General features: G+C 40.0%; 1 protein-coding gene and 2 long non-coding RNA genes across 3 annotated transcripts; all 3 read left to right on the top strand.

Annotated features, from left to right (window-relative positions):
- The first annotated feature begins 17505 nt into the window (after nucleotides 1–17505).
- LOC120093132 (zinc finger protein 700-like) lies at nucleotides 17506–22863 on the top strand. The gene has a single exon (XM_039106744.2). The coding sequence runs from the start codon at nucleotides 18833–18835 to the stop codon at nucleotides 19727–19729; it is 897 nt and encodes a 298-aa protein (XP_038962672.1). The 5' UTR covers nucleotides 17506–18832; the 3' UTR covers nucleotides 19730–22863.
- Nucleotides 22864–25918: 3055 nt separating this feature from the next.
- On the top strand, nucleotides 25919–42507 carry Zfp931l2 (zinc finger protein 931 like 2). Its single transcript, XR_005502842.2, has 4 exons — nucleotides 25919–26072; nucleotides 36957–37083; nucleotides 37416–37476; nucleotides 38531–42507. It is a non-coding gene; the product is annotated as a zinc finger protein 931 like 2 (long non-coding RNA).
- A 9771-nt stretch (nucleotides 42508–52278) lies between these two features.
- On the top strand, nucleotides 52279–55619 carry LOC134486213 (uncharacterized). The gene is made up of 2 exons (XR_010065062.1): nucleotides 52279–53514; nucleotides 53589–55619. It is a non-coding gene; the product is annotated as an uncharacterized LOC134486213 (long non-coding RNA).
- Nucleotides 55620–72089: the final 16470 nt, after the last annotated feature.

The following is a 72089-nucleotide window of genomic DNA, read 5'->3' as shown; positions in this document are numbered from 1 at the left end:
AGATGTTAAAGCCTGAAAATACACTCATGTGACACACCACTTCCAAAAAGGCCACACGTCTCCTCCTTCCTAAACAGTTACACCAGAAAATTGGTATTTGAACATATGAGTCTATGGGAGCCATTCTCATTTAACTACCACATTTTCTTCAAAAGTGAAAACAACATTTTAATTTGACCAGACTGTACCATATCCTTCAGACAGACTGTTACATTTACTACCTATGATGTCTCAAAACAAATGATCCTTCCCCGAAAGATCAGAGCATAAGAAAAGAAAGGAAGAACAGACCAAATACAACCAACATTTATCAAGGAAAACAACAAAACTAATAGGCCTTTGCTCAGCAAATTGAGATTGTGATGAAATTGTCTTAACCATAAGGTCTTAGGTACTCCCACTCTTCCAACTCTGTCACCTTCTGCACACATATCTTCTTTTTTACAAACTTCACTATCTTCTTTCTGCTTTCCTTAAACCTGTTCCTTGTATCTCTAATATCTTTTGCAAAGTATTCTCCTTTCTTTATTTAAAGTGGATTAGTGAACATGCAGGGATTATTCAGTTATTAAGAGCACTGTTCAAACACATTTCGTATCCTAGCACTCATAGACTTTAACTACATTTCCATAAGAACCAAAAATCAAAATAGTTGGGTATAAGATGGTACCTGGCATTGACTTGGACATTTACATAAATGTATGCTTTTACATATGTATGCTTTTTTATATAGATGTAACAGTGATATAAAAAAATACCTCTGTTGCTAAGATCCATGCCTGGGCTAGAAGGAGTGTTCTGAGTGAGGGAAGGGATGTCTGGGAGTAGCAAAAATAAAGGCTGGCAGTCAAATCATCAGTACAGTAGGGCAAACTCTGTTCAGCTGGAAAACTTTTCTAGTCTGCTTTCATTCCGTTCTGTTCTCATTTTATATGATCTACCTTCTCTGGATATCTTTAGAAAGCTCTCTATGTTCTGCTTGGAACCCTTCTCCAAGCCATTCTCTTTTGCTATTAAAAAAAAAATTCTCTAGATAACTCATCTCCTACAGATCATAAACCCAGTCTTTTATTTTACATATCAATCAAGTCATTTACTCAAAGTTTCCTATTGATTATCTTAAGAATGAGCATCCCATTACCACAGTCACTTAATTTTTAGTAGACAACAGGAATGTATTTTCTTTTAACATTGCAAAAGTACTTTAGATCTGCCTCTGTTAAGCACAGATGCTTAGAGAGCTGGGAGGAAATGTCTTGAAATTACCATTTGAAAAACACCTGGGCTTAACCTTGCTGTGTCCTACAAGGGAAAATGAAAATTCTGTTTTTTGATTACTGTCTTCAGACATTAACTGGTTTCATTTGAGATAAAGAATGAAAGATATAGACTATAACTACTTAAAAGAGCTGTTTCAAACAATCAGGAAGGCAAATTACTTTTTAAATCATTTTTAATCATTTAACTATATCTACTTAAAAGAGCTGTTTCAAACAATCAGGAAGGCAAATTACTTTTTAAATCATTTTTAATCATTTTTTATAATCCAGACCTTATCCCCATCCATTTTTGCCCTCCAACATTTCCTCATCACATTCATCCTAAACCATCTCCAAAAGATGTCCCCAAACACACACATACACAACATCCTACCAGACTGCCCCATTCCCAAGGACATCAAGTTTCTCAAGATTTAGGTGTATCTTCTTTCACTGAGGCCAGACCAGGCAGTCCTTTGCTGTATATATGTTGGGAGCCTCAGAGCAGCCAGTGTATGCTGCCTCGTTGCTGGTTTACAGCATGAGAGCACTTAGGGTTCCAGGTTTGTGGAAACTCCTAGTCTTCCTATGACTTCACACTCTCCCTCAATACATTCAAGACTTATCTTAATTTAAACACAGTGGTCCCCAATATCATACATTGATTGAGAGTAATATTTGTTTCTGTTTCAATCAGCTGTTTGCTGGGCCTCTCATAGGGTAGCCATGGTAGGCTCCTGTCTGTGAGCACACCATAGCATCAGTAATAATGTCAGGACTTAGAACCTCCCCTTGTTCTGGATCCCAAATTGGGTATATCACTGGACCTCCTTTCCCTCAGGCAGGCTCTTCTCTATTTTTGTCTCTGCAGTTCCTTTAGACAGGAAGAATTCCAAGTCCAGGTGTTTGACTCTGGGTATGTCCACCACATCCCTCCACTTGATGCCCTCCCTTTCTTTTTGCTGGAGATGGATAAAACAAGTTCACTCTCTCCACTGTTGGGCATTTTATCTATGATCTACCTCTTTTGAGTCTTCAGATTCTCTCACCTACACCAAGTCTACAGTGTTACTTCATGGTCCCCCAAAGACCCCCCGAAACTCTTCACTATGCTGGCCCTTGGGGCTTCACTCCTGGTCACCCAATGGATGACCATGTTCCTATTTTCCTCTGCCCCAACCCCTTCCATCTCCGACCCACTTCCCTCCAAACTCCTGCCCTCTGCATTCTTCTCTTTCCATAGTGATTTTGAAGCATCCTCACTTGGGCCCTTGGGCTCCTTAACCTTCTTGAGTTCTATGGATTGCTTCCAGGTTTTTCTGTACACTATCTGGCTAATGTACACTTCTTAGTGAGTGCATACTATGCATGCCCTTTTTGGTCTGAGATACCTCACTCAGGATGACATGTTGTAGTGCCATCCATTTGCTGCAAAACTCATGATGTCCTGGTTCTTAATAGCTGAATAGTATTCCATTGTGTAAATGAACCATATTTTCTGGATCCTTTCATCCCTTGTGGGAGACCTGAGTTGTTTCCAGCTTCTGCCTAAAACTATTATGGCCATTATGAATATAGTGACACACATGCCCTTGTGTCATGGTGGGACACATTTTGGGTATATGCCCAGGGGTAGTAGAGCTGGGTCTTATAATACATCTCTTTCCAACTTTCTGAGGAATGTACAAATTGTTTTCCAGAGTGGTTGTGCCTGTTTGCAATCCCACCAGCACTGGAGAAGTGTTCCACTTTTCTCTACATTCTCACCAACCTTTGCTGTCTCCTGAGTTTTTGCTGTTAACCATTCTAATTGGTGTAAGGTGGTATCTCAGGCTCTTTTTGCTTTTCATGTCCTTGACCAAAAAAGTACATTGACCATTACTTCTCAGCCATTCGAGATATCTCTGAATTTTCTGTTTAGGTGAATTTTTCTATTTGATTTTTTTTTTGATGGTTAGCTTCTGAGTTCTTTATATGTTTTAGATGTTAGCCCTCTCTTTAATGTGGGGTTAGTGAAGATTTTTTTCCATGTCTCTAGGCTATCCTGTGCCTTTCAGATGGTTTTCCATTTCATAAGTCTCATTTATCTATTTTTGAACTTAGATCCTGAGCTATTGGAGTTTTTTTTTTTTTTTTTTTTTTTTTTTTTTTTTTTTTTTTTTTTTTTTTTAGCAAATCTACATGCTCCACACTGTGCCGATGAGTTCAAGGAACTTTCCCACTTTCTCTTCTATTACATTAAGTATATCTGGTTTATGTCGAGGTCCTTGATCCACTTGGACATGAGCTTTGTGCAACGTGACAGATACAGATTTATTTTAATTTTTCTATATATTGACTGCCAGTTACAGTAGCACCATTTATGGAAGATGCTTTCTTTGTTCCATTGTATATTTTGGCTCCTTTGTCAAACTCAAGTGTTCATAATTATGTGGTTTGATTTCTCTGTCTTCAATTTTAGTACAATCTTCAATCTGCCTATACCATGCTGTTTTTATTAATATTGCTCTGCAGTATATCTTGAGGCCAAGGGTGGTGATTACCCCAGAAGATCAATTTATTATTGATTATTTTACTTATTTACATTTCAAATGCTATTCCCTTCACAGTTTTCCCTCCACAAGTCCCCTATCACCCTTCTCCTACCCCAACCCCTCTCTTAAGGTGTTCCCAAACCCTTCTGCATCAGTGGCCGAATGTTCCCCTATCCTGGGTCATCAAGCCTCCACAGGACCAAGGGTACATTCTAGCTGAAGCCATGGGGATCCCCTGTATATTCGTTTGTTAGTGGTTTAGTTTCTGGATGGTTTCGGTGGTCGGGTTGTTTGATATTTTTGTTCCTCTTATGATGTTGAAAACCACTTCACATCCTTAAGTCCTTGCCCTGACTTCACCATTATTGCACTCAGTCCAATATTTCACTGTGTCCATGTATATCATTATTCATCTGAACCTTGCAGGGCCTCTCAGGGGGCATTTGTTCTGGGCTCCTGTCAGTAAGCACATTTGGCATCAGCAACAGTGTCTGAATTTGGTTTCAGCAGATGGGATGGATTCCAAAGTGGGCAGTCTCTTGATGGTCTTTCCTTCTGTTTATGTTCCACTCTTTGTTCCTGCATTTCCTTTTAACATGAGAAGTTCTGTATTACTATTTTGAGGTGGGAGGATGGCCCCATCCCTTAACTGGAGATCATAACATAACCACTAGATATGTTGTCTACAGGATCTAGTTCCACTTCTACAGTTATTTCGGCTAATATCCTCCCTGTTATATCCTAGGAACCTCTTAGGTCCTTGGCATCTGGGACTTTCTGGTGGCAATGCTGAGTTCCCCCTCCCCTACTTCTACATACCTACTTTCCAATTCCTGACACTCCAGCTTCTCCCTCATTTTCTCCGAAGTCTGAACTGGCCCAATTTTTTTTTCTCCCAACTCCCAGATCCCTCTGTCCCTCTACTTCCCAGAAAATAATCTCTTCCTGCTATTGAGTAGGACTGTGGTATCCATACTTTGGTGTGATCTTCTTCCTTCTTGGGTTTCTTATAGTCTGAGAGTTGTATTGTGGGTATTTGAACTTCTTCTTGCCAAATATCCACTCATCAATGAGTACATACCCTGTGCATTCTTTTATGACTAGGTTACCTCACTCAGAATAATATGTTCTAGTTACATCAATTTGCCTAAGAATTTCAGGAAGTTATTATTTTTAATAGCTGAGTAGTACTCCAGTTGTCAATTTACCACATTTTCTGTATCCATTCATCTGTTGAAGGACATCTGGGTTCCTTCCAGCTTCTGTCTATTATAAATAAGGTTGCTAGGAATACAGTGGAACATGTGTCCTTATATTTTGAAGCATTTTTGGTGTTATGTGCAAGAGTGGTACAGCTGCTTCCTCAGGCAGTTCTATGTCCAATATTCTGAGGAACTTCCAGACTGATGTCCAGAGTGGTTGTCCCAGTTTATAATCCTACCAACAATAGAGGAATGTTCCTCTTTCTCCATATCATTGCCACCATCTGTTGTCACCTGAGATTTTGATCTCAGACATTGTTACTAATGTGAGATATTGAATATATTTACATTTCAAATGTTATGCCCTTTACCAGTTTTCTGTTCATACACACTCTATCTATTCCCCTTTGTCCCTTCTTCTATGAGGGTGCTTCCCCACCCAACCACTTACCTTTTCCCGCCTCCCAGCCTTGATATTCCAGAATCCTGAAGAGTCCATCCTTCTCAGGAGCAAGGGCTTCTCCAATTTGTGCCCAACAAGGCCATCCTCTGTTACTTAGGCAGCTGGAGCCATGAGTCTGTCCTTGTGTACTCTTTGTATGGTGCTTTAGTTACGGGGATCTCTGGTTAGTTTGTATTGTTGTTCTTATTGGGTTGCAAATCCTTTCAGCTCCTTCAGTCCTTTCTCTAACTCTTTTTCTGCCAGTCGATACTCCTCAGTTGAAAATTATGTGTTTAGCTCTGTAACCCATTATTAATAGGGTTACTTGATTCTTTGGAGATGAACTTCTTTAGTTCTTTGTATATATTGGATACTAGCCCTCTATTGTAAATATGATTGTCAAAGAACTTTCCCCCATCAGTTGACTGCCATTTTTTCCTAATGACAATATACTTTGACTTACAGAACAAATTTTGCACATTACTTTCCCACAAATCCAGCCCTACAAATGATAATAGATGGAAAACTTCAACACATGTAGGGAAAGGACGCCCTTGACAAAGCAAGAAATTAATCTTCTTTCAGCTAACCCAAAAGAAGATAGCCATACCAACTAAATTCCACCTCTATCAATGAAAATAGTAGGAAACATCTATCATTGCTCCCTAATATACATCAACATCAATCCACTCAATTCCCTAATGAAAACACATAGAGTATCAGACTGGATACATAAACAGGACCCAGGATTTTGCTGCGTACAGAGAGCATACTGCAGTGATAAAGACAGACAATTCCTCAGAACTAAAGTCAGGGAAAAATTTTGGAACCAAGCAAAGTTCAAAATATTTGGTTTGAGTATTAAAGGGACACCCGGAAGTGAAATGGAGATGAATCCTGTGCTCAAGTATATTAAATTGAAATAAGAAAGTAAAGATCTTGGGGAAACATCCCACCCAACTGAATTAGCTCCATTCAACTTAAAACAAACCTTTAATCCCATGAGACAGGCAGGCAGTTCTGTAAAAGCAAGGTCAATATACAGATCAAGATCCAGCACAGTCAATTTTAGGGAGTGAATAAGTTAGAAAAGATAGAGAAGAGTAAGTTAGTGATAATGTAATAGAACATGGGGGCCACGTTCCAGTTCCTGCAAGAAGCAGAACTCAGCAGCTTCGGCTCTGTGTCTCTAGCTTTATATTCAAGAGGAGAATGAGAATACTGGGACAATTGATGCTATTTCGCTGGAGCTAAGAAAGCCATCAGCATCACTGAGGTGAGATTTTCTGTCAAATGTTTTCTGAGAATACAAAGAAGGTTTGTTCCAGAGATAGCCAAGTTTGTACCACATCCTGCAGCTGTTCTTGGTAATGTGTAAAAGTCACCCAGGTGCTACTCGTTTTGAAGGTATGAAGGCATCTTGTAGGGCAGCTGAGGATGGCCACTATGAGGGGCCATGTAAGGCCATTGGTGAAGGTAAACCCTCAGTTGCAATTGACAATCCAGGACAGACGGGGTCATGCCAAGAAGTTGAGGCTTGACACAACGAAGAGAGACCATATAAAGCTACCGGTGAAGCCTAGTTGCAATGGAAGAACCCAGTGTATTGGAGATGCCAGTACTATGAAAGGATCACCAAGAACAGCTGAGTCAGTGAAGTGGATCAACCTGAGTGCTGCAGAGGACAGAGCTGGAAAATGATGCCAGCCCTATGGAGGATCATGTGTAGATCCAAGACATTGAAACAAGTTGTAACATTGAAACTACTGTGGAGACCCAAAGAGTTTAAAGATAACAGAGCCACAGGATATCTACTGAAGAAAGCTGCTAATAGGGAGAAGAACCAACTCAGGAGAAAAATGTTTGTTGCTGTCAAAAAATATAAAAAAGGAGTTGAAGGGTTGGGGATTTAGCTCAGTGGTAGAGCGCTTGCCTAGCAAGCGCAAGGCCCTGGGTTCAGTCCCCAGCTCCGAAAAATAGAAAAAAAAATAGAAAAAAGAAAAAAAAAAGGAGTTGAAGAACCAAAGATTGCTTTGTCTTCAGACATTGAGATGGCAGAGTTTGAACTTTGCCCAGCTGGCCGTTTGTCTTAATTTAAGGAGTACAGTTAAGTGATTGGATGGACCTCAGAAGAGACTGAACTTTGTACTTTTAACATTGTTGATACCACTATATACTATGGGGACTTTGAAAGTTGGACTAAATGTATCTTTTTATTATACTATATTTACGTGGTCTCCATAGCCTTGTGTGTTTAAATAAGCCTATGGAGGCCTGGGAGTGGAATGTGATGGTTTGCATATGCTGGGTCCAGGAAGTGGCAGTATTAGATGCTGTGGCTTTGTTGGAGGAAGTGTGTCAGTATGAAGTGTGCTTAGAGAACCTCCCCATACCTCCTCCTAAGATGTTGAGTCTGTTCCCAGCTTACTTCCAGTGAAGATGTAGAACTCAGCTTCTCCTGCACCATGCCTGCCTGGATGCTGTCATGCTCTTGCCTTGATGATAAGGGATTGAACCTCTGTACATGTAAACCAGCCCCCAATTAAATGTTATCCAGGGGTTGGGGATTTAGCTCAGTGGTAGAGCGCTTGCCTAGCAAGCGCAAGGCCCTGGGTTCGGTCCCCAGCTCCGAAAAAAAGAACCAAAAAAAAATGTTATCCAATTAAAAGTCATAAAACTTGCCTTTATCATGTTGTCTCTTCACAGCAAAAAAAATTCTAACTAAGTCAGATACTTAGAGAGCATTTCACAAACTTCAACACCCCTCTATGATAAAAAGTCTTGGAAATATCAGAAATTCAAATGCCATATCTAAACATATGAAGTATTTCATGACATTTTTACTTTCTGTTTAAACATTTAAACATTAATATTGTTAAAATAAAAACATAATTCAGGTAAGGAATTGTAAACTTTTTAAGCTAGGATAGATGGCAGAATAATGTTCCTATACAGACAAAGTTGATGGACTGTGTGTTGTTAGTATACATCATACCTTATAGTTACATATTCTGCAACTTGTGTCTCTTCCTGGACAGTATATTTTGCCTGTAGATGAATTAGTGCAATTCTTGCCAAGTGGCTATCTTGTCAAAACTGGAGCAACTCCATATAGAGGTTATGATGTTCAATATGTTCTTTGAACCATGATGGGAGTATTGTCATGAGCTAGTATGTTTATTTGTCAAAATTCAAATAATAATGAAATGATAACAAATGCCAGATTCTGTGTATTTCTGATTTTCAAGACAATCAATAAAGTATATCTGAATTGCTAAACCTTATCTACTTGCAGCTATTTCTATTTGAATAATATTGAATACTATTTATTATAATTAAATCAGAATGTGACATAACCATGAGTTTACTATCTGGCCCATAAATAACATAATGAAAATGTGATGATTTTAAAGATTCTGTAATAGCATGTGCAGAAGAATTGGATCAGAGGCTTTGGTTCTTAAACGAATTGCATAGGTACAATGCCTACCTAAGAGTAACAATATTAATTTCTTTTTTTAAAAGATTTATTTATTCATTTATTATATATAAATACACTGTAGTTGTCTTCAGAGGGCATCGGATCTCTTTACAGATGGTTGTGAGCCACCATGTGGTTGCTGGGAATTGAACTCATGACCTCTGGAAGAGCAGTCAGGTGCTCTTAACCGCTGAGCCATCTCTCCAGCCCATAATATTAATTTCAAATTAAGTACCCATATATATTTATACCAATGAAAACCTTAAATCTGTATAGATATATAAATTCTGTACCAATGTAAGAAATTATAACTCAAATTTGAAACAAATACAAAGATACCCACTAATGTAAATTTATGGCTGTACAATGTTTTGTTCAATAAATTTAGTTACACAACCCATATATTTCCTCCCTGTTTAAAATTAAGCCCATTTCCAAATTATCCCTTAAAATACCATCCTAGCTATAACTTATAAAATCACAGGATGATGATTCTCCACAATGTCTTAATGCTGAATTGAGAAAATGAATTTTTTAAAGGGTTGGGAAGGGGGAGGAACATTAGAAAAAATTGGTTAGAATTAAGATAGCTAGATTTGACATTTGTTTTCCAGTCTGTGCATTAGAGAAGTCTCACGGTTTGACTGAAGTTCCAGAATCTGTCTGAAAGGATGGATGAACTTCCATTTTCATTCAGTAGCAATTTCTGAAACTTTTCTGGAAGCAAGTCTCTGGAGACAGCAGCCGGAGGCAGGTAGCTCAAACAGCAGGTCATCTCAGCTTCGCTGCAAATAATTCTTATCAGATCAGAACACTCTGCAATATAGGAATGGTACAACCAAGATTTTAGTACTATTAAGATCTTTCTATACACTGTGCAAGGTGAACAGATCAGCTAAGGTGAAATTTTGCTCCTTGTTTGACCAGATGAAAGACAACTATCCTTTTTTAAGTTAATTTGATCAATAACCAATTTTGTTAAATCTTCATTGACACCATACGAAGGATTGCACTCTGAATCTTAAGTATTGTCTAATTTTAGCTGAAGTTTTGGATAGAGGCATTTTTATGTCTAGATCAGTTATATGGCTGTTGCCATGTGAAGGAATCAGCAAATCAAATTTCCTGTCCTGTTTGATTTTCTCAAACTTTACTTTCTGTAGCCAAGTTCTTAAGGGTGTCTTCCCCTGTCATATCTGATCCATATTACCCTGGAAGGGGTCCAAAGCTTTTCCTTTTCTTTTATAAACAAATATAGAGTCTCTCCCCCATAATAGCATGTACTTGGTCCAGTAATCCAAAATCATCAATGGTGTGGATTGATTGAATTAGTACCTCCTTTCTCTTCAGCCTTGACCTCTTTTGACATCTTTCCCAAAGATTTCTCTTTCATGATGAAAAAGATTTCAGAAGTTTGAAAGTGCTTAAACATATTAACAATATTCATAGAGAATCTCTTCAGTATGGACTGTTTCATGATGAAGAGTATAGAAATGTGTGAAGGATTTGCCATATTAAGTGCGCCCACAGGTTTTCTTTACATTATATTTCCATGCTTTTGAATATAAATGACATGCGAAGGCTTTAGCACATTGCTTACATTCATAGGATCTCTCAACTATTATGTCTTCTTTTATCTATTTGATGATGTTTGCAATGTACAAAGGGTTTATCCCATTTATAATAATTGTAGAGTTTCTCTCATGTGTGTCTTCTTTCATTTACTTGGAGAGTACTGTGACTCGCACATTCCTTATATTCATCGTGTTTCTATACAGTATGTATTATTTCATGTACTAGGAGATGACTGTTTTGGGCAAATCCTTTACCACATTAGTTAGAGTCACAGCATTTCTCTCTAGTACATATTCTTTTATAGATTTGAATATGATTGTGATGTAACAAAGCTTCAGAACATTGATGAAGTTCATAGTGTTTCTCTCATAAATGTGTTTGTTTATGGATTTGGAGGCCACTGCTTTGTGAAAATGGTTTAAAACTACATTGGTTACATTCACAAAGTTTCTCTCTCGTATGTGTACTTTTAAGATTTAAGAGACCACTGCTTTGTGAAAAAGCGTTACCAAATTGATTACATTCATAGAGTTTCTCTCCTGTATGCCTTCTTTTATGATTTTGGGAGCACTGCTTCTTACAAAATCTTTACAGCATTGGTTACATTCAGAAGGTTTTTCTCCATTATGTATCCTTTTATGTGTTTTGAGACTACTCCTCTGTGCAAAAGCTTTACCACACTAGCTACATTCATAGGGCTTCTCTCCATTATACCTTTGAGAATGACTCTGAAATGCAAAAAGTTTACCATATTGAATAAAATCAGAGGGTTGCTTTCCAGTAAAATTTATTTCATGCCCGCAAATACAATGGGCACATGTAAATTTTTCTCACATTGATTATGTTCATGAGTCTTTTTATCTCTTTGATTTTATTTCAAATTTGGTTTAACTGTAAAGAGCAGTATGATCTAAACATAGTATCAGTTTGTTTACATTCAAAGGTGTTCCCTTTCATTATGGGTTGTCTTGAATGTTTGATGACACATGGAATAGGAAGAGCATTGATTACAGGACTCACCTTTATCCCATATTTTTTCCTCTAAGAGATCATTCACATGTATGAAGAGAACAAAATTAACTCATGTGTCTTGTAGTCTGAGTGCAAGGATAAAGTTTGCTATCATGTGAGGAATACTACATTTGGATCAGGAACCAATGTAAGCAGAAAAATGTCTATAACCCTAGATCTCATAAAAAATCAGCACATTGCATTTCTAAATGTCCCTAATAATGGTCAAAAACTAATAATTTATAAACTTATACCACATTAAGAAACTCTACTCAATGTGGGGTGTACAGAATATCTTCTAATTGTTCTGGAAAAGAAAGAGGTATGTTGCTTCTTTCAGTATTCCCTGTGCTCACGTGACTTGTATCCATCATGACATAGGACATCAATATTAAAAGAAAAATGACAAGTGAAAGAGTCCCACTTTCATTCACACAGTTTTGATTTTTTTCCTCATAGACATGTGGTTCAGGGTTTAAGGTTTCTCCACAAAACCTTTCTTGAATCTCATAAACACTCCATCTCACCAAATTTAACAGTGTTATTACACTAAGTATATGGTTAACAACAGATTTCCTACATATTACTTGCTCATTGCAAGGTTGTATAAATATATTTATGACCTAATTGATGGGTTTCCCTTTTGCAATAGCTAAGAGGTGTGAGATTGAACCAAGTGAAAGTTCTACAGTCTGGTTCTGCTGTATTTGATTCAAATGGTGATATATTTGTTGGGCATTGTTTCTGTGCTTTCCTAATTAAGCAATGCCTTGTAAACACAAATTAGATACCTGACATCTGTGATCACGGTTTGGGAGAGTTAGTAATCATCCATAACATAAAGCAGTCCATATTTTACCCTCTTGATTTATGTTAAAACTTGCAGGACATATTAAACTTTCTTTGGAGGCACTTTCTTATCAGCTTACACATGACAATTACCTTCCATGTGTTCTAGAACTTTTAAAATATACTTCAGTACTATAGTCTTCCCAAATGGAGCCTAAAATATGGTACCAGAGAAAGTATGTTACATGATTGGAAATCAGGCAACATTTAATTTACTACCTTTCCTGAACTTTAGAACCATGACTGATTTATTCACGTCGTTCATCCTCATTTTCAACTGAAGTTACAAAAACAAATAACAATAAACAAACCAGCTATGCCTACATTTTAAAAAGTGAAAAATAAATTCATTGTATTACATACAGATATTAGATTTCTATAGGTCTCCAACATCACACCTTTGTAGAGACTCTTTGGCAAAGGATTGGGCAATGCCCACTCTTCCTCAGTGAAGTTTACAGGCACATCATCATAGGTCAGTACATCCTAAAACATCCAATATGTGTGTCCATAACAAAGCATGATACCACCTTCCAGTCTCCATCAGTGCCCAGAGCTGGGTCTATCCCAAAGCCCTCCAATCCAAAAGGTGCCTGTAGAGGTTCTGTCAGGAGCGCTCTCACTTCTAAGCCCAAGGTGAGACCCCACTTTCTCTCCACTGACTGTCCAAAGAGAGAACCACCAGGAGGACACAAGGCACAGGAAATGTAGAGCAACCTGGGATGGGACACTTCTGGTCTTCATCTGTTCCTATCTAGTTCCCAAGACAGGTCTCCAGGTCAAAAACTCGCATCCCAACTCCGCACAGTTCCAAGTCTCAGCAGGAATCTTGAGTCTAACATTATGCCATTGACTCGAGGACAGACAGGTAAGCTATTTGAAGAGAAGCGATTGTACTGCTGAACTTGAGATCTGCAGGTGTGACAAAATATTGGCCCAGGCTGGAACCATTAGGCTGTGTCCCTTTAGTATCCTCTAATCCTACGGGTTAAACTGATGTCACTCAAAGTTCATTAGCCAATCAGCACCTCCGAGCGACTTGCCCAGTCAGGCAAGGAAGAGGCTCTTCCTGGAAGGCCTGCAACTTCCTTTCCATAACTCAGCCCGTTTGAGTGTTTCTGAGTGGTGTGCTCTGAGTGACTCTTCAGGGTGCTGTGAGGGTGTCTCAGGGAGGCTCAGAACTCCAGACATGGTAAGTGCAAGGTCATCTTCACAGACAAGAGGAGCAAGCTGCTTAGGAAAGAATACATGTGTAATCGGCCTTCGCAGTGGCTGGATGGTAAGCGGCAGCGAGACCTAATGCAGCCACTTGTGAGGTCCTTGACAGTTTCTCCTTGCCCCTGACTGTGGCTTCTGAATGACTTTATTATGTGACCTGCAATTGTCCCAAATTCTTATGGCTGTGGCTTGTGTTGAGAAATATACTTGGCAGGATATCAACCCTGAAATCCCGAGTTTTATACCATCCTCTACAAATTGAGACCTTAGTAGTTACCAGGTAGGAATAGGGTCCATTTTTAGTGATTTTGTGGAGGCTGTAAAAGACCTCTCGTGTATTGGGTACCACTTCAATAATAAGCTGTGAGGTACATGAGTGGAATTGATGATGTAATGATTTATCCACGTTTAGGCTATAATAAGTGACAGTAAGTAGAATGTAGCTGAGGTGGACTAGATATAAACACCTCACAGGTATGGAGTATGCTAAGCAGTCCTGTTTAAGATTAGGATAGTAGTATATATGTTTGTTTACCAGGATTGTCCAGACATTTGTCTTCAAATAATAATAAAGGGGACAAATCTAGTTTACACACAGAGATAAGACCCATGCTGATATCAAAGAACAGGCTTCTAGCAATATTCTTTCTTTATTTTGTGCGTTTGGTGTTTTGACTATTATGTGATGTAGGTGTTTCTTTTCTGGTCTAATCTATTTGGAGTTCTGTAGGCTTCTTATATGCCTATGGGTATCTCTTTTTTTAGGTTAGGGAAGTTTTCTTCTATGATTTTGTTGAAGATATTTACTGGTCCTTTGAGCTGGGAGTCTTCACTCTCTTCTATACCTATTATCCTTAGGTTTGATCTTCTCATTGAGTCCTGGATTTCCTGTATGTTTTAACCAGTAGCTTTTTCCACTTTTCACTATCTTTGACAGTTGGGTCAATGATTTCTATGGAATCTTCTGCTCCTGAGATTCTCTCTTCCATCTCTTGTATTCTGTTGGTAAAGCGTGTATCTACAGCTCCTTGTCTCTTCTTTTGGTTTTCTATATCCAGGGCTGTTTCCATGTGTTCTTTCCTGATTGCTTCTATTTCCATTTTTAATTCCTTCAACTGTTTGATTGTGTTTTCCTGGAATTCTTTCAGGGATTTTGGTGACTCCTCTCTATGGGCTTCTACTTGTTTATTTATGTTTTCCTGGAATTCTTTCAGGGATTTTTGCGATTCCTCTCTGTAGGCTTCTACTTGTTTATTAATGTTTTCCTGTGTTTCTCTAAGGGAGTTCTTCACGTCTTTCTTGAAGTCCTCCAGCATCATGATCAAATATGATTTTGAAACTAGATCTTGCTTTTCTGGTGTGTTTGGATATTCCGTGTGTGCTTTGGTGGAAGAATTCGGCTCCGATGATGCCATGTAGTCTTGGTTTCTGTTGCTTGGGTTCCTGCGCTTGCCTCTCACCATCAGATTATCTCTAGTGTTACTTTGTTCTGCTATTTCTGACAGTGACTAGACTGTCCTGTAAGCCTGTGTGTCAGGAGTGCTGTAGACCTGTTTTCCTGTTTTCTTTCAGCCAGTTATGGGGACAGAGTGTTCTGCTTTCGGCCGTGTAGTTTTTCCTATCTACAGGTCTTCAGCTGTTCCTGTGGGCCTGTGTGTTGAGTTCACCAGGCAGGTCACTTGCAGTAGAAATGTTGGTCTTAACTGTGGTTCTGAGGTTCAAGTTTGCTCGTGGGGTGTTGCTTATGCGCTCTCCGAGGTGGCAGCAACCAGGAAGATCTGTGCCACCCTTTCTGGGAGCTTCAGTGCACCAGGGTTCCAGATGGCGTTTGGTGTTTTCCTCTGGCGTCAGAGATGTGTGCAGAGTGCCTTCTCTTCTGGTTTCCCAGTCGTGTCTGCCTCTCTGGAGGTTTAGCTCTCCCTCCCACGGGATTTGGGTGCAGAGAACTGTTTATCCGGTAGGTCCCTTCAGGTTCTGGAGGTGTCTCAGACGCAGTGGACCTGCTGCTCCTGGGCCCTCCTCTACGGGAACCCAGAGGCCTTATACAGTTTCCTCTTGTGCCAGGGATGTGAGCAGGGGTGGGCAGTGTTGGTGGTCTCTTCCGCTCTGCAGGCTCAGGAGTGCCCACCTGACCAGGCGGTGAGGTCTCTCTCCCACGGGGTTTGGTAGTAGAGAGCTGCTGCGGGCCAGGATCCGCGGGTTTCGCATCATCTCCTCTTTATAGAAATGATTCTAAGACAAGCTAGCCTTACAGTAGCAAAAGACTCAGGTAGCCTGGAACCTGGTCAGTTGCTTCCCAGGGCAATGACCTTGCATTCTTTTGATGAAAATTCCTAAATTCATCTGTTAAAGGAATGACGCAAAAGAGTGTTTTATAATTACCATGGTGACTGTGGGTGTCTCCATTGACAGGCCAGGAGAAGCAAGTCTGTGATCTGCTGGTACTAAGATGGGCTTTGGGTCAGGCTCTGGTTCTGTTGTTCTGTTTTTCAAGATATTTACTGTCCCTTTACATTTGGAGTTTTTGCTGTCTTTTTTTAGTGTAAACCTCATGTTTAATCTTCTCTCTGTGGTCTGGATTTCCTGGATGTTTTGTCTTAGAAGTTTTATGCATTTTTTTGCATTTTCTACTACTGTTGTGTCAATATTTTCTATGGAATCTTCTGCCCCTGAGATTCTCACTTCACTCCCTTATATTTTGTTGGCAATGCTTGTGTCTATGACTCCTGATCTCTTTCGTAGGTTTTCTATCTTCAGGGTTGTCTCTCTTCGTGGTTTCGTTATTGTGCCTCTTTATATTTTTAGATCCTGGATGGTTTTGTTTTATTTCTTCACCTCTTTCTAAGTGTTTTCTGTAACTCTTTAGGGGATTTTTGTGTATCCTCTTTAAGGCTATTACTTGTTTATATGTGCTCTGTATTGCTTAAGGGGGTTATTTATGTCCTTGTTAAAATCCTCTATCATGAGAATGAGATGTGATTTTAAATCCAAGTCTTTTTTCTCTGGGATTTTGGTATATCCAGTACTTGTTGTGGTGGGAGAACTGTGTTGTGATGGTGACGGGTAGTCTTGTTTTCTATTGCATAGGTTCTTGGGCTTGCTACTTGCCATCTGTTTAACTCTGATGTTTTTGTTCTTCCTGTTTCTGACTGTAGCTTGATCCTCCTGCAGACCCCTGTGCTAGTGATCTTAGGAATGAGAGTTCTCCTGGGAGACCATTGCTCTCTGTGTTTATTTTGGGTCTGGACAGCTATGACATAATCTTTGCTCTGGAAGCAGATGTAGACCATATGGGTCCTCTCCCAGGCGCCCTGCAGCTCCAGGGCCCTGCATGTTTCAGAAGTAATATTTTGGACAATCTGTAGAGAATGCAGGGGATATGGGAGTTGGGTTTCCCTCTGTGTGCTTAGTAGTGAGGGTGGTCCTAGGAAACCAGCTCTCTGTGGGCAGTTTTTTAGTCTGGAGAACTATGGGACAGCCCCAGCTCTGGGAGCAGTTGGAGAGTGGAAGAGCCCCATCCCAGTGTGCACTGCAGTTCCTATACCCTGTGCGCTCCTGGTGTTTCTCCCTTTGGACAGTGAGTGGAGAAAAAGTGGGATCTCACCTATGGGTTAGGAGTGAGAATTTTCCTGACAGACCACCTCTGTAGGCAGGTATTGGGTCTGGAGGGCTTTGGGACAGCCCCACCTATGGGCACAGATGGAAACTGGAAGGTGGTATCACGCTGGGATATGTACACATGTATTGGATCTTTCAGGATGTACTGACCTATGATGATGTGCATGTGAACTTCACCCAGGAAGAGTGGGCATTGTTGGATCCTTCTCAGAAGAGTCTCTACCAAGATGTGATGCTGGAGACCTGTAGGAATCTCACTGCTATAGGTAATGCAAGGAATGTTATTATTCACTTTGTAAAATGTAAGCAGAGCTGATTTTGGTTATTGTTATTTGTTTTTGTAATTTGTCTTGAAGATGAGGAAGAATGGGGTGAATAAATCAATCATGGTTCTAAAGTTCACTTGATGCAGTAACTTATATGTTGCCTAATTTCCAATAATGTACCATACTTTCTCTGGTACCATTTTTTAGGCTACTTTTGGTAAGACCATGCTAGTGAAGAATATTTTAAAAGTTTTAGAAGACATGGAAGGTAATTTTCATGTGCATGCTGATAAGAAAATGCATCCCAAAGATTTGTAATATGTCCTGCAAGTTTTTAAGAAAAGGAACGGTGTAAAATACTCACTGCATTATGTAATGAATGATTACCAAATCTCACACACTATGTACTCCGATATCAGGTATCTAATTTGTGTTTGCAAGGCATTTCTTAATTAGGAAGACACAAACACTATATCTTAACAGATATGTCACCATTTGAATCAAGCACAGTAGAGCCAGAATGTAGAACTTTCACTTGGTTCAGTCTCACACCTCTTAGCTATTGCAAAAGGGAAACATATTGAGTAGTTCATAAGTATATGCCTAAAACCTTATAATTAGTAAAGAATCCATAGTAAATCTGTTGTTAACCATATTCTTGTAATAACACTGCTGAATTTAGTGAGATGGACATTTCATGAGATTCACGAATGGTTTTGTGGAGAAAACTTTTCCCTATACCACATCTCTATGAGGAAAAAAATCAAACTGTGTGAATGAAATTTGGAACTCTTTCACTTGTTATTCTTCTTTTAATATGGATGTCATATGTCACTAGAGATACAAGCCATGAGAGCATAGAGAAACTGAAAGAGGCAACGTACCTCTCTCTTTTCCAGAAAAATTAGAAGATGTACAGTATAATCCTACTTTGAGTAGAGTGTCTTAATATGGTATAAATTCATAAACCATTAGTTTTTGACCATTTTGGGGGTCATTTACAAATTCAAAGTTGCTGATTATCTTTATGAGATTAGTAGTATAGAAATGTTTATGTTTGCCTTGGTTCATGTTTCAAGTGTAGAATTCCTCACATAATAGTAAAATTTATGTTTGTAGTCACACTGCAAAAGCTATGTGTTCATTGTTTTCTCTTCAAATATGTGAATAATCTCTTATAGAAAAATTAAGGGATAAATTTCATGTAATCAGTGCTCTTCTATTCCACGTGACTTAAACATTCAAGAAAACCCATAATGAAAGGGAACACCTTTGAATGTAAACAAACTGATACTATGTTAAGATCACTTTGCACTTTACTATTAATCCAAATGTGAAATGAATTCATAGAGATAAAAAAAACCAGGAACAAAAACAATGCAAGAAAAATTTCCATTTACCAATTGTATTTGCAGGCATGAAAGAAGTTTTATGGGAAAGCAACCCTCTAATTTTATTCAATATGGTAAAACCTTGGCATATCAGAGTCATACCCAAAGGCATAATGGAGAGAAGCTGTATGGATATAATCAATGTGGTAAAGCTTTTGCAAAAAGGAGTCATCTCAAAAACCATGAAAGAACACATAGTGGAGAAAAACCTTACGAGTGTAACCAATGTTGCAAAGCCTTTGCACAAAGCAGTCATCTCCAAAGACATATAAGAACACGTACAGGAGAGAAACCCTATGAATGTAACAAATGTGGCAGAGCCTTTGCACAAAGCTGTAGTCTCCAAAAACATAATAGAACACACACAGGAGAGAAACCCTATGAATGTAACCAATGTGGTAAAGCTTTTGTACGCAGAAGTACTCTCAATATACATAAAAGATCACATAGTGGAGAAAAGTCTCATGAATATAACCTATGTGGCAAAGCCTTTGCACAAAGAAGTGCTCTCCAAAAACATGAAAAAATACATATAGGACAGAAACCCTATGAATGTAACCAATGTGGTAAAGCTTTTGCTCGAATGAGTCATCTACAAAACCACAAAAGAAATCATACAGGAGAGAAACCCTATGAATGTAATCAATGTGGTAAAGCTTTTGCACAAAGAAGTACTCTCCAAAAACAAACACATACTGGAGAGAAGCCCTATGAATGTAACCAATGTGGTAAAACCTTTGCAGGAAGAAGTAATCTCCAGTTACATAAAAGAACACACACAGGAGAGAAACCCTATGAATGTAAGCAATGTGGTAAAGCCTTTGTGCAAAAGTGTCATCTGCAAAAACATGAAAGAAAGCATATAAGAGAGAAACCCTTTTAGTGTACCCAATATGGTAAAGCTTTTTCACAAAGCAGTGGTCTCTAAAATCTTAAATGTATACACACAAGAGAGAGACTTTTTGAATGTAAACCAATATGGTTTTCTACCATTTTCACAAAGCAGTGGCCTCCAAATACATAAACAATCACATACTATGGAGAAACCTCATGACTGTCATCAATGTTCTCTAGCCCTTTTACATAACAATCATCTTCAAATCCATAAAAGAATATATACTAGAGAAAACTGCTGACTGTACCTAAGGTGGTAAAGCCTTTGCCCAAAACAGTCATTTCCTAGCACATAAAATAATACAGATTACCTAGAAACCCTATGAATATAAAAAATGTGGTAAACCTTTTGCAAGTCACAGTACTCTCCAAGTAAGTAAAAGAAGACACACTCAAGAGAAACCCTATGAATATAATCAATGGGATGAAGCCTTTGTACACTGCAATCATCTTTCAAATACATAAAAGAAGACAAACAGGTGAGAAACCATGTGACTATAAGTAATGTGGTAAAGCCTTCGCATGTCAGTCATAGTCAAATGCACAAAATAAACCTTAGCATAGAGAAATTCTGTGAGTGCATTTAATATGGTGAAGCCTCCATTTATGCCTACAGTCTTCACATGAAACAATCCATACTGGAGATAAACTCTGTGAATGCATTTAATATGGTGAAGTCTTTTCAATTTTCACACATCATCATCATAGCAAAAAAAATAAAAGAATCCCTATGAAGGCATTGAACATGTTGAATCTTTTGCACTTTTCTACAGTCTTTATCATCATGAAAGTAATCATACTGTAAAGATATGAGTGTAAACAATGTGGTAAAATCTTTGTGGAATGGAGTCCTCTCAATTCCAACACAACTTAAATGCAGGTGATGAAAATGACAGGAATTTGTTTTAATAAATCTGTTCCTGGATCATGGACAGAAAATGAACTCAGAGTCTAAACTGTGACAAGTAAGATACCTGCCTAACCACTGTGAGCCAGAGTGTTGTAGAGCTGCCATCCCACAATCAAAACCTCTGACCCAGAATTCTCCCTGTCTGAAAGAACAAAAATGGAGAAGAGCGTAAGCAAAAGGAGGTCCAAATTGTGTTCCAGCTCAGTGGGAGGCACCAAGGTCTGACACTATTATTCATGCTATGGTATACTTAGAAACAGCGGTCTATCATGGCTGTCTTCTGAAAGACCCAAAAAGCAGCTGAACGAGTCAGATGAAGACATTCACACCCAACCAATGGGCAGAAACTGCTGATGCCTGTGGTTAAACTAGGAAAAACCTGGGAGAGACTGAAGAGTGATCCTATAAGAATACCAGCCATGTCAATTAACCTGGACCCCTGGGATGTCTCAGACACTGCTCAACCAACCAGGCAGCATATACATGATATGACCACTCCCACAACACATGCAGTAGAGGACACTTGGGTCTGCACGCATTCAGAGAAGATACAACTAACCCTCTGGAGACTTGGGACCTTTGAGAGTGGGATGGAGAGATGGAGACATCCTCTTGGAGATGGGGAGAGGAGGTGTGCCTTGTGGAACAGTCAAAGTATGGACAAGGGAGGGCGATAAGTCTGGACTGTACAAAAAAAGATTAAACAAATAAAAAAAATTAAGAGGAAACAGAAACATTTGTGCAAGTTCAGCTACATTTTCCACTGTCCAGGATTGAGGGGCAGGTGCTTATGTAGTTTACTGTGTCAACTGTTAGGATGTGGGTGTTACAGTTTAATCAATGATATTCATTTGTTCTTTGGTGTTAGGGAATATGCATTATGTTTTGAGGAGCACAAGATAAACAGCAGTGGGCATTGTTACAGACAGTCATTATGTTTTCAAAAACAAAATGTTGAATAAGGGGAGGTGGTCTGCCAATGGGCACTCTACAACACCTCTGTGCCTGGGAACTAGAACTAAGTTTCCACATATGACTAAATGAAGGGTGTTAAAAATAAAGGTATACTTGGGGCTTGGGCTGGTTTGTTTGTTTGTTGCTTCTCAAATTGTATGGATTTGTTTTAATTCACTCTTGTGATAAATTGGTTACCAAATGGCATGAGAATCCTGCATTTGAGATGCTGAGATTCTCTTTCCCCAACTGGTTCTAATTTATAAAATTGCCAGAGACCAATGTCTAGGCAGAGACAAAGGAATCACATTTGGATTCAAGGGCAAGGGGACAAAAGAGGATCACCATGCCAGGAAAGGAATTGGATGCAGATTTGAGAGCTGAGAAGGACGGAGTGCCCTACATGTAAGTGCCAAAGAAGAGTAGCCTCAGTGGTGTCTCCTCAGGTTGGTTGTGAATAGCAAAGATGGGATATAGATTTTAGTAAGTAATAAGTTAGAACTATCTCAGGGGAGGAATTATCAATGTAGAAAATAGGGACTGGCCCTGCCACTGAGCTGATTTATGCATATTAAATACAGAGTGCTCTCTCTGTCTCTGTCTCTCCCTATCTCTCTCCCTCTGTGTGTGTGTCTGTTTGTCTGTCTGTCTCTCTGTCTTTCATTTGAGAATCCATAGCATTTGACAGGACAGCCAGGAACTCTGGCAGGTAGTGTCCACTTGTAGAGCTGAGTAACCAACCACCTCTACAGAATATGTCTCAACTGTAGGCTTGATTTCAGTACTAAAACTTAATTGAAGATTCTAAAACGGAAAACACAGGCCATGGTGTGAGATTGGGAGGTGGAAAAACTTGGATTGTTAGCAGAGTTGCTGGTTTTGCCGGAGCCACATGGTTGTTCATCAAGCTGTGCAGGTTCAGCACTAGAACAACAGGTGTGCTTGAACTTTTGCATAATTCTGGGGTTCGTGGCATGAGCTGGGACACAGCAAAGTTCCTCAAGTCGTCTCAGGCAAGCTGGGTAGCAGGGGTGGGGTTTATCACGGGCCCTTCTTAAAGATTTCTGTCTGACTCAGGATGTTTAAGCTCAGAAGTGCAGGAAGCCCATGTGGTACTAAGAGATAGTTGCCCAGAAGGCAGAGAGAGAGGTCGGTGGGAGAGGCTGCCTGCCTTCTATTATCCGATAAGCAAAGGAGAGAGATAGATGATATTAGTTTAATTACTTTTAAGGATAAAAATATAATGGTAATTGTATGTGTTTAAATTATATCTGTAATAAAGTAATCCAGGCCTTTGATCTGAAATAGAGGACACAAAGGCAGGGAGATAGAGAGAAATCCTATCTCAACAAATAATAATGAGGTATTAATCTACACACAATGAAGAATGAATGAAAAGTGCTTTAAAGAAAATCTGAGAAAGTCTGTGCCAGGGAAGGCACTTGGATTGTTTGACCGATAGCTACACAGCAGTGATGGAATTGCTTGGCCAGGTGTGACAAATTAAGAGTCTGCAAATAGGCTTACACAGTAAGTAGAAGGGAATTTATCTGAAGTAAATCCATAGGAAAGGATGTGTATTCAAGTTATATAAAGTGGAAGGGTATATAAATGTAGATTTATAGATACAGGTAACTATCCTGATAGAGATATTAAGTTCCATAGAATGGAGAATTTAAGTAGGCATAAATAAATACATAGAATATTTTGATCTCAAAATGTGCATGAAGAGCAGGGAATAGGTAGAATAACCTTATGCCAGACAAATACTATAAACTTAGGCCTTTTTCTCATGTACAAACAGGGAGGGACTCCCTTTTTTTGTCCCTGAACCAGGAGCACTGTCTCAAAAACTAATAACAATTACTTAGATGTTTTGATTGTTTTGAATTCTTTATCAAAACATGTGGTTATAAGTTTGGTGGTTATATTAAAAATCCTTGGAAAAGAGTTCAAAAGGGATCAAGACTGAAGAAAAAGGAGGCTGCTAATTGAATCAATCTTTACCATTGAGATTTTGGGTTACTGGACCAACGACATGCTATTATGGGAAAGAGCCTCTATATTTGTGTTCTTAGAAGAAAAGAAAAGGTTTTGAACCCCTTCCTGGTTTTATGAATCCAATAAGATGGGGGAAACCCCACTTAAGTTCTAGGATACAGAAAAGAAAAGTTTGAGGAAATCAAACAGTACAGACAACTTGATTTGCTGATAGTTTTACATGGGAACAGCCCTGTAACTGGTCTAGACATAAAAATGTCTGTATCCAAAATTTGAGCTAAAATTAGACATGTTGTTGGTTGTGGAACAGTTAAGATTCATAGTGAAATCCTACACGTGGCATGACTGACGATTTATTACAATTGACTATTGATCACATTTACTCAGAAAAGGATAGTTGTCTTTCAACTTTTCAAACAAGGAGCAAAATTTCATCTTAGCTGATCTGTGCGCCTTGCACAATGCATGGAAAGATCTTAAAAGTACTAAAATCTTGTTTGTGACATTCATACATTGCAGAATGTTCTGCTTGGACAAGAATCATTTGCAGGGAGGCTGAAATGGCCTGCTATTCCAGCTACCTGCTTTGTGATGCCTTTTCCAGAGACTGGCTTCCAGAACAGTTTCAGAAATTGCTGCTGACGCAAACTGTACTCAGTTTATCAGCATTTCAGATAGATTCCAGAATGTCAACCAAACCCCGATTCTCCAAGATATGCCGAGACTGGAAAACAAATAGTAAAGCTAGCTTTCTTAATTCTATCCAAATTTATTATAATTTTCCTACCCCTCCTCTCCCCATTAAGAAATTCATCAGCTCATTTCAGCAGGAAGATTTTGTGAACAGTCATCATCCTGATACTTGGATCTGGGTGTCTGGTTATGGTGATTTTATAAGTTATAGCTTGGCAGCTATTTTAAGGTGTAATTTGGAAAAGGCCTTACTTTTAAACAAGAAGCAAAGAAATGGGAAGGGTTCCTAAATATATTGAACAAAATATTATATAGCCATAAACTTATAAAAGCTATTGTTTTTACATTATTACCATTTCCATGAGAATAAGCATCAATGTTAGGAGAACAGATGCCACAGACAGCCAAAAGACTGAGCGACTGTCTCTGTTACAGTTGTTGGGGAATCTACCTGAATAAAAAGCTCCAAGCTGCACATATGCTATGCATGTTTTCAGAGGGTAGCACGGGTCCAGTCCATGAATGCTTTTTGGTTTGTGGAAAATTCTCTGACAACCCTTAAGTATAGAGGTCAATTAACTCTGTTGGTCTATGTATGAAGTTCTTATTACCCCCAGATTCCTCAATTTCTCCTAAAAATATATCACAAACTTCTGGAGCTCCCTCAGGTGTATATCCATTTTGTACAGCTGCAGCCTGGAGCCTCTAAAAGGACAGATAGGCTAGGCCCCTGTCTGTCAGGATGCAGAGTATCATTAATACAGTCAGGGATTGGTTCTTCTCCGTGCGATTCATCTGAAGTTGGACCAGTGATTGGTTTTCCACTCCCTCAGACCCCACTCCTTCTTTGTCCCTGCACCTCCTGTAGACAGGAAGGTTTTGTAGATGGGTTAGTATGATCAGTCCTTCATTGGGAGTCCTGTCAGGTTACAGGAGGTGGTCACTTCAGGCTCCATATCACATACTCCTTGGAGTGAGCCTCAGCTACCATCACACTCACTCATTCCATGGAGCATCCCCCATTCCAGGTCTCTGGCACATCCTAGAGGAGCCCTTCCGCAGCCTCTCATTCCTTCTGGAGATGCCCCCTGCCTTCTCACTTCTGTCATCATCTAATGTGTTTGTGTCCCTTGGTAGTGTCACAGCAATCAGGACACTGGGGAGGCAGAGAAACTTTGCAACACTGCATACATTTTTGAATTCTCCAGTTGCATTTATAGACAAGCAGAATAAAAATTTCTCATAGCGTCTAACTCAGAACACCTTCTATTACTCAAAAAGTAGTTTATCTGGGTACATGTGGACCTAAATCAACTTGCAGTCTGAGATTTCTGTCTGGGGTCTCACTCTTCTAAGTGTAGATAGAGGTCAAATCATTCCTTCCTATTTGCATGGATTAACTGCTGGGAACAAAACCAGGAACAAGAGAACAAGCGAGATTGACTGGAGGACAGACAGGTAAGCTATTGGAAGAAAAGCGGTTGTGCTGCTGAAATTCCGATCTGCAGGTATTGCAAAACATTGGCTTAGGCTGGAATCACTATGCTGTGTCTCTTTAAAACCCTCGAACCCTAAGGATAAGGCTGATGTCACTCAAAATTCACTAGCCAATCAGCACCTCGAGAGGGAGTTAGCAGTCAGCTGAGGAGGTGGCTCTTCCAGGTACAAGGTCAGCAACTTCCTTTGGGAACTCAGCCCCTCTGAGTGCTTTCTGGTGGTACATGCTGAGTCACTCTTCAGGGTGCTGTGAGAGGAGGTCAGAACGCCCGACATGGTAAGTGCAAGATCAAGTCCACAAACAGGAGGAGAAGCTGCTTAGCAAAGGATACATGTGTAATGGTTCCTCCCAGTGGCTGCAGGGAAAGTGGCAGCCAGAACTAATGCAGCCACTTGTGAGGTCCGTGGCAGTCTTTCCTTCTACCAGAGGTTGGATACTGATTTACTTTATTATGGAACCTGCATTTCTCCGAAATCGTTATGGTGGCCTCTTGTGTTGAGAAATATACTTGGCAGGATATCAACCCTGAAACGCCGGGTTTTAAACTATATTCTAAAAGTTCTGACATTCGTAGTTAACAGTTACAAGGTCCATTTGAGTTGAATTTTGGAGACTGTTAAATATCTCGTGTGTTGTGTAGTACTCTAATTATAAGCTGTGTAGTACATGAGTAGAATTGAGAATGTAATGATTTACCAACGCTTAGGCTATAATAAGTGACACTAAGTAGAATGTAGCTGAGGTAGAACTGCTTATAAACACCTCACAGGTATGGAGTATGCTAAGCAGTCCTCTTTAAGATTAGGATAGTAGTATATATGTTTGTTTAGCAGGATTTTTCAGATATTTGTCTACAAACCATAAAAAGGGGGACAAATCTTGTTTACACTCAGCGATAAGGCCCATGATGGTATCAAAGAACAGGACCCTAACAACATGCTCAAGGTGACACAAAGAACATTGAGGCCTAGTCTGCCATATGGATATGATTATCAGTTCCAAGTCAACTATGGACTTGGCTAAGGACGTGTTTTGGATACTTAGGGTTCACTTTGTGCAGCACTGTTTTATTAGACTTCTCCTTAGTTTGTACCATTGTATGAGTTACTGATTGCTTCATAAAAATTTCCACTTGGTCCTACTTATTCCCTATAAAAGACGCTACTCTTCAGAAGCTTACTTGGTATGAGACACAGCTTGTGAATGATCTAACCACCACAGCTGCTGAACATTCTACCTTCTAACTTTCCTAGCTTTGTCATCCTCTGGACCTCCAAATCAGGACTCAATAACAGGAAAAGAAACTACTATTTCAGGACTCACATGCACTTAAGAACTGATTCTGTGGATCTTTGCTATGTAAATCTATCTGCTAGCTGCCTAGGTAGGACCTGCAGTCCTTATTTAAACTGTATTTCAACAACCTGAGGCCTTTTCTGGATAGAAAATCATCCATCGCTGCATATGTGGAATCCAAAACACTGTTTTTTGCCTAGCTCCCCATTTTGCATTACACCGAACGGAGCCCATGGTATCATTAAAAAGACCTTTGCTTCTTGATATTTCAATTATATGGGAAGTGATTTCTTTCTGGTATATATTAGCTCTGAGAGAGCTGCATCTTCTGCTCTTTATAGAAATGATTCTCAGACAATGTAGTCTTAGACTAGCCTCAGACTCAGGTAGCCTTGATCTTGGTCAATTGCTCCCCAAGACCTTGCATTCTTTTGCTGGAAATGCCTAAATTCTTGAGTTAAAGGAATGAAGCAAAATGGTGTTTTATACTTGCTCATTTGAGTCATATAATGAACAGTCCATTTCTTCTACCTCCACATGAGAACCAGGGGAATTGTGTACTCTGTTAACTGTCAGATGAAAAAGGACGGGAAATAGCTAGATCAACGACCAAAGTTGAAGGGAGTCTACTATAGCAGTCGCCGTTCTGGAGAAGTATCTGATTCAGGCAGGGTGAAAAATTTGTAATTTCACATCACATACTAAATAATACATGTAATTTAAAAAGTAGATTGCTGGATATTTAATTTTGGAAGATCAGCTTGAAACAGTGCATGATAAATTCCTATTTTAGGACCTGTAATATACAGATATGTGGAATCTTTGTTTACAAACTTAAATCATCCCCAAATTGTATAGCAGATGCCACCGTCTGTAGCTTGTTGTGTCATGATATAGATCTCATCAGTTAACATTTCACATACAGACAAGGATAAAAACTATCTTATTAATGCCATTCCTTCTATGTTTTTCAAAGTCACTTGTGTTCACCTTTGTATGAAGTCAATTTTGATTATTGCTTTATAATTTTCATTATTTATCCACAGATGCTATATTCCAGTTCTTGTTTCCCAAGAATTAAGAATTTCATTCTTTCTTCCAAAGGGAATTTATATCTTCCTTTTTCGAGCAACATCGTTGTAGCTCAGGCTTTCTTGATGTCATACAGTTATGATTGATTTGAATACCTAATCAAGCCTCTACTGACCAGTGGTCAGAACACTGTCCTAAACTCTTTTCATGCTGTTGTTTATCTTGTCATTAAGGAGAAAAAGAACACATGAATGAGTGTTGCCTAACCTCCTTGTTTTAGGGATTTGAGAACTACAAATTATGAGGAACCTGTGTTGTTAAGAATGTACTTCTCTGACAACTTTGGAGCTGGTATAATCACAGCCCAAAAAAGGAGGAGGAATAAAGAAGGCGAGGCATTTCTGCTTTGGAACTTGTTCTCATTAACCATGAGTAGGCAAGTGATTTTAGACAATCAGTAAATTTCCAGACTGGTCATCTTGGGGCGCTTTCCAGATCAGAGCAAAGGTGAACTTAAAAACGAAACTGAACTTAAATGTATGAACTAAATTTCTGTATTTCCACTAGTTCGAAAAAAAGAAGATCTAGACAAAGTGTGGATGTGCCTAACCAGGAAAGTTATTATTCCTCTTTGAAAATACAAAATGTTAGAGAAAAGATATAATACTTGGTGTGCTCTAGTTCACACATCAGTCCTTGAAAAATATCGGACCATACAGTGTGTTTTGAATTTGACAAATAGTATTTGAGAATATAATTAATTCATTTCGTTCTTCTTTTCCATAGTGTTAAGTCTGAATTCCTGGGACAAATGGCTTGGGAGCCCTATTTATCAAGTCAATGCAAACCTGACCTTCTGATTCTCTAATCAGAACTCACTCCCTAACTGTCACAGAATAGTGCTGGCATACCTCCTCCTTTACCCCAAGGGTTAGGATGCAATTCTCCCAGATTCAATTCCTTATGTAATCCAAATATTTGGTAACTGATCTTTCTCTTTTATCATTATCATTCTGACCACTTCCTTGGTGTGGCTCTTGTCTCTTCCCTGCTTCCTGTCTCAACAAGTTTTAAGGTCATGATTATTCTTGGCTGTCACAGATAAGGCTGCACAATATGCATTTTGATCATCCTTCTGATTTTCATGTGTTCTATGCGTCTATGATAGTTCGAGAATTTGGGCTAGTAACCACTTATCAGTGAGTGCATACCATGTGTTTTTCTGTGATTGGGTTACCTCACTCAGGGTGATATTTTCCAGTGCCATCCATTTGCCTACGAATCTCATAAAGTCATTGTTTTTGATAGCTGAGTAATATTCCATTGTGTAGATGGACCACATTTTTGTATCCATTCTTCTCTTCAAGGGCATCTGGGCCCTTTCCAGCTTCTGACTAATATAAATAAGGTTGCTATGAACATAGTGGAGCATGTTTCTTTGTTATATGTTAGGGCATTTTTTTGGGTATATGCCCAAGAGAGGTATAGCTGGGTCCTCAGGTAGTGCAGTGTCCAATTTTCTGAGATACCTCCAGACTGATTTCCAGAGTGGTTGTACCAGTCTTCAGTCCCACCATCAATGGAGGAGTGTTCCTCTTTCCCCAAATCCTCGCCAACATCTGCTGTCTCTGGAGTTTTTCATCTTAGCCATTCTGACAGGTTCAAGGTGGAATCTTAAGGTTGTTTTGATTGGCATTTCCCTTATGACTAAAGCTGTTGAACATTTCTTTAGGTGCTTCTCAGCCATTCTCCATTCCTCAACTGTGAATTCTTTGTTTAGCTCTGAACCCCATTATTAATAGGTTATTTGTCTCCCTGCAGTTTAACTTCATGAGTTAATGTAGGATTGAGGATTGGTAAAGATCTTTTCCCAATCTGTTGATTGCTGTTTTGTCCTAACAGCAGTGTCCTTTGCATTACAGAAGTTTTACAGTTTTATGCGATCCCATTTGTCAATTCTTGATCTAAGAGCATAAGCCTTTGGTGTTTTGTTCAGGAAATTTCCTCCAGTGCCCATGTGTTCGAGACTCTTCCCCACTTTTTCTTCTATTAGTTTGAGTGTATCTGGCTTGCTGTGGAGGTCCTTGATGGACTTGGACTTAAGTTTTCTACAGGGTGAGAAAAATGGATCAATCTGCATTCTTCTACAGGCTGACCTCCAGTTGAACCAGCACTGTGTGCTGAAAAGGCTATCTTTTTTTCCATTGGATTGTTTTGGCTCCGTTATCAAAAATCAAATGACCAAGGTGTGGGGGCTCCTTTCTGTGTCTTCAGTTCTATTCTACTGGTCTATCTGCCTGTCTCTTTACCAATACCATACAGTTTTTATCACTACTGATCTGTAATACTGCTTGAGTTCAGGGATAGTGATTCCCCCAGAAGTCCTTTTATTGTTGAGGATAGTTTTAGGTGTCCTGGGTTTATTCTTATTCCAGATGAATTTACAAATTGTTATGTCTAACTCTCTGAAGAATTGCATTGGAATTTTGATGGGAATTGCATTGAATCTGTAGATCGCTTTTGGTAAAATGGCCACGTTTACTATATTTATCCTGCCAATCCATGAGCATAGGAGATCTTTCCATCTTCTGAGATCTTCTTCAATTTCTTTAGAGGTTTGAAGTTCTTATCATACAGATCTTTCACCTGCTTGGTTAAAGTCACATCGAGGCATCTTATATTATTTGTTACTATTATGAAAGGTGTCTTTTTCCCTAATTTCTTTCTCACCTTGTTTCTCTTTTGTGTAGAGGAAGGCTTCTGATTTATTTGAGTAAATTTTGTACCCAGCCATTTTGCTGGAGGTGTTTATCAGTTTTAGTAGTTCTCTGGAGGAACTTTGGGATCACTCAAATAGTGACATTTTAACTTCTTCCTTTCCAATCTGTATCACATTGATCTCCTTTCGCTGTCTAATTGCTCTGGCTAGGACTTCAAGAACTATATTGAATAAGTAGGAACAGCGTGGGCAGCCTTGTCTAGTCCCTGATTTTAGTGGGATTGCTTCAAGTTTCTCTCCATTTACTTTAATGTTAGCTACCACTTTGCTTTTTATAGCTTTCACTATGTTTCTATACTTGCCTAAAATTCCTTTTCTTTCCTGGACTTTTATCATGAAGGGTTGTCGAATTTTGTCAACTGTTTTCTCAGCATCTGATAAAATGATCATGTAATTTTTATCTTTAAGTTTGTTTATATAATGGACTACATTGATGGTTTTCCGTATATTAAACCATCCCTGGATATCTGGCATGAAGCCTACTTGATCATGATGGATGAGTGTTTTCATGTCCTCTTGGATTCTGTTTGCCAGAATTTCATTGAGTATTTTTGCGTCAATATTCATAACAGAAATCGGTCTGAAGTTCTCTTTCCTTTTTGTCTTTGTGTGGTTTAGGTATAAGAGTAATTGTGCCTTCATACAAGGAATTTGGTAGCACTTCGTCTATTTCAATTTTGGGGAGTAGTTGGATAGTATTGGTATGAGGTCTTCTAGGAAGGTCTGATAGAATTCTGCACTGAACCCATCTGGACCTGGGCTTTTTTTTCATTGGGAGACTTTAATGACTGCTTCTAATTCTTTAGCAGTTAATGGGTTGTTTAAATGGTTTATTGGTTCCTGATTTAGCTTCGTTTCCTGATATCTGTCTAGGAAATTGTCCAGATTTTCCAGTTTTGTTGAATATAGGCTTTTGTAGTAGGATCTGATGATTTTTTGAATTTCCTCTGATTCTGTTGTTATGTCTCCCTTTTCGTTTCTGATTTTGTAAATTTGGACACACTCTCTCTCTTCTCTGGTTAGTCTTGCTATGGGTTTATCTATCTTGTTGATTTTCTCAAAGAACCAGGTTTTGGTTCTGTTGCTTCTTTGTATAGTCCTTTTTGTTTCTACTTTGTTGATTTCAGCTCTGAGTTTGATTATTTCCTGCCTTCTACTCCTCCTGGGTGTATTTGCTTCTTTTTCTTCTAGAGCTTTTCGATGTGCGGTCAAGCTGCTGACATATGCTCTCTCCTCTTTCTTTCTGCAGGCACTCAGAGCTATGAGTTTTTCTCTTAGCACAGCTTTCATTGTGTCCTATATATAAGTTTGGGTATGTTGTACCTTCATGTTCATTAAATTCTAAGAAATCTATAATTTCTTTCTTTATTTCTTCCTTGACCAGGTTATCATTGAGTAGAGCCTTGTTCAACTTCCCTGTATATGGGGAGTTCTTTCCCTGTTGTTATTGAAGAACAGCTTTAGCTGTGGTGTTCTAATAGGACATGTGGGATTATTTCTACCTTTCTGTATTTGTTGAGGCCTGTTTTGTGCCTGATTATACAGTCAGTTTTGGAGAAAGTAGCATGAGGCGGTGAGAAGGAGGTATATCTTTTTGTTTAGGATAGAATGTTGTATAAATGTCTGTTTAAGTCGATTTGGTTCATGACTTCTTTTAGTCTACTATGTCTCTGTTTAATTTCTTTTTCCATGATCTATCCATTGGTGAGAGTGGGGTGTTGAAATCTCCTAATATTCTTGTGTGAGGTGCAAGTTGTGCTTTCAGCTTTGGTAAGGTTTCTTTTATGTATATAGCTGCCCTTGTATTTGGAGCATAGATATTTAGGACTGAGAGTTCATCATGGGGGATTTTTCCTTTGGTGAATATGAAGTGTCCTTCCTTATCTTTTTTGATGATTTTCGCTTGAAAATTGAAAATCTCAATGTGGTAAGGTTTTTGGTCTAGAAAGCAATAGGACAGCCTCAGCTCTGGAAGCAGATGCAGACCAAATGGAAACTGGAAGGCGGTATCATACTGTATCATGTACACATGTATTGTATCTTTTAGGATGTCCTGACCTATCATGATGTGCATGTGAACTTCACTCAGGAAGAGTGGGCATTGCTGAATCCTTCTCAGAAGAGTCTCTACCAATGTGTAATGCTGGAGACCTGTAGGAATCTCAGCACTCTAGGTAATTCAATGAATTTATCATTCACTTTGCAAAACATAGGCACAGCTGGTTTTGTTTAATACTTGATATATTTTTTTTTCGGAGCTAGGTAACAAACCCAGGGCCTTGTGCTTCCTTACCTTTTTTGATGACTTTTTCTTGAAAATTGATTTCATTCGATATTAGAATGGCTACTTCAGCTTGCTTCTTCAGACCATTTCCTTGGAAAGTTGTTTTCCAGACTTTCACACTGAGGTAGTATCTGTCTTTGTTTCTGAGGTGTGTTTCCTGTAGGCAGCAAAGTGCTGGATCCTCATTACATATCCAGTTTCTTAGTCTGTGTCTTTTTATTGGGGAATTGAGTCCATTGATGTTGAGAGATATTAAGGAGTAGTGATTGTTGCTTCCTGATATATTCATATTTGGATGTGAGATTATGTTCGTGTACTTGTCTTCTCTTTTTTCTGTTGCAAGACAATTAGTTTCTTGCTTTTTCTAGGGTGTAGCTTGCCTCCTTTATGTTGGGCTTTACCATTTATTATCCTTTGTATGGCTCGATTTGTAAAAAGATATTGTGTGAATTTGATTTTCTCATGTAATATCTTGGTTTCTCCATCCATGTTAATTGAGAGTTTTGCTGGGTACAGTAACCTGGACTGGCACTTGTGTTCTGTTATTGTCTGTATGACATCTTTCCAGGATCTTCTGGGTTTCATAGTCTCTGGTAGAAGTCTGGTGTAATTCTGATAGGTCTGCCTTTTTACATTACTTGACCTGTTTCCCTTACAGCTTTTAATATTCTTTCTTTGTTTTGTGCATTTGGTGTTAATGACTGTAATGTAACAGGAGGAGATTCTTTTCTGGTCCAAACTGTTTGGAGTTCTGTAGGCTTCTTTTATGTTTATGGGCATCTCTTTCTTTAGGTTAGTGAAGTTTTCTTCTGTGATTTTGTTCAAGATATTTGGTTCTTTGAGCTGGGAGTCTTCACTCTCTTCTATACCTTTTATCTATAGGTTTGATCTTCTCATTGTGTGCTGGATTTCCAGTATATTTTGGGCAAGTAGTTTTTTCCCTTTTACATTATCTCTCACTGTTCTGTCAATGATTTCTATGGAATCTTCTGCTCCTAAAATGCTCTCTTCTTTCTCTTGTTTTCTGTTTTATGCTTGTATCTACAGCTCCTTGTCTCTTTCTTTTTTTTATATATCCAGGGTTGTATCCCTTTGTGCTTTCTACATTTTTTTTCTATTTCCATTTTCAATTCCTTCACCTGTTTGATTGTGTTTTCCTGTAATTCTTTCATGGATTTTTGTTTTTCCTCTCTAAGGGCTTCAACTTGTTTATTTGTGTTTTCCTGCATTTCTCTAAGGCAGTTCTTTATGTCTTTCTTGAAGTCCTCCATCATCGTGATCAAATGTGATTTTAAATCTAGATCGTGCTTTTCTGGTGTGTTTGGATATCCAGTGTTTTCTTTGGTGGGAGGATTGGGCTCCCATGATGCCATGTATTCTTGATTCCTCTTGTTTGGGTTCCTTCAGTTACCTGTCAACATCCAGTTGTCTCTGGTATTAAGTTGTTCTGCTATTTCTGAGAGAGACTTGACCCGTCCTATAGGCCTGTGTGTCAAGAGTCCTGTTTTCCTGTTTTCTTTCAGCCAGTGATGGTAACAGAGTGTTCTGCTTTGAGGAGTGTAGTCTTTCCTGTAAACTGGCTTTCAGCTGTTCCTGTGGGCGTGTGTCATGAGTCCACCAGGCAGGTTCCTTGGAACAGAAAAGTTGTTCTTACCTCTAGTCTTGGGTCTGAAGTGTTCCTCGGGGCTGTGTTTGAACTCTCAGTGAGGGCATCAGTCAACAGGGCCTCCTCCTCCTCCTCCAGGATCTCTGTGCACAGGGCAACCAGATGGAACTAAGCAAATTCCTCTAGAGTCAGAAATGTGGGCAGAGAGTAGTCTCCTCCGGTTTCCCAGGTGTGTCTGCCCCTCTGAAGCTATAGCTCTCCCTCCCACAGGATTTGGGCACAGGGAGCTGCTTGACCGGGTGTTTTCAGATCAGGACACAGTCTGGACTGCAGTTTACAGCAGCTTGATTGTGCCTATCTTCCTGTTCCCAGAGGCCCTATACAGTTTCCTCTTAGACCAGGGATGTGGGCAATGGTAGGGAGAGTTGGCAGTCTCTCCTGCCTTGCAGTCTCAGGAGTGCCCACAAGTCTGTGTGATGAACTATCTTTCCTATGTCGTTTTGTGAGTTCTTGAATTTCTGAATGTGCTACATTCAGTTTTGTTTGACTAATTTTGTCATGTTTAGAAATTAGTAGAAAAGGGGTAATAGGGTTCCTTCAGAAGTAGTTCATTTGAATCCTTTTACCTTTCTATTACCTCTAGCCAATGGAATGATTCACAGAAATTCAATTCTTACTTACAAAAGGAGCTTCTGAGATGCAAATTTCTCATGTGCTCATACTGCTGGGTCTGTAAATAGTACAAATTCCACATCTTGTAACATAATCCATATAGCAGGAAGCAGACATTAAATAATGTGTGTGATGCGAGGAAATTTTATTATCGTCCAGTCTATTTTGAATCTGTGGGCTTCTTTTATGTTCATGGGCATCTCTTTCATTAAGTTAGGGAAGTTTACTTCACAAAAAATTTGAAGATATTTGCTTTTTAAGTTTGACATCTTTATTATCCTCTATATCTACTAACCTTAAGTTTGCTCTTCTCACAACATTGTTCTGTTCTGGATTTCCTGGAAGTTTTGACTAAGAAGTTTTTTGGGTTTTTTTTTTTGCATTCTCTTTAACTGTTGTGTCAATGTTTTCTATGGTGTCTTCTGCCCCTGAGATTCTTTCTCAAACCCTTATATTTTATTGGTGATGCTTACGTATTACTCCTGATCTTTTGCCTATGTTTCCTATCTTCATGTTTGTCTCTCCTTGTGGCTTCCTTATTTTTCCTATTAACAATTTTAGATCCTAGATGTCTCTGTTTAGTTTCTTCCACTCTTTTGTAGTTTTTTAATGTAAATCTTTAGGGGATTTTATTGTTTCCTCCCTAAGGCAACTACTTATTTACATGTGTTCTGTAATGCTGTAAAGGAGGTAATTATGTCCTGCTTAAAATCCTCTATCATGACCATGAGATGTGATTTTCAATCCAAATCTTGCTTTGCTGGTATGTTGATATACCCATTGCTTGTTGTGGTGAGAGAACTGCGTTGTGATGATGACAATTAGTGTTGATTTCTGATGCTTCGCTTCATATGCTTGCCTACTGCCATCCAGTTATTGCTAATGTTAGTTGATCTTGCTGTTTCTGACAATAGCTTGTTCCTCCTGCAGACTCATATGCCTCTGATCCTAGGAATGAGAATGCTCCTGGGAGACCAGTACTCTCTGGCCTTGTTTTGGGTCTGGAGGGCTATGACACACCCTTAGCACTGGGCACAGATAGAGATCAAGTGTGTCCTCTCCCAGGCCTCCCCACCACTCCATTGCCAAGATTGTTCCAAGCTTATCTCTCCTTTAACAACTGTGGAGCAAATGTGTGTTCCACCCCGAGTGATTGGCAATGAGAGCACTCCTAAGAGACCACCTCCGTGTGGTGAGGATTTTGGTCTATAGAGCAATAGGACAGGCTCAGCTCTGGGACCAGATGCAGACCATAAGAGTACCATCCCAGGTTGCTCTATAGATCCTGGGCCTTGGGAGGTCCAGGTATTTCTCCCTTTGGACAGTCAGTGGAGAGAAAGTGGGGTTAGCAGTGAGAGTGCTCCTGATAGACCACCCCTGAAGACCAGTTTTGAATATGCAGTTCTTTGGGACAGCTCCAGCTGTGGGCACAAATGGAGACTGGAAGGTGGTATCATGCTGTATCATGTACACATGTATTGTATCTTTTAGGATGTACTGACCAATGATGATGTGCATGTGAACTTCACTCAGGAAGAGTGGGCATTGCTGAATCCTTCTCAGAAGAGTCTTTACCACGGTGTAATGCTGGAGACCGATAGGAATCTCAGCGCTATAGGTAATTCAAGAGAATTTATCATTCACTTTGTAAAATATAGGCACAGCTGGTTTTGTTTAATATTTGATCTGTTTTTTTTGTTTGTTTGTTTGGTTTTTTGTTTGTTTGTTTGTTTTTGAGAGCTGGGGACCGAACCCAGGGCCTTGCGCTTGATAGACAAGCGCTCTACAACTGAGCTAAATCCCTAACCCTGATTTTTTTTTTATTTCACTTAAAAATGAGGAAGAATGAAGTGAGTAAATCAGTTATGGTTCTAAAGTTCACTACAGATAGTAATTTAAATGTTGCCTAATTCCAATAATTTAACATAATTTCTCTGATACTATTTTTAGGCTACATTTGAGAAGACAATACTACTGAAGGATACTGTAAAAGTTCTAGAAGACATGGAAGGTAATTGTCACATGAAAGATGATAAGATAATACCTCCCAAGAAAGTTTCATATGTGTAGCAAGTTTTAAAGAAAAGCAACTGGGTAAAATACACACTGCATCAAATATTGATTAGGTCATCATTATATGTCTACACCCTTTTAATAAGCAAATAGTCCATAGTAAATTGTGGTGAACCTTATTCTGTAACAGCATGGCTAAATTTAATGATATGGACAGTTTTAGTGATTCAAGAATGGTTTTGTGGAGAAACCTTAAACCCTGTACCACATCTCTCTGAGGAAAACAAATTGAAATTTTGTAAATGTAATATAGAAATTTATTTTGTTATGTGTTGAATGTAGTGCATTATTCTTCTTTTGCTATGGATGTCATATGTCCCTATGAATGCAAGCCAGGAGAGCATAGTGATACTGAAAGAAGCAACATACCTCTCTCTTTTCCAGAACAATTAGAAGATGTACAGTAGATACCACTTTGAGGAGAGTTTCTTAATGTGGGAAAAGTTGATAAATATTTAGTTTTTGACTATGATTGGTGACATTTACACATTCAAAGTGCTGAATCACATCATGAGATTAGGGTTATAGAAATATTCCTCTTTGTATTGGCTCATGTTGCAAATGTAGTATTCCTCAAAGATAGCAAAATTTATGTTCACAGCCAGACTACAAACGCTCTGAGTTCATAGAGTTTTCTTCAAATATGTTAACAATCTTAGTAGAAAAATTATAGAATAAATATGAGTCCTGTAACCAATTCTCTTCCTATTCCATGTGTCTTCAACCGTTCAAGACATATAAGGCAACACCTTTGAATATAAACAGACTGATATTATGTTAAGATCATTTTGCTCCTTACACTTAAACAAAATTTGAAATGAATTCATAGATATAAAAAGATTCATGAGGGGGTTGTGGATTTAGCTCATAGGTAGAGCGCTTGCCTAGTGAGCACAAGGCCCTGAGTTCAGTCCCCAGCTCCGAAAAAAAAAAAAGATTCATGAATATAATCAATGTGAGAAAAAATTTACATGTGTCAATTGTATTTGCAGGTATGAAAGAAGTTTTCCTGGAAAGCAGACTTTTGATTTTATTCAGTATGGTAATGGCTTTGCAGTTCAGAGTCATACCCAAAGGCATAATGGAGAGAAGCCCTATGAAGGTAACCTATGTGGTAAAGCTTTTGTACAGAGTAATAATCTCAAAAGACATAAAAGGACACATAATGGAGAAGAACCTGCTGAATGTAACCAATGTTGTAAAGACTTTGTAAGAAGCAGTGCTCTCCAAAATCATAAAGGAACACATGCAGGAGAGAAACTCTGTGAATGTAATCAATGTGGTAAAGCCTTTGCACGCAGCAGTACTCTCCAAATACATATAAGAACTCATACAAGAGACAAACCCTATGAATGTAACCAATGTTGCAAAGCCTTTGCACGAAGAAATAATCTTCAAATACATATAAGAACTCATACAGGAGACAAACCCTATGAATGTAACCAATGTGGCAAAGCCTTGGCAGACAGCAGTACTCTCTAAAAACATAAAAGAACACACACAGGAGAGAAACCTTATGAATGTACTCAATGTTGTAAAGCATTTACAGACAGCAGCACTCTTCAAAATCATAAAAGAACACACAGAGCAGAGAAACCCTAAGAATGTAATCAATGTTGTAAAGCCTTTGCAGGAAGCAGTAATCTCCAAACCCATATAAGAACACATACAGGAGAGAAACCATATGAACGTAACCAATGTGGCAAAGCCTTTGCACAAAGGAGTAATCTCAAAAGACATTAAAGAACATATAATTGAGAAAAACCTTATATATTAACCAATGTTGTAAACCCTTTGTAAAAAGTGGTGATCACCAAAAATATAAAAGAATGCATACAGGAGAGAAACCCTATGAATGTAACCAATATGGGAAAGCCTTTGCAGGAAGTAGTAATCTCTAAGAATAAAAACGAAGACATACTGGAGAGAAACCCTGTGAATGGAACAAATATGCTACAGCCTTTGCACAAAAAGAGTCATCTACAAAGACAACAGAAACCATGCAGGAATGAAACCCTTTAACTGTAACCAATGTGCCAGAGCTTTTTCACAAAGCAGTGGTCTCTAAAATCTTAAAAGTACACATACAGGAGAGAAACTTTTTTGAACGCATCCAGTGTGGTTTTATAACATTCTCACAAAGCAGTGACCTCCAAATACATAAACAATCACGGCAGAGAAACCCAATGAATGTCTTAAATGTTCCTAAGCCTTAGACATCCCAAGCATCTTCAATTGTATAACTGAATATGTACTAGAGAAAAATGCTTGGACTGTAACTACTGTGGTAAAATCTTTCCCAAAACAGTCATTTCCTAGCCCATAACATAATTCACCATGCATAGGAACCCTATGAATGTAAGAAATGTGGCATGCCTTTTGCAAATCATAGTACTTTGCAAGTAAATAAAAGAAGACATACTCAATAGAAACCCAATAATATAATCAGTGTTATTATGCCTCTCTGTTTGAATGAGCAATCATCGTTCAAATACATAAAAGAAGACAAACAAGAGGGACACCCTATGAATGTAAGCAAAGTGGTAACACCTTCGCATATCAGTCATATTCAAAGGCAAAAAATAAATCATAATTTAGAAAAATGCTTTGAGTGTATTTAATGAAACCTTGTGAGTGCATTTAGCCTGGTAAAACAATCATGTATTTCTATAGATTTCACCAACATGAAACGATCCGTATCAGATAGTAACTATGTGAATAGATTTAATATGGGGAGGTCTTTTCAATTCTCACATATCATCATCAGGGCAAAAAAAAAAAGCTATGAAGGCATTGAATATGCTAAAGCCTTTGCACATTTCTAAAGTCTTTATCATCATGAAAATAATCATGCTGTAAAGATATGAGTGTAAACAATGTGGAAAAGCCTTTGTGCAATAGGGTTCTCTCAAATACAACACAACTCAAACACAGGTGATGAAAATGGCAGGGATTTATTGTAATAATGCTGCTCCTGGATCATGGACAGAAAATGAACTCAAAGGGGTAGATGCTTATGTAGATTAAATGTCAACTGTTTTAGGATGTGGGTGTTACAGTTTAGTCAATGATATTCGTTTGTTATTTGATATTAGAGTACTCGTGTTGTGTTTTGAGGAGCACAAGATAAATAGCCGGGGCATTATTAGAGACCGTCATTATGTTTTCAAAAACAAAAGATGAGTAAAGGAAGGTGGCCACCAAAGGGAAGTCCACAACTCCTGTCTGCTTCGGAACGTGAACTTAGTTTCACCAGATGATTAAAGGAGGTTGACTAAAAAAGTGGGGTATTCTTGGGGCTCGGGCTTGTTTCTTTGTTGCTTCTTCCCAATTGGTGTGGATTGGTTGTAATGTCCTCTAGTGCTAAATTGGTTCCCAAATTACATGAGAATCCTGCATTTGAGACCTGAGACTCCCTATCCCCAGCATGTTCTTATTGGTGGAATTATAAGGTGCCAATGTCTAGGCAACGACAGAGGGATCACTTTTGAATTCAAGAGCAAGGAGGATCACCAAACCAGGAAACGAATTGGATGCAGGCTTGAGAGCTGAGAAAGACAGAGTACCCTCCATGTAAGTGCCAGGGAGGAGGAGCCTCAGCGGTGTTGCCCCAAGTCGGTTTTGAGTAGCAAAGATGTGATAAAGATTTTACTAAGCAATCAATCAGAACTGTCACAGAGGGGTATGTTAGCAATGTGCAAGTTTGGGAGTGGCCCAGGCAATGAGATGATTTATGCATATTAAATACAGATCTGTGTGTGCATGTGTCCTTGTGGGCTTGGTTTGTATGTGCGTGTGTATGTGTGTGTGTGTGTGTGTGTGTGTGTGTGTATCCTTCATTTGAAAATCCATACCATTGATTGTTGTGGATATGTACATATTTTTTAATGTTCTGTGGTTCTTCAGGTACCAAATACTTCAAGAATGTCATCCAAGGAGATTATCTAAAGATGCTAGATAATGTAAAAGAAATAAGATGAATTTTTAATAAAATATTTTGTGTGTGTTTGTGTGTGTGTGTGTGTGTGTGTGTGTGTTTTTACTGTGATGTGGGTTATTAAGGCATGTAAGATGTTGAGACTGAGAGACAAAATTTTAGATCCTCTTTATACAGTGTTCGAACTTACGTTGTGAGTATTACACACTGTAGACATTTCCTATTGCAAATAATAGAAAAACAACTGAGGGATTTGAATGTTCATCCATATTATGGCAGATGTGCTTACTGATACTATGTTCTCTGTATAAATCTTGCATTCCTTACTTCTTCAATTCTCTAATGAAATCTGGCTGTTTCACCTCACATGTCTTGAAAATATGGGTTTGGTGAACCTGGTGTTCAGTTCTTCTGTAAGTGGAATTATGGGCTTCCTTGTTAATTCTTTTATTGGTTACCCTAAGGCTGTCACCATACCATTTTGTTTGTTTGTTTTTTCTTTTTTCATTTTTTTCAGAACTGGGGACTGAACCCAGGGCCTTGTGCTTGCTAGGCCAGTGCTCTAACACTGAGCTAAATCCCCAACCCCTACCATCCCATTTTGTATAGGGTGTGATCTTCTCACATTCCCCCAATCATGCACAAGTGCTTTGGTTTGTTCAAAGCCCAGAAGACTTGTTAGTTTGTCTCAACTACCATAGAAATGAAGAGGATGTGATGGATCCTTATAATTGTCAACTTGGCACAATCTGGCATCACAGGAAGGAAAGTCTCAAGCAGGGATCATTTGAATCAGGTTAGCATGTGACTATATCTTTGGGATATTGTCATAATTGTATTTCTTGAGGTGAATACACTCACTAAGGTGAGTGCTTCCATTTCCTAGGGACGCGCCCTGGTTGTGAAAGATTTCAGAAAGAGAACTGTTCATTAGCCCACATAATTTAAGCAATCTCTCTCTTGTCTTTGGATAGCTGTGTACTCTTGTATCAAGCTCCTGAACCTGTGACATCATCCAATAATTGGATATAGCCAGGAACTGTGATCTTAAATTATATTTTCTTTTCTAAGTTGCTATTGTTACTATATTTTATTTTAACAATAACAATGAGCCTTAGAAACAAATTTAAACAATTCGTTTCTACTTCAAGGATTTTTTAAAAATGAAACTTAAAGAGAATGTCGCTTGGATCGGGTAGTCCACAGAATACCAAGTTTATGTTTTTAGAGACATGTATTCCTGTCTCCTGGGATTAAAAGTTTTTTCTAAATGGCTGGAGCTAATTTAGTTTGGTGGAATCTTGGCACAAGATCATTACTTCCTTTATTAAATTTAATAACCTTGAACCCAGGATTCAGCTCCATTTCACTGGATAACTTTAATATTCTAATCACATATGTTGTACTTTTCATCTCTCAACTTCCCTTTTCTCATTAAAGTGCTCTACATGAGACTTAACCAAAAAACAAAGTCTATTATGGATATTTCTGAGACTTCCTTTGTCAAGACAATTAATCTGAGTGTTTTCCCCTTAGCCTCAGGCAGACTCTTCAGACAAGGCATAAAGTAGTGACATTCTACAACAAAATACCACATAAGCAGTCTATACAGCACATACTGAAATCCTTCCCCTTTCAACCTTCTTGGGCCAATCCTGCACAATTCAAATCACTCTAAGTTACAACAATTTTCCCATTCCTAATGAGATAACATATTAAGTCCCATTTAAAGCATTACATTGCTATCCAAATCAAAAGTCTCAAAGTACACATTCTTTCAAAGAAAAGGATGAACAGACCTATCACAGTAATACCCCAGGCCCTGGTACCAGTTTCTGACTCACTTAGGGTTTTATTTCCGTGAACACACACAATGGTAAATGCAAGATTTGCAGCACAACATTTAATTGGGGCTGGCTTACAAGTATAGAGGTTTAATCCATTATCATCAAGAAGGGAGCATGGCAGCATCCAGGGGGGCACGGTGCAGAATGATCTGAGTTCTACATCTTCACCCAACAGAAGCCAGGAACAGACTAATCATCTGAGAAGTAGGTAGGAGGAGGGTCTCAAAGGCCATCACACAGTGACACACAACCTTAAACAAGGCCATCCCTTCTAATAGTGCAAATCCCTGGGCCAAGAATATGCAAACCATCACAGTATATAACGAGTTGAACATGGTTTTTTTTTCTTTGAGTTTGTTTATACAGTGAATTACATTTATGGCATTACATATACTTTACCATCCCTGCATTCCTTGGATGAAACCTACTTGATTGGGATGGGTGAATATTTTGATGTGTTCTGGGATTTAGATTGCTAGAAATTTATTGAGTATTTTGTAATAGGTATTCTTATGGAAAATTGATCTTGAGTTCTCTTTGATAGGTGTTTTTGTGCAACCCTGCGGGGAAATCAACCAGTTATACCTCCCCCACCCATTTGTGGTTTTATTACCTAGTAACATCCTCTCCTCTTGGTAGTCACATGACCAGCAGGACTGGCAGAGACTTTCCACCACCCAAATCCAGAGCACTGGTCCAGGAAGCATGGACAATCTGACTATGGCTCCAAAAAAAATCCTTGTGTGCCTCGATGTACCCATCCCCATTCCTGTGCCTTTTTTTTTTTTTTTTTTTTTTTTTTTTTTTGGTTCTTGTGCTTAAACGTAGCATGTATCTGTAGAACAGAGTTCTTAGCCATCTTCTCCTGCTTGAAGGCTGAGGAACCCCGATGTCCCAGAATTAATAAACCTCTTGCTGATTGCATCGAATCTCGGCTCTGGTGCTCTTTGGGTATGAATGGATCTTTGGTGGTATTCCTTTGGGTCCAATAGTATCTATATAGAAAATTGTCCACTTTCTCCTGATGTTCAAGTTTTGTTTAGTGTAGGTGTATGGAATTGGATCTCATAATTATTTAATATTTTCTGTTTCTGTTGTTTTGTCTCCCTTTTCATTTCTGATTTCATTAATTTCGAAACTGTCACTCTTCCCTCCGCTGACTCTGGCTAAGGGATTTTCTACCTAGGATATTTTCTCAAAGAACTAGCTTCTGGTTTTGTTCATTCTACATAGAGTTTGTTTTTGTTGTTGTTGTTGTTGCTTTGTATTTGTTTTGTTTGATTTTTCATTTTGTTTTTCTTTTTTGTTTGTTTGTTTGTTTGTTTCTATTGGTTGATTAGAGCACTGAGTTCAGTATGCCGTGCTGTCTAATCCTCTTGGGTGTATTTTTTCCTTTTTGTTCTAGAGATTGCAAGCGTGTTGTCAAGCTGCTGCTGTACTCTCTCCAGTTTGATTTTGGAGGAACTAAGAACTTTGAGTTCTCCTCTTTACTCTGCTTTCATTGTGTCCCATAAGTTTAGGTATGTTGTGCCTTCATTTGCATTAAACTCTTAAAAGTCTTTAATTTTTTTCTTTCTTCCTTAACTAATTATGTTGTTGTAATATTATAAAATATAAAATGGTTGTCTTTTACTCCCTCTAGATCCAGCATTTGGGTCTTTCTTACTTACAATTGGGTATTTCTTATTTACATTTCAATTGTTAGTACTTTTCCTTGTTTCCAGGCAAACATCCACCTACCCCTTCAACTCCCCTTCTATATGGGTGTTCCCCTCACCATCCTCCTCACATAACCGCCCTCCTTTCAACAATCCCGTTCACTGGGGATTCAGTCTTGGCAGGACCAAGGGCTTCCCGTTCCTCTGGTGCTCTTAATAGGCTATTCATTGCTACCTATACAGTTGGAGCCCAGGATCAGTCCATGTATAGTCTATGGGTAGTTGCTTAGTCCCTGGAAGCTCTGGTTGGTGGCATTGTTGTTCCTATGGGGTCTCAAGCCCCTTCAAGCTCTTTCAGTCCTTTCTCTGATTCCTTCAACAGGGGTCCCTGTAGAGGGCCGCAATACGTTCGCCACCACTAGATGGCGCTGTCTTCCACTGCGCCCCACGTGGTAGGTCAGGATAGACTCCGCCATTACAAGATGGCGCCAACCTTCGCTGCGCCAGCCGGCCCCCCCTTTTCAGGTAGTTAACTGTGCGCATGTGCAAGAGTGCCTTCGTGCCAGGTCTTCACCCACTCCGGGGCGTGCCTTATGAGATCATGGGTAACAACCAATCAGGTGTGGGTGCGCTGCACGAGGGTTTTTTAAGCGCCCCCATGTTGGTGCGGCGTGGCTTTTCCTCTTCTAAGATTAATAAAGTGGTCACAGTAAGGATTTCTAATGTCCCCGTGCTCCTTGCTGGCGAAAAGTCGCGCGCGGGACATTTGGTGCCGAGAATCCGGGACACAGAAAGCTACATCATCGCCGGTGCCAAGAGGAAGCCTCCGTTTCACGGAAGAAATCCAGAAGCTGTGGAATGCAGGTAAAAAGAACTCTGAGAGACAATGTTTAGCCCTGATCTGCTCCAGCTCAGTCCCCTGCCGGACATGGCAGGTGCCGCTATGGTTGCTCTGGCAACCCTCGAGTTGTTTCTATTGACCTTTGAGTTTCTAGCTACCGCCAAACGGCGTCAGAGGTCGCGTGGGAACTGCCCAGCTGTAACAGCAAAGCGGAGAGTGTTGGGGGAAGGGCGAAAATCGTCAGAAACAGAGGATAGTGAAAAGTTGCAATGAACTGATCGATCTCAAGCACCAGGCCCCCCTGCGGTCTTACCACCGCCAGGGGTGAAAAATTGGGGAAAGAATGCCCCGGGTGAGAAGGGAGGAGGAAAAAGGAACATAGTATTTGGGGAGAAAAACTTTGTCTTAGTGCTTATGAAAGGTGTAATTAAGCTCCCGCGCCGGCTGTGGGGACGCCGCGGCGTCCGGGCGCTGACGCGACAGCTTTACAGAGTCACACTGATCAGATTTGATAGAGGCAGACTGCCTGAAAATTTATTCAGGAGAATCAAACAAAAGGACATCTCAGTGCCCGTACACAGCCTGATAGAGTTAATGTAATTGGGTTGTGAGTAAAAAACTCAGGGCTGTGTTTCACTTCCATACCATTGGCGAATGTCGGTCGTTCTGTTCAGATAATATCTCTCAGTATCTTACAGAAATTGGGTTTCAACACGTTGGTGGACTAGTCCAGGAATTGAGACAATCCATCGCCCATATCAACTCCACTCGAGTGGATAGTCGCCGTGAACACCATCTGGCTTTTTCCCCTCTTTGTCTATTGTTTGTCTCTGGTGCACCAGGATGTCCCCATGTCTGTCAGTGTATGTCTGTGGTTTTTGTTTCTCGTTGTCTAAAAGTTTTATGTTTCATGTTCAAAAGAAAAAATGGTAAAAACTTTATCTGCCGGTCGTGCACACCTTGACTTGGTTTTAACTCGTTTCAAAAAGGAACAAATGAATAAAAAAGTTTCAATCAGGTTTTTAAAGCCCTGTGCCTGGAGCCAGGTGTCTAGATTAGCTGGAGAAGCTGACCAGAAGCTAAGCGTCTACACGAGCTGATCTTAAAAGCGCCAACAGCTTCTTCATACAAGAGTTGATAGCTGTTTCTCTTAAAAAAATCCTTGACTTATTACTTGACTCAACAGGTGACAAGGTGCTTCTCTTAAAATCATAGGTAAAAGGGTAAAAATGATGTTTGGTCTATATATTAAAGATAGGTGTAGCCACTTCAATTTTGTTTCTCATTGGTTTTATATGTATAAATATGCTCTACTTGCCTTGGTTATGGACTATTGGCTTTCAAGTTATTGGATATGGTTAAAAAGGTATAATATTGGTAACAGAAAGTTGACATAAAGCTGGTAATCTGGATGGAGTCATTCTAGATAGCGTGTGACATGGGCCAACCTAGGCAGACAGGTCTAAATTTAGGTAATATTTTTATGGAACTCTTATCCTAGAAACCAGGCTTCTAAAAGAATTTAGGACATTGTCCCTTGTTGAGGTATTGGAGACCACACCATTGTGAGTCCAAATGTAAGAATTGACAGTCAAACTTTGTAACATAATAGATAGACCTGGGGTGCCTTGGAGACTAGATTGTTTGTTGGAGGTTGAGTTTTGCTTTCCAAAGTTGTGGCTTGCCCTGAAGTTATCTGTATTCTAATGCTAATTTCCACTGCCCAGAGAACAGCTGCCTAGTCACATACTCAGAATTCAGGTGACCTCATGGCTGTGTTCTGGTGTTACAAGGAGAACTTAAAGATTGTGATCTAGGATTGCCAGTGTTACATTGACTAACTCAAACTTATTTTTAATTAAGGAAAAATCAAACAGGTAGAGATTTTTACAGGATTTATAAGGATTGATGAGGTTTTAGAACTTGTGAGAGCATTACAGCCAGTTTCCTTACTCCAACTGCCATTTCAAGACCGATTTAGAGGATTGATTTTATACAATTTGTTTTCGTCATAACAATTGTGAGTTTTCATTTCGTGAGCTTGCTTATAGTTTTAGAGAGCCCATAAAGTGATATCATTAAGAATGGCTAACAGACTCATATTAGGTAATTTTGTTGCTTCTTCAGTGTAAGAAGTTAGAACTTAAATCTTTCAATGTACATGGAAATTTTTATTACAAACCTTTGCTCTCAAAATGAGCTTTAATATTTGGGGAGTAGCTGTTACACTACTCCAGATAAGAATATTTAAAGCTAATTTTAAGCTTCTAAAGATATGTTAATTGGCTAAGTACCTCACCTTACCAGAGGACTTAGGTCTTTGTTATGCACATTGGAGATAAAGCTTCAGCTGTGTTAGTACAGAGTTCTGGACTGGAGTCATGGAAGTATTTTAAATAGAAACCTGGTAAAACATATCTTATTCCAAACAACAGTTAATTGGTTACTACTAAATACTGATATTTGGCCTATTACATATACAAATTTTTCGGACAAAATTGATAATTTTACTCTTTACATGCTTTTGTACTTCCTACATATTTGTGCGTACAACCCATAGGAAATGCGCTTAGTACATTTAAAGGTGGTTCATCTAATGAAAAGGCTACATATATGATTAGATCACTTGTTTATTCTCTTGAGTTTCTATTGCTTCAACACAGATTATTAAATTCCATGCTTTATCCGCTGTTTTTAATATGTTAAAAAATCATGCTTTCTATTCATATACTGATAGCCAATGTGTGGCTTGTGGTTTACAATTGATTTCAATTACTTAATGCTTTATTAGAGGCAAGTTTTCTACATGAAATCAGTGAGTGATTTCAGTGTAAATGTCTGACAACTCACTGTCCCTTCAGTGCTCTGGCTCAGACAACTAAACAAAACCATAGACCCAGCTCTTTAAAAATGGTAATAGAGTTGATAACACACCCTCACGAAAAGAGGAAGACTCCATTTGTTTACTTTCAACTCCCAGTCTCACCCTGCCAGCTCAGAGATTTCTAGGACGACTGAATCTGGACAATATTTACAAGATTTGACATTTCTAATTAATGCTTATGTTTAGGTAAATAAAGTTTGTGAGGTGCTAGAAAAATGGCTTAGTGGTTAAGAGCACTAAATACTGTTCCTTTATAGGACATTTAAAAATTCAAACTGGATTGCCTGGGCTCCTTAACAAGGGAGAACTATCTACCAGACAGATTATAGGCCTTACATAAGAACAATTAGTGAAAAAATCTCATTCTTTATATATCCAATACAATTATGCTGGAGACAATAATTTGGTATACAAGTCAATTTATAAATACAAGTGTTCAGTGTCCTCAACTTAATCCTTGAGGACTTACCTTAATAAATAATATCTTTACTATATCTTAATAAATAAAAAGGGGGAGTTATCCCTGTATGCTAAATAATGCTACTTTTATTTCAATTTTAAAAATTTGGATGCCAAAGTTTATGGCACCCTACAACTAGGCATACTTCTGCCTAGGTGAAATAGAGAGATCCACTTATTGACATGTTCTGAAGGATTAAAATTAATAATAAGCCGCCTAGCTACCCAAAAAGAAGAGGTAGGGTCTGTGAGAACATGAACTTTTCGCCCCTCCCTTGCTGTGCAATGGTTCCCGGAACATTCTTGCATGAAAGGTTTCCTGGAACAGCCACAATGACCCATAGCCTCCGGCCACAATGGTCCAATGGCCCTGTAAAATGTCGCAAAGTCCTGGGTGTGTTGCCTAGTGTTGCACGTGGCTAGCATATGGCCTAGATGTATGGGCAGTTTATGGTTTTGGAATTCCCCTCCTCCCTCCCTCTTGATCCCCCTGGTTTGTGGTTTTTTCCTTTATAAGCTCTGTGAAAATTCAGGTCGGGGTCGAACTCCTCTACTCCCTGTGTGGCGTATGAGTCTCGACCCCAGCATGCTGGCCTGAGCTCTCGTTTCATCTCGCTCACAATAAATCTTCCTCGTGTGATTACAGCAGGTCGGTGTCTGTGTCCTACTGGGTGCGCGTCTTTCCCGAGACTTGAGTGGGGGGCTCCCTTCGGGGGTCTTTCATTTGGGGGCTCGTCCGGGATCTGCGCGACCACCCAGGGGTCCTAGACCCACTTGGAGGTAAGATTCTCTGTTTTATCTCAGCGCTGTGTCTGGGTCTGTGTCTATGTTCTGTCTGGGAATCTGGTGCGATCGCTGTTTCGGTTTTGCGGACGCTCAGTGAGACCGCGCTCCAGGAAGGAGAGCGGGGTGGATAGGGATAGACGTGTCCAGGTACCCACCGTCCGTTCGCCCTGGGAGACGTCCCAGGAGGACAAGGGGGGACCAGGGACGCCTGGTGAACCCCATCTGATAGGTCCAGAGGAGACTTTACTCCTTGACGACCGGTTTGTTAGGCAAGGTCTGCGACCTGCCGATCAGTTTCAGTGCCTCTGGTCGACACGAAGTCGACGTCGGTTTTGTTTTCTTTTTTCTCTTTTGTTTGTGCTCGTGTGTGTGAGTGTGTGTGAATTAAGTCCTGTAGTCTGTGTTTTTCGGTACCGGTTTAAGGTCTTAGTGCACTGTCTGGGCAGATGAAGGATTCCTGCCCTGTGCACGAGAGTCTTAGTGCACTGTCTGGGCAGAAGAAGGTTTCCTGCCCTGTGCACGGGTGGAAGAAGGTTCCCCACCCCGAAATGGCGCCTGTGAGTAGATGAAGGATTCCTACTCCGAATAGTCTTTTTCTTTCTTTTTTTCCTTTTTAGAAAGCGCACCGGGGGACGCCCCAATCGCGCAGGCTCTGGGACTCGTGAGAGACGTTCCACGAGTCAGCCTTTGTTGGGTCCTGGCTCTGGGACGCGTGAGAAACGTTCCTCGAGCCGAATTTTGTCGGGAGGACCCGGCAACGGACAGTCAAAAAGATCTGACTGACTTTGGAGGTCGAGTTCGGCTGCCTATTTAAGTATAGGCACGGACAAGTGTGCTTAGATGTGTTAGTGTCTGTTGTCTGTATTCTGTTTCTGTGTTTGGTATCCCGGAAGCAGCTAAGGTTAAGCTGCAGTTTGGGCCAGGTACTGAAGGTACCAGGCATCTGTGGAAATTGGTTATAGGATGCTTTGTCTTGGTCTTGTTTGTCTGGATTGTTTTCTGTGGTATTGTCCAGTGTTTTTTTGACTTTTGTTTCGTGTTTGAATTTGGACTGACGACCGTGTTTAAAATCTTGGACTGACGACTGTGTTTGAAATCATGAAACTGTTTGCTTTGTTCGTTGAAGAGTTTTACTTGGTCCCCTTAATGCTTAGTGAGTAAGAAACTTAATCTTATGGACCCCGCTCTAGTGGCGGTGTGTTGGTTGATAGCCAAAGTTAATTTTTAAAATAGTGTTTTATCTGTGCTTGTGCTCGCAGCACACAGTAGAGGGGAGCGAAATTAGCTGCGGAGCTGCTGCAGCGAGCATGGGGACTTCTCGAGTCTCACCCAATTTTTCTGGCTCTTCAGGAGCTGTTTAAAAGGAAAAGGCTTAAGGTAAAAAGAAACACTATAGAGAGATTTCTTAGTGAATTACTACACCTTGCTTCGCGATCTCTGGGAATCTCATGGTGGACAGCTGAGATAAGCTGGAAAAGGATTTAAATTTTGCTTGGGAGCAAAGAATCTTAAAGGCGGAGTTTCAGCCGGTATGACACTTAGTGCATAACTGCCTAAAAGATCAAAAATGCTGTTAACAGGCTAAAAAAAAAAAAAAAAAAAAAGGGACAGGCTGTGTTAGAAATGCTACAGGAAGAATAATCTAAAAAGGCTGAGAGCTAGGTGGGGCTATAAGGAAAACAAGAATAGGAAAGGAATTTCTGACATTTGCTCACAGTAGGAGAGCACTCATTTAGAGAAGTTCTTTAAGGAAGCCTGCCTTATCTGCTGTCTTTATTCCAAGGGAGGAGTCAGTCTCCAGCACTAAATTACTTGGCGGTAGCCAAGGTCAGGATTAATGTTTTCTTTTCCTTGGCCCCTTTAAACCCAGTGAGACAGTTTGGTAAAGGGCTACTACTGAGGTCCTGATAGCCCCAGGTGAACTGGTTACAATTCTTTTATCAGCCCCCTGGCATCTAGCACCCAGGTTCTAACCATCTCTCCATCCTTTTGTTATTAGTTGTTACTAGAAGCCTAGTGTCATTTGGAGGCTGGTTCTCTTGAGAGGCAAAGCCATGGAGCTGACACTGACAATGGCCTTTTTGTTCCAAGAAAGGCCTCCTGGTTTAGCTGTGTGACTAAATGCTGTTTGCCCTCTTCGGTAGACTCTATTCTCAAGATTCTCTTGTTTTCTCACCATCCCATTTGATATGCTTGTTAGTAACTGTTACAGGTCTTCTTTACCACCGATGAAAGACGGAATCCTACTGGAGACCAGAAAAAAATGTTCCAGACACGGATAGAAGGCCCTCACTTCTGCCTGCTCTCTTCATACCCCTGAAGGTAGGGAGTGCTCCAGGTCTGCCCCCAGGCTCCAAGGGTGGGTCTCCTAGGGGCTGGAAAGTGCCCCACCAATCTGGCTAAGATAAAGAAAAGATATGAAGAGAAAGTTACAGAAACTTGAAGGGTTAAGCTAAGTCGCTGAGAGAGTTATTGTAAGTTGCAGAGAAAATAAGTTGATGCGTGGTTCAGGGTCTGTGCAGAAAAGTGGACAGCACCTAATAGCTGTAGAAGAAGATGCAGAGAGACAGAAAAAAAAAGAAAGAAAGAAAGAAAGAGGTAAAGAGTGCAGGAAGCTAGGGAAGAAAAGAGACTAAAAGAAGAGGAAGCTAGAGAGCTAAAGAGAGATAAAAGACAAGAGAGGAACATATACTGGCCACAGTAGTTAGGGAACCTAGGAAGACAGTACCTGGCAACAGAAGAGAATTCCTGGCTAAAGATCAGTGTGCCTAATGCAAAGAAAAAAAAAAGACACTGGGTCAGGGACTGCCCCAGAAAGAACAAGAGGGGACACTGGAGAGCCTCTTGGTCCTAGAGTGCTGGCTATGTACAGAGATAGAAGGGAAGTGTGGATGCAGGGACCCAATGCTCTGTGCTCCTATGCCCCCCTCCAGTGGGCCAATATCCAAAGACCTTGGGTACAGGGGCCTACTGGCAACAAACAATACTTATGGACTGCCCGAAGAACAGTGGACCTTGGCGTGGGCCGGGTAACCCACTAGTTCATAGTCATCCCTGACTGCCCCTATCCCTTGCTCATGAGAAAATTGCTCTCCAAAATGGCTTGCGTGGGCTGAAATGGCTGGGTGAGGCCATGTGTATGCATATCTACAGACTGTGTATGCGGAGCTTAAGACCTGTCTCAGTGCACCAGTACCTGATGCTGGGAGACGAATGGCTTAGCGCTGTTCTACTTGGAACATATCACTCCTGCCAGCCGGGCACTAACAATTATCACCCAATCCAGGACTTAAACTGTGATAGAGTGGCTGATGTTCTGCCTTTGAATAGAGTGTCCCAAAAGATGGGACCACTGGTCAGCTGCCATGGACTAGATTCTCCACCGGTTGGGGACAATCTGGTCACCTTGCTGCCCAATCCGGACCTGGAGCCACCACAGCACAAGTGTCAAGTACTGGCAGAAGCCCATGGGTGGAGGAAAGACCTCTGCGACTGGCTGATTGACCCCTGCTGAAAGCCGAGGACCTTGTCCACAGACGGGAACAGTTCTCTTCATGAATGAAGGTCAGAGACAAGTGGGTGCTGCCATGGTGGACAACACAATGTCATCTGGGATGGCTGAACCTCTACCCCCCCAGTACATCAGCACTGCAGATGCCTTTACCATCTCTTGGATGCCCTGGTGAAGCCAACAACTGTGAGTACTATTCATTGCTCAGGATATCAGGAGGGAAGAGATTCAGTGACATGGGGCAATAACGAAGCAGATAAAGTGGCTCGAAAAATGGTTATGCAGGAGCCCATCCTGGTTGCAGGCCTGCAAGAGACAGCCACTGGGAACTGGGATCGGACTAAGGGATGGCCTCACTTAGAAAAGGCCCAAATTGCTTAAAAGATAAAGGACAATGGCACATTGAGGGGAAAGCTATACTTCCCAGAGAACAAAGAAAAGACTCACTTTGCCAAATACAGAAATGGACTCATTTAGGAGATAAAAAGTTTGTCCAAGTAGTTAAGTGTATGTAATAGACTTTAAGATTTTAGCCAGAGAGACAGTAGAAAGTATAAGGTATGTCAATAAGTGAATGCTTAGCAAGCAAACAGGGCAAAGAGACCTAGAGAGTTTGGTGAAAAGTCGAAGTGAACTTCACTGAGATAAAACCAGAAAAATATAATCACAAGTATCTCCTAGTGCTTGTAGATACTTTTTCAGGAATAGATAGAAGCTTTCCTCACCAAACAAGAGACGGCCTCTGCAATCATCAAGAAGATACTGGAAGAAATCTTCCTCTGATTTGGAATGCCCAAGGTAATCTGGTCAGACAACGGCCCTACTTTCGTTGCCAAGGTAAGCCAGGGTGTGGCCAAGTATTTAGAGGTCAATTGGAAATTACATTGTATTTACAGACCTCAAAGTTCAGGACAGGTAGGGTAAATAAATAGAACTCTAAAAGAGACCCTGACCAAATTAACCATGGAGACTGGCACAGACTGGGTGACACTCCTTCCCTCTTGCTCTCTTCAGAGCAAGAAATACCCCTTCCAGATTCAGCCTTACCCCCTTTGAGATCTTATATGGGGCCTCAGCCCCCCTGACTGTATTAGATGATGTTACTGAACCAACATGTCATAGTGCCATAGTAATAATGATTTGTGTGCCAGGCTAAAAGACCTACAGGTGATACAGAAAGAAATCTGCTCACAGCTGACAGCAGCCTATGCCCCGGAGACCCCTGAGACATCCCATCAGTTCCAGGTTGCAGCTACACTGAGTCCAGACACTCGAGCCTCGCTGGAAAGGACCGTACCTGGTGCTGCTGACCACCCTGACAGCTGTCAATTCTCAGCCCTCACCAGCCGTGTACTAGCTGTTGGGGCTGAGAGCTGGGACCTAGAGGGAAATTCAGTCATGTTTGTCCTGGGTTCTATCAAGATAGGTGTGGGATAGGCTTGATTTCCATTACAAATGATGTAACATTGCATATGTTAGTACTCTTAACACTTCTTGGGACTGTGCCTCAGGGATCACAGTCCGTATAAGCTTAGAAGTTCTAAAAGCTAGTCATGACCTTGGTGGATAGGCTTGGATAGTGTCCAGGTTAGAATCCTCATGTTAAGACTACAATACCAAGCTGTTATGCTAGATGAAGCTGAGTTCTCCATGAAGTTCTAGGATTAGAACTATTAACAAAAAAAGAAGAAGTGGGGAATGAAGGATTAAAATTAATAATAAGCCGCCTAGCTACCCAAAAAGAAGAGGTAGGGTCTGTGAGAACATGAACTTTTCGCCCCTCCCTTGCTGTGCAATGGTTCCCGGAACATTCTTGCATGAAAGGTTTCCTGGAACAGCCACAATGACCCATAGCCTCCGGCCACAATGGTCCAATGGCCCTGTAAAATGTCGCAAAGTCCTGGGTGTGTTGCCTAGTGTTGCACGTGGCTAGCATATGGCCTAGATGTATGGGCAGTTTATGGTTTTGGAATTCCCCTCCTCCCTCCCTCTTGATCCCCCTGGTTTGTGGTTTTTTCCTTTATAAGCTCTGTGAAAATTCAGGTCGGGGTCGAACTCCTCTACTCCCTGTGTGGCGTATGAGTCTCGACCCCAGCATGCTGGCCTGAGCTCTCGTTTCATCTCGCTCACAATAAATCTTCCTCGTGTGATTACAGCAGGTCGGTGTCTGTGTCCTACTGGGTGCGCGTCTTTCCCGAGACTTGAGTGGGGGGCTCCCTTCGGGGGTCTTTCAGTTCCTGTCCAGATATTTTATATGGGGAAGAGGGAATGTTTGTGTTTTTTCTACAGGATGCTACAGGAGTGTGCCAGCTGCCTGAGTGTCTGGTGAGACATGCTGATCCTGGGAGCATGAAGATTCAGCTCTCGTGGTTCGGGTCCCTGGAGTCATTCCTCTGCCCTGAGAGGAAGATAGAAGATTCCCCTTCATCCTTTGTCATCACAGAGACTTTGCCGTTGCTGCAGTCAGTGTTACCGCTGCGTGTGTTCGCGTCCCATTGTGGCCTACGCTCAGACTCTGTACACTGCTGCTTCCTGGAGAAGACTGGACTCCAGCTGTTACCCCTGTCCCTTCATTTCCCTGGTGACTCTTGCTGCCTTAACTGGTAACTGGTGTTGTCATTTTACAGACTGTAGCTTCACAGAAAGCCACCTGTATAAAGCTACAGTGACTGGAGAACTCTGTCCTCATTATACAGATCTCAGAAATGGTTCCATTGTCTGCTGGTTGTTCCAGAGAAGAATGACTGATCCTGAACTGTCCTGGAAAAGACCTGGACACTTTCGCTGCTATTGTAGCAGCCATTACTGCTGCAGACATTGTGTCTGCAGTGTCTGGAGTTATCCTCCCCCAAACTATTGTTAGACAAGTACAGTGGGTGAACTTTCTGGAGTAGTTACTAACAATTGGGAATTCTAAATTTTATTATAAGAGCAGCTTGACTACGATCCTTGGTGGTAACAGCTGAGGAGGACCACATGAGGTGCCCACTACTTATCGGGAGTGGCTCTGTTTGATGCAGCCCTATGCTGTGGATCAGTATTCATACCATGGTTGGTTTACAAACTCAGATCTCAACAGTAACGTGACAAGGCCGTTATCACTCAAGCACTTGTGGCCATTGTACAAAGGGCCTCACCTGGAATTTGGTTATCTTGTTCAGGATTTACTCTGTATCTGAGTTCCCTGCTCCTGCACCCCATGGATCTGTGGGTCCATTGCACTGGGAGGAGAGGGATACTCTCTGTATCTGAGTTCTCTGCTCCTGCACCCCACGGATCTGTGGATCCATTGCACTGGGATTGAGAGAGACTCAGTGTTCCTTTGATCAGCCCTTGCACATCGCTGAGGTTTCCTCATTGCACGGGATAGGGTGATCATTTCTGCTATAAAATTATATAAATTATAAGGGTGAGATGTAGAGGGCCACAATACGTTCGCCACCACTAGATGGCGCTGTCTTCCACTGCGCCCCACGTGGTAGGTCAGGATAGACTCCACCATTACAAGATGGCGCCAACCTTCGCCGCGCCAGCCGGCCCCCCCTTTTCAGGTAGTTAACTGTGCACATGTGCAAGAGTGCCTTCATGCCAGGTCTTTGCCCACTCCGGGGCGTGCCTTATGAGATCATGGGTAACAACCAATCAGGTGTGGGTGCGCTGCACGAGGGTTTTATAAGCGCCCCCAAGTTGGCAAGGCATGGCTTTTCCTCTTCTAAGATTAATAAAGTGGTCACAGTAAGGATTTCTAATGTCCGTGTGCTCCTTGCCGGCGAAAAGTCGCGCGGGACAGGTCCCGTTTTCAGTTCAGTGGTTTGAAGCTGGCATTCACCTATGTATTTGCCATATTCTGGCTGTGTCTCTCAGGACATCTACATCCGGTACCTGTCAGCCTGCACTTCTTTGCTTCATCCATCTGAAAAGTTTGGTGGCTGTGGACATATGGGATACATGTGGGTCAAGATCTGAATGGGCGATCCTTCAGCCTCTGTTCTAAACTTTGACTTCCTATTCCCTCCCAAGCGTATACTTGTTCCCCTTTAAAAGAAGGACTGAAGCATTCATATTTTGGTCATACTTCTTGAGTTTCATGTGTTCTGTGCATCTAGGGTAATTAGAGCATTTGAGCTAATATACACTTATCAATGAATGCACACATTTGTGTTTTTCTGTGATTGAATTACCTCACTCAGGATGATATTTTTCAGTGCCATCCATTTGCCTATGAATTCCATAGAGTCATTGTTTTTGATAGCAGCGTAGCATTCCATTGTGTAAATGTACCACATTTCCTGTATCCATTCCTCTGTTGAAGGGCATCTGGGTTCTTTCCAGTTTCTGGCTATTATAAATAAGGGTGCTATGAACATAGTGGAGCATGTGTCTTTGTTATATGTTGGAGCATCTTTTGTGTGTATGCCCAAGAGAGGTATAGCTGGATCCTCAGGTAGTACAATGTCCAATTTTATGAGTCACCTGCAGACTCACTTCATGAATGGTTGTACCAGTCTGTAATCCCACCAACAAGGGAGGGATGTTTCTCTTTCCCCACATCTTCACCACCTTCTGCTGTCACCTGAGTTTTATATCTTAGCCATTCTGACTGGTGTGGGGTGGAATCTCAGGGTTCTTTTGATGTGCATTTCCCTTATGACTAAAGATGTTGATCATTTCTTTAGGTGTTTCTCAGCCTTTTGGCATTCCTTAGTTGTGATTACTGGCTGGCCTGGGACTCCCAACATAAGTACAACAAAGACTGTATGGTCTGGACTCAGTGAAAGAAGACACACCAAACCCTTGAGAGCCTTGATATCCATGGGAGTGAGACAAGCTTGTGGGATATTGTGTATGTGTCTGTTTGGAGACATCCTCTTGGAGACGGGGTAGGAGGAATGAGATGAGGAACTGTTGGAGGGCAGAAAGGAGGGAGATAAGGACTGGACAATAAAAAATGGTGAAAGATAAGTTTACAAAGTAATTTACCTTCCTGGTTGTTTGAAATATCTCTTTTAAATTCCCAACGAAAAACCCCCTTTGCCTGGCCACAACCTAAGTTTGCAATCATCCTACCAACTGAATAAAGTTAGACCTTAATTACAGAAAGATAGATAAATAGATAATAGCTAGATATAGAGATATAATATATATAAATGAAATGTTATATATATATATATATATACATATATATATATATATATATATGGAGAGAGAGAGAGAAAGAGAAAGAGAGAGAGAGTTAGAATATACCTTGCATTATTAATTCAAAAGATAGACGTTACTCTCAGAAGACACTAATTAACAAAGAATATTTTCAGGTTCCCTTGTAGGACACAGCAATTTAAGCCCAGGACCCAGGAGTTTTTGAAATGGTAATTTCAGGACATTCCCACAAATCTCTCTTAACATCTCTGCTTAACAGAGACAGATCTCTGTTAAATACTTTTGCAATGTTCACAGAAAATATGTCCTTGTTGTGTACTAAAAAATTAAGGGGCTGTGGTCATGGGATGCTCATTCTTAAGATAATCACAAGGAAACTTTGAGTAAATGACTGGCTTGATATGTACCATAAAAGGCTGGGTTTGTTATCTGCATGGCATGAGCTACACAGAGAATTTTTTTTGAACCACTCAATAAATAAATGAATTGTTGCTTAGTAAAGAGTAGAACTCTCCTGCAGTTGGGACAATTAGACTCAGAAAAACCTGACTTCCCTCTGTAGCCATTCAGTGCAATCAATGCAGTTTGGTCAGTCCTGAAACCATATGCACACATCAACTGAAATGGATTCATCATGCTTTATTCATGTATGTCAACATACTTTTTCACACATAGTTAAAAGTAATCAGAAATTGATGGGAAAAGTTTTGGGACATGATGGTCCTAGGAATAAATGGGACAACTGATGTAGCACACATTCATTAAGAAACATAAAAATAATTTTGAATTACAAAATGGCTAGTGGGCAAAGTTAGAGCTAAGAATAATTTATGTTGTTGCCAAACATTAATGTTCCATCCCTATAAATTGGTTTTGCTGTAATTCCAGTCCCATGCTTCTCCTGTGATTGTATGTCCTCTGTGGGAGCAGACACGTGCAAACACATGAAAATCCACTCAGTCATGTTCACAAGCACAGGTTTTCCCTAGAGACATACATACATATATGTGATCATGAATTAATTGTAACATAAATGTAAATGTAATGTAACATAAATGTAATCTGGCAGAGTTATTTCTTTACCTTTAGTTTGTTCCCAGTTCCTGCACAACAAAACTTAGATTTACATAAATGTGCTCCTCGACTGCTAAGCAATCAAAGGACCTATGCTGACCTTCGATGCTGACCTGGCTACTTCCAAACTCTATCCTGTGGTACTTATTTATATTTATTGACTTGACTCTTCTGACCATCTTTTCATGCGTCAATTTCATTTTTCCACACAGCACACCTGCTCCCCACCTATCCTCACCCTTCCTAGTGGAATTCCCACCCTGATCTCTGTTTCTGCCCATTCACTTATTCAGGATTCCTTGATCAGATTTACAAGACAGAGAATATGTGATAAGAATTGTGTACACAACTTACAAACTTGAAAGAGGAGATTCTTTGTATAATCATTACGATGTGTCTTTCCAATTTAAATAGGATTTAAAATATCAGCTCAGGCTTTCCTAAGATCAAAATCACGATTTATTTGAACCCATAATCCTGCCTCTGCTGACCAGTGGTCAGAGGACTGTCATGCAATTCCTTTCAAGCTGGGCTCTGTCTGAACAGTAAGAGAAAAAGATCATGTGAATGAGTGTTGTTCTATGTCCCTATATTAGGATTGATGGTAGTATGCATTAAGAGGAAGCTGTGTAAGAATTGAATTCACTGACCAACTTTCAAGCAGGTATAATCACAGCCCAGAAAAAGAGGAGGAAGAAGGAAGGTGAAGCCTTTCTGCTTTGGTAGTTGTTGGCATTAACCATGAGTAGGCAAGAAATTCATTTTAGAAAATCAGTAAATTTCCATAATGGCCAGCTTGGGGCATTCTACAGAGCAGGCCAATGATGAACCTGAATGAGGAACTGAACTGAAATATAGAAACCAAATTTCTGTGTTTTCCCTAGTTCAAAAATAGATCTAGACAAACTGGTGTGGGTGTACCTAACAGAAAAAGTATTATTCCTTTTTGAAAATAAAGAATATAAGAGAAAAGATACAATACTTGGTGTGCTCTAGTACATAGTTTACTCCCTGAAAAATATTGGACCATACAGTGTGTTTTAAATTTTAAAAGTAACGTTTGAGAGTAAAATTAAATCATTTCTTTCTTTTCCTTTCTTCCTGTTGTTAAGTCTGAAAGCCTGGGAAAAGTGGGTAGCGGGGAGGGAGCTATTGATCAAAACAAAGCAAATCTGGCCTTCTGGTTTTCTCGTCAGAACTCAGTCCCTAACTGTCACAGCATATTGCTGGCATACCTCATCCTCTAGCCCAAGAGTAGGGATGCCATTCTCTCACTTACATTTCCAACCATTTGATAACTGGTCTTTTTCATTCATAATTATTATTCTGACCTCTTTGTCTGGCACTTGCTTCTCCCCTCCTTCCACTCTCAACGAGATTCAAGGTCATGTATTTTCTTGGTTCTCCCAGAAACCTAATGATCTATCTGTGTTCTTTCTTTTGTGTATAATAAACTCTCTAATCCAACATGCCTAGGAGCAGTGATGTCTTTTATTTTACTCAGTGCATGTATAATTGAATGTGCAAAGAATGGACACTGTGCCATGGAAAAGGGTAACAAGTGCTCTGGGAGACTGGAACATTCTATTAAATGCCAACGTCATGGACTGGGGCTCTGTCTGTACTCATGATGGAACTGCAGAGCTTGGAGGACTCAGATGTGTGAGTCATTCGCTCTGTGATTCCCCCAGTAGAGGAGCTACTACTGTCCTGGGACCCAAATGAGTTGTACAAGCTTATTAGTAACTCTGGCTATGCCTTTCACACATGAACAATAGTGACAGGTAGTTTTAAGGTTCTTTATAGGGTTCTCCTTAAATGCATCTGTAGCGGTTGGCTATCAATCCCCTGAGAGGACAGGAACTGAATATGTCTGGATGCTGATTTTCCTAGTCCCTGGGTGTAGGAACACAGATTGCACTAGGCATTTTCCTGTGATGTCGGAGATTTCAGCAGAGAGTAGTCTCCTCTAATTTCTTAGGAGTGTCCACAATTCTGAGGGTCCAGCTCCGTATCCACACCTCATGGGTTTTGTGTTTGTGGAGCTTTTTGACCAGTTCAGTTCAGTTCCAGATGCAGACCTGTGCGTTCACACACTTGACTGCTTCTATATTCCTATGTCCAGAGGCATTATGCAGTTTCCTTGTGGGCCAGAAATATGATAGAGGTGGTCAGAAGTGGCAATGTGTCCTACAATCTCAAGATTATCTGCACTTCTGGGTGGTCAGTTCTATCCCCAAAGCATTTGAGAGCAGGGAGCAGTTGAATTGGATCACATCATTTCCAGACACAGCCAGAAACCAAAAGTGCCCTGTTCCAGAGGAGTTCTGCCTTTCTGTGTCCTGAGTCAACCAGGCATATTACTTGTTGTAGAAAAGTTTGTCTTACCTCTACATTGAGGTGTAGGCAGTCCTGGCATCTGGCTTTCAGGTCTCAACAAGGGCAATAACCTCAAGGGTCTTACCCGTGATTGCTCCGAGGTCCCTGTGTGAAGGGGGAACTGGTGGCACTAGGCATTTTCCTCTTGGTTTGGCGATATGGGCATAGAGTAGTCTCCACCAATTTCTCAGGAGTGTCCTCAGTTCTGTGGGTCTGGCAATCCCCCCAACAGGATAGATAAACCCTTAGCCAGAATAACCAGAGGGTACAGAGAGCATGTGCAAATTCTGAAAATAAGAAATGAAAAGGGAGTCATACAAACAGAATATGTGAAAATTCAAAAAATTCATCACATCCTATTACAAAAATCTACATTCAAAAAAACTTGAAAATCTGGTAGAAATGGACAATACTGTCCAAACTATTTCACAAAATGGAAACAGACGAGCACATCCAAATTACTTCTATGGGCCACTATTACTCTTGTACTTAAACCACACAAAGACCCAACAAAGAAAGAGAACTTCAGACCAATTTCCCTTATGAATATGACGCAAAATTACTCAATACAATTCTTGTAACCCGAATCCAAGAACACATCAAAACCATCATCCACCATGATCAAGTAGGTTTCATCCCAGGTATGCAGCAATGGTTCAAAATATGGAAATCTGTGAACATAATCCACTATAGAAACAAACTCAAAGATAAAAACCACATGATCACACTAAACCCAGGGACTATACAAAGCTGTCCAATCTCTCCCTACTTATTCAGTATAATTCTCAAAGTCATAGCCAGTGCAGTCAGAAAACAAAAGGAGTTCAAATGAATACAAATTGGAAAGGAAGGTGTTAAAATATCACTATTTGCACATATGATAGTATACTTAAGTGACCCCAAAAGTTCCACCAGAGAACTACTAAGCCAGATAAGAAAATTCAGCAAAGTGGCTGGGTATTAAATTAACTCAAACAAATCAGTAGCCTTCCTCAACTAAAAGGATAAACATACTGAGAAAGAAATTAAGAAATGAGCCCCTTCATAATAGTCTCAAATAATAACACCTCGTTGTGACTTTTAACAAGCAAGTGAAAGATCTGTATGACAAGAACTTCAGTCTCTGAAGAAAGAAATGGAAGAAGATCTCACAAGATGGAAAGACCTCTCATGCCGACGATTGGCAGGATTAACATACTAAAAAAGGGCATTTTGCAAAAAGCAATCTACAGATTAAATGCAATCCCGAACAAAATTCCCAACAATTCTAGATAGAGATAGATGGAGAAATTTGCAAATACATTTGGATTAACAAAAAAAAAAAAAAAACAGGATAGGTGCAATTATTCTCAACAATAAAAGAATTTCTTGGGAAATCACCATTCTTGACCTCAGGAAGTATTACACAGCAATAGTGATAGAACCCGTATGGTATTGGTCCAGAGACAAGGAGATAAATTGGCGGAATAGAATCGAAGACCCAGAATGAAGAAACACACCTATGGTCTCTTTATCTCTGCCAAAGGAGCTAAAACCATCCTATGGAGAAAAGATAGCATTTTCAAACAATGATGGTGGTTCATCTGGAGGTCACCATGTAGAAGAATACAAGTCCATCTATACTTATCACCCTGTAAAAAGCTTAAATCCAAAAAGATCAAGGACTTTCACATCAAACCAGATACACTCAAACTAATAGAAGAAAAGTGGATAAGATTTTTGTACACATTGGCACTGGGGAGATTTCCTGTACAGAAAACCAATGGCTTATGCTCAAAGATCAAGAACTGACAAATGGCACCTCATAAATCTGCGATGGTTCTGTAAGTTAAAAGTCACTATCATTAGCAAAATCATCAAGCAACAGATTGGGAAAAGGTCTTTTACAATCCTACATAGCAGATTGAGGGCTAATATCCAAAATATACAAGGAACTCAAGGAGTTAGACTCCAGAGAGCCAATTAACCCTATTAAAAAAGCGGTACAGAGCTCGATATGAATTCACAGCTTAGGAATATCGAATGTCAGAGAAGAACGTAAAGAAATGGTCATCAACTTTAATCATGATGGAAATGCAAATCAAAACAACCCTGAGATTCCACCACACAATAGTCAGCATATCTAATATAAAATAAAAATCAAGATTACAGCAGAATCTAGCAAGGAATGGAGAAAGAGAAACACTCCTCCATTGTTCGTAGGATTGCAAACTGGTACAACCTGTCGGGAAATCAGTCTGTAGGTTCCTCAGAAAATTGAACATTGCACTACCTGAGGACTGAGCTATACCTCTCCTGGGCATATATTGAACAGTGCTCTAACGTACAACAAAAACACATGCTGCACTATGTTCACAGCAGCCTTATTTATAAGAGCCAGAAGCTGGAAAGAAACCAGATGCACTTGAACAGAGGAATGTAAACAGAAAATAAGGTACATCTACACAGTGGAGTACTACTCAGCTATTAAAACAATGATTTCATGAAATTCATAGGCAAATGGAATGAACTAAAATACAGGATCCTGAAAGAGGTAGCTCAATCACAGAAAAAGAAACATATCGTATGCACTCAATGATAAATGGATATTCGGCTCAAAGCTCAAATAACCCAAGATTCAATCCATGAACCACATGAAACTCAAGAAGAAGGATGACCCAAGTTGAGATGCTACACTACTTCTTTAAAAAGGGAACAAAAATATCCATATGAGTGGATAAGTTGGAAAGGTGTAGAACAGACACTGAAGTATGATTATGTAGATTTGCAAGCATGGTTTTCACGTGGAAATCCAAATTAATACAAAAACAAAATTCAGGCATAAAATTGTAAACTCTTTAAGCTAAGATAGGTGCCAGAATAGTGTCCCAACTCTATTGACAAAACTGATGAACTGGATGTGGTTAGTGTATATCATACCTTATAGATATAACTACTACAACAATGTTCAATGTATGTCTGAAATAGAAGGCTTTTTAAATGGACAAAATGAGAGAAATGTGCATTGGTTCTAATGCTCTTTGTGTTAATTCAGTCCCCAAATTGCACAAGATTCGTGCATTTGAGACACTGAGAATGTCTATCCTCAGTTGGTTCCGATTGGTAAACTTGGGCAGCTGTTGCCAGGGAGAAGCAGGTATTAACCAAATACCATTACACCCAATATTTGTTTATCAGGAATTTTTCAATAAATAAGAAAATAACCACATTGGAGAGCAACCCTGCCAATGTAATTAATGAGTAAAATACTTTTTACAACACAGTTATCCACAAATACATGACACTTACTGGACTGGATTCCTATCAATAAGCAATTGGTAAATCATTGTATGCAGCATTATTCTCAAAAATCATCAGAAAATTCATCCTGTAGATAAATCCATAGTTATAGTCAGTGTGGTAGCATTTTGCACTTTATGAATTCTTTATACAAGAATAAAATGTTCACTGTATAATTAATCTCATTAGTCTAAAAGCACACTGAAGGGAGTCTATGATATTCTGTTACAGAAGATTAGTTCTCAAGAGAAACGATGTGTTCATAATCTTTTGAAGCTGTAAGATATGATCGTCCTCCTAATATTATTTCTCTTCAATTACATAAAATTTCTCAATCAGGTATAAAACCTTTTGGACGTGTATTACCGCATTTCCTGTTGATATGGTAAAAAAAAAAAGCAGTGTCTAAAACAACTTAAAGAACAATTTAATTTACCCATGGCTTTAGAGGGGTGTAGGTTCCCATGTTATGTGACAACAGAAGTAATAAAAATTAAAAATGGATGTCAGTCATTAGTCAAGGCAACCTTTTGCCTCTTGATTTTTATGTGTCAGCCTACAGAATACAAGTTATAACATAGAAGAAACACTTCAATCTGTCCTGTTTTGTCAAAATATTTTAACAATGTTAAAGTTAAAATGTTTTAAAAGAATGTAACAATGATTAAATAATTCATATGTATCCAAACAGCATTTTCATATATACCTTAGAAGTCTATAAATATAGTAATCAGGAACTAACTGTGTACCTTACAGTTTATCATGATTGTTATGGATGGGTACATATTTTTTTGATGTTCTATGCTACTTCAGATTCCCATTACACAGGACTTGGTACTTCATCTTCAAGTATGTCATCAAAGGAGATTATCTAGAGATTCTAGATTATATAAAAGAAGTGAGCTTTATTTTAGTATACTTTATTGTATGCGTATTCCAGTTTGGTGTGTCTGTGTGTTTGGGTGTGCACATGCATGTGTGTGTTTTTAATGTTATATGGGTTTTCATGGCATGGATCATATGTGCGGACTGACTGACACAATTGTAGATCCTTCTGGGCCCTCTTTATATAGTGTTCAAAGTCTGGTTGACTACCTTGTATATTATAGCCGTTTCGTATTGCACAGATTTGCCAATAAATTTAGCTAAAACATTACACTAGTAAAATATTGTTTTCTTACATTTTGTAAAATAGCAAATGATTTTTCATTAATACCATGTCCATGAAACTAAGCAGTGAAGTTAGAAGAGACCCCACAGGGAGCCAACAGAATCAGGGACTCTCTCTGCTCCAGGTGTTGGGGAACCTACCTGAATAAAAAGCTCCAAGCTGCACATATGCTATGCATGTTTTCAGGGGGTAGCACAGGTCAAGTCCATGAATCCTTTTTGGATTATGGATAATTCTCTGACAACACTTAAAAATAAAGGTCAATTAACTCTGTTGGTCTATGTATGAAGTTCTTATTACCCCCAGATTCCTCAATTTCTGCTAAAAATATATCACAAACTTCTGGAGCTCCCTCCAGTGTTTAGCCATTTTGTACAGCTGCAGCCTGGAGACTCTAAAAGGACAGATAGGCTAGGCCCCTGTCTGTCAGGATGCAGAGTATCATTAATACAGTCAGGGATTGGTTCTTGTCCATGGGATTCATCTGAAGTTGGACCAGTCATTGGTTGGCCACTCTCTGAGACCCCACTCCTTCTTTGTCCCTGCACCTCCTGTAGGCAGGAAGGTTTGTAGATGGGTTAGTATGATCATTCCTTCATTGGGAGTCCTGTCAGGTTAGAGGAGGTGGTCACTTCAGGCTCCATATCACACACTCCTTGGAGTGAGCCTCAGCTACCATCACACTCACTCATTCCATGGAGCATCCCCCATTCCAGGTCTCTGGCACATCCTAGAGAAGCCCTTCCACAGCCTCTCATTCCTTCTGGAGATGCCCCTGCCTTCTCACTTCTGTCATCATCTAATGTGTTTGTGTCCCTTTGTAGGGTCACAGCAATCAGGACATTGCAACACTGCATGCATTATTGAATTCTCCAGTGGCATTGATAGGCAAGCAGAATAAAAATTTCTCACAGCTTCTAACTCACAACAGCTTCTATTACTCAAACAGTAGTTTATCTGGGTACATGTGGACCTAAATCAATTTGCAGTCTGAGATATCTGTCTGGGGTCTCACTCTTCTAAGTGTAGATAGAGGTCAAATCATTCCTTCCTGCTTGCATGGATTAACTGCTGGGAACAAAACCAGGAACAGGGAACAAGGGAGATTGACTGGAGTACAGACAGGTAAGCTATTGGAAGAAAAGCTGTTGTGCTGCTGAAATTCTGATCTGCAGGTATTGCAAAACATTGGCCTAGGCTGGAACCACTATGCTGTGTCTCTTTAAATTCCATGAACCCTAAGGATAAGGCTAATGTCAATCAAAATTCATTAGCCACTCAGCACCTCGAGAGGGAGTTAGCAGTCAGGGGAGGAGGTGGCTCTTCCAGGTACAAGGTCAGCAACTTCCTTTGGGAACTCAGCCCCTCTGAGTGCTTCCGGGTGGTACTTTCTGAGTCACTCTTCAGGGTGCTGTGAGAGGAGCTCAGAATGCCTGACATGGTAAGTGCAAGATCAAGTCCACAAACAGGAGGATCAAGTTGCTTAGCAAAGGATTCATGTGTAATGGTTCCTCCCAGTGGCTGCAGGGAAAGTGGCAGCCAGAACTAATGCAGCCACTTGTGAGGTCCCTGGCAGTCTTTCCTTGTACCACAGGGTGGATACTAAATTGCTTTATTATGGAACTTGCATTTGTCCGAAATCCTCATGGCGGCTGCTTGTGTTGAGAAATATTCTTGGCAGGATATCAATCCTGAAACCTCGGGATTTAAACTATCTTCTAAAAGGACTGACCTTCGTAGTTAACAGTTAGTTATAAGGTCCATTTGAGTTGATTTTTGGAGGCTGTGAAATATCTCGTGTGTTGTGTAGTACTCTAATTATAAGCTGTGTAGTAAATGAGTAGAATTGAGAATGTAATGATTTACCAACGCTTAGGATATAATAAGTGACACTAAGTAGAATGTAGCTGAGGTAGGACTGCTTATAAACACCTCACAGGTATAGAGTATGCTAAGCAGTCCCGTTTAAGATTAGGATAGTAGTATATATGTTTGTTTAGCAGGATAGTTCAGATATTTGTCTCCAAACCATAAAAAAGGGGACAAATCTTGTTCACAATCAGCGATAAGACCCATGATGGTCTCAAAGAACAGGACCCTAACAAAATTCTCAAGATGAGATTATAGGGTCACGAACAACATTGAGGCCTGGTCTGCCATATGGATATGATTATCAGTTCCAAGTCAACAATGGACTTGGCTAGGGACGTGTTTTGGATACTTAGGGTTCCCTTTATACAGCACTGTTTTATTAGACTGCTCCTGAGTTTGTACCATTGTATGAGCGTTACTGATTGCTTCATAGAAATTTCCACTTGGTTCTACTTATCCCCTGTAAATAGTATAAAAGACGCTACTCTTTAGAAGCTTACTTGGTATAAGACACAGCTTGTGTATGATGTACCCACCACAGCTGCTGCAGATTCTACCTTCTACCTTTCCTAGCATTCTCATCCTCTGGACCTCCAAATCAGGACCCAATAACAGGAAAGAAACTACTATTTCAGGACTCTCATGCACTTAAGAAATGATTCTGGGGATCTTTGCTGTATAAATCTGCTAGCTGCCTAGGTAGCACTTGCAGTCCTTATTTAAACTGTATTTCAACAACCTGAGGACTTTTCTGGATAGAAAATTATCCATTCCAGCATATGTGGAATCCAAAACAATGTTTTGGCTAGCTCCTTTTTTAGCATTGCGCAGAATGGAGCCCATGGTATCATTAAAAAGACTTTTGTTTGTTGATTTTAATTGTATGGGAAGTGATTTCTTTCTGGGATATATTAACTGTGAGAGAGCTGTATCTTCTGCTCTTTGTAGAAATGATTCTCAGACAATGTAGTCTCAGACTAGCCTAAGACTCAGGTAGCCTTGATCTTGGTCAGTTGCTCCCCAGGGCAATGACCTTGCATTCTTTTGCTGGAAATGCCTAAATTTTTGAGATAAAGGAATGAAGCTAAATGATGTTTTATACCTGTTCATTTGAGTCATTTAATGAACTGTCCATTTCTTCTACCTTCACATGAGAACCAGAGGAATTCTGTACTCTCTTAACTGTCAGATGAAAAAGGGCGGGAAATAGCTAGATCAACGACCAAAGTTGAAGGGAGTCTATTGTAGAAGTCACCAATCTGGAGAAGTATCTGATTCAGGCAGGGTGAAAAATTTGTAATTTCACATCACATATCAAATAATACATGTAATAAAAAAGTATATTTGTGGGTATTTAATTTTGGAAGATGAGCTTGAGACAGTGGATGATAAATTCCTATTTCAGGACCCGTAATATAGAGATATGTGGAATCTTTGTTTACAAACTTAAATCATCCCCAAATTGTATAGCTCGTGCCACCATCTGCACCTTGGTGTGTCATGATATAGATCTCAGTAGTTAACATTTCACACAGGGACAAGGATAATAACTATCTTATTAATGCCATTCCTTCTATGAAGAAGACCTGCTGTTTTTCAGAGTCACTTGTATTTATCTTTGCATAAAGTCAATTTTGATTATTACTTTATAAATTTCACTATTTATGCACAGATGCTATATTCCTGTACTTGTTTTTATTCTCCAATGTTTCCCAGGAATTAAGAATTTCCTTCTTTAGCCTAGTAAGAGCACCAGTGGAAGGGGATGACCTTGGTCCTGCCAAGACTGAACCCCCCAGTGAACATGACTGTTGTGGGGAGGGCCGTAATGGGCGGAGGATGGGGAGGGGAGCACCCATATATAAGGGGAGGGGGAGGGGCTAGGGGGATGTTGGTCTGGAACCCGGGAAAGGGAATAACAATCGAAATGTAAATAAGAATTACTCAAGTTAATAAAGAAAAAAATTATTCTTTCTTCTAAAGAGAATTTATATCGTCCTTTTTCGAGCAACATGTCTGTAGCTCAGGCTTTCTTAATGTCATACAGTTAAGATTGGTTTGAACACCTAATCCTGCCTCTACTGACCAGTGGTCAGAAGACTGTCCTGCAACTCTTTTCAAGATCTCGTCTCTCTTGTCAGTAAGGAGGAAAAGAACAGATGAATGAGTGTTGTCTAACCGCCCTGTGTTAGGGATGCGAGAACTACAAATTACAAGGAACCTGTGTGGTTAAGAATTGAGTTCTCTTTCCAACTTTGGAGCTGGTGTAATCAAAGCCCAAAAAAAGGAGGAGGAATAAAGAATGTGAGGCATTTCTGCTTTGGAAGTGGTTCCCATTAACCGTGAGTAGGCAATCAGTAAATTTCCAGACTGGCCATCTTGGGGCGTTTTCCAGATCAGAGCAAAAAGGAGCTGAACTTATATGTATAAACCAAATTTCTGTATTTCCACTAGTTTGGAAAAAAGAAGATCTAGACAAAGTGTGGCTGTTCCTAACCAGGAAAGTTATTATTCCTGTTTGAAAATACACAATGTAAGAGAAAAAGTATAATGCTTGGTGCGCTCTAGTACACACTTCAGTCCTTGAAAAATATCGGATCATCCAGCATGTTTTGAATTTGACAAATAGTATTTGAGAATATAATTAATCCATTTCCTCTCCTTTCCCATAGTGGTAAGTATGAATCCATGGGACAAATGGCTGGGGGGCCCTGTTTATCACATCAAAGCAAAGCTGGCCTTCTGATTCTCTCACCAGAACTCAGTCCTAATCTATGACAGAATATTGTTGGCATACCTCCTCCTCTAGCCCAAGAATAAGGATGCCATTCTCCCAGCTGCAATTCCTTATGGAATCCAACCATTCAGTTTCTGATCTTTCTCATTTCTCATTATCATTCTGACCCCGTCCTTGGTGTGGCTCTTGCTTCTTCCCTGCTTCCTGTCTCAACAAGTTTCAAGGTCATGTCTACTGTTGGCTGTCACAGATAAGCCTACATCTCTCTGTGTTCTCTCTTTTGTGTATAATAAACTTTCTACCCCACTATGCATAGGAGCAGGGATGTCCTTTACTTTATACATTGTATGTATAACTGAATATGCAAAGAAGGGCCACTGCCTTCGCAAAGATGAATGAGTGCTCTTGGAGACTGGGACATTCTATTAAATGCAAACTTCCAAGCCTAGGGCTTTGTCTGTACCTAATATGGAACTGCAGAGCTTGAAGGCCTCAGCTGTTGGAGTCATTTGCTCTGTCATCCCCCAGTAGAGGAGCTGCTTCTCATATGACGCACAAATGAGCTTTCCATTCTAATGAGTGACTCTGGCAAGCCTATCATTCAGAGATAGTAGAGAAAGGTGTCTTTAGAGTTCTTTATAGTATTCTCCTCAGATGTGTCTGTAGCAAACTGTGAGGAAGACCACAAGACATTCCTTGATGACTGTGGGGAATCTCCATTGCCAGGGCAAGAGTAGCAAGTCTGGTGACATACCCAACTGTGATCTGCTGGTACTAAGATGCACTGTGGGTCAGACTCTGGTTCTGTTGTCCATGCGGTAATTAGAGCAGAGTCTCTTGATTTTGATCCTTCCTGAGTGTGAATGCACATGAGTGGAAGGGGCTCTGTAGCCCTTGGAGAGGCCAGGTGTGGAACTTACATCTCACGATCCAGGACATGCACACAGGTGTTGCTTTGC

This window comes from Rattus norvegicus, chromosome 3 (assembly GCF_036323735.1).
Source record: "Rattus norvegicus strain BN/NHsdMcwi chromosome 3, GRCr8, whole genome shotgun sequence".
Taxonomy (NCBI): Eukaryota; Metazoa; Chordata; class Mammalia; order Rodentia; family Muridae; genus Rattus; species Rattus norvegicus.
The sequence above is the reverse complement of the archived record's forward strand: the minus strand, read 5'-3'. Positions and strand labels throughout refer to the sequence as shown.

Excerpts from the sequence above, each read along its gene's own strand:
- LOC120093132 (XM_039106744.2), top strand. The coding sequence starts at position 18,833 with ATGCAAGAAAAATTTCCATTTACCAATTGTATTTGCAGGCATGAAAGA.